General features: G+C 39.6%; 1 protein-coding gene and 1 long non-coding RNA gene across 2 annotated transcripts; both read left to right on the top strand.

The window, feature by feature from the left end:
- The first annotated feature begins 40556 nt into the window (after window positions 1–40556).
- LOC117487037 lies at window positions 40557–47267 on the top strand. The gene is made up of 4 exons (XR_004556342.1): window positions 40557–40665; window positions 43614–43700; window positions 46693–46779; window positions 47228–47267. It is a non-coding gene; the product is annotated as an uncharacterized LOC117487037 (long non-coding RNA).
- Window positions 47268–54755: 7488 nt separating this feature from the next.
- Window positions 54756–62394, top strand: LOC117487035 (NLR family CARD domain-containing protein 3-like). Its single transcript, XM_034135697.1, has 8 exons — window positions 54756–54978; window positions 55247–56701; window positions 56756–57089; window positions 57507–57650; window positions 59071–59244; window positions 60200–60373; window positions 60888–60928; window positions 61942–62394. Exons 1-8 carry the CDS (start codon window positions 54855–54857, stop codon window positions 61947–61949), a joined length of 2454 nt encoding a protein of 817 aa, XP_033991588.1. The 5' UTR covers window positions 54756–54854; the 3' UTR covers window positions 61950–62394.
- The last annotated feature ends 9695 nt before the right edge of the window (window positions 62395–72089 follow it).

Below are 72089 nucleotides of genomic sequence, written 5' to 3'. Positions count from 1 at the left end.
TAGAAAAGAAAGCAACCAATCAGATCTTGTTCTGGGTCTCTGGGTAGAATATCCTTCAACCAAGGTATTCTACATCCTTGATAGAATGCCCTGGCCGCTGCACTGAATGAGAGCGTACCTTTGGACTGACAGTTTGATCAACCAATCATATATTGATTTGTAGCCAATGGGCGTATTCTTTCAGAGTTTCCCTCGGTTCCAGGGTATTCTAGAAGGCCCGGTAGTTCACTGGCTCGAGACAGAGGATCTAGATGAATGCGACGAAGCAATTCATGCCGTTTTATTGTTTTTAACGTTGAAATGGCAAGTGCAACAGGTGAAGATGAAGTTGATGGGGAATTGTTGTGAGTACCCTTTTCAAGACGACAAATCAGTGAAAAGACGGAAGGTCCAGTTGTGATAGCCACGGTTCGCCACTGGAGACACTACATACTGATATACACCTGAACATCAGCAGGAGAGGACTCTTTAAAGTAGAGACACTACATACTGATATACACCTGGAAATGAGCATAACATGTCCTCTTCAAAGTTGTTGTGTTAAATGGATTGGTTCATTTTAATTTGGATGTATGTGTTCATATAATGTTATAGCAGTTATTTTGGTTTTGATTTGTTCCACAAGTTTAGAATTGTTCCATTTCCATGTTTTTCAAGTAAGGGATCAAGCTAAATATTATATTTAAACAGGTTCATATGATTACATTCAGATTGTTTTAAAATGATCCTGTTTACCTGATTGTATATATTCCCACGAAAAGCACAATACATCAATAAGGTTGTGCAAAAACACATAAAAACCGATGACCTGACATTTGCTTTTCTTCAAGATATACTGTAAATAGTGTTATCAGCTTTCATATGCATTGTGTGTGTGTAGCATAAGAGTGTGTTTGTGTGTGCGTGTGCGTGTGCGTGTGCGTGTGCGTGTGTGTGTGTGTGTGTGTGTGTGTGTGTATGCAGGTGCAGAGCGGGAGGTTAAGTCCCCTCTCTCCCAGCAGATTGAACTGAGCGCTGATGTGATATGAGACATTTCAAGTTATTGAACCCTGGCTGATTGAAAAGTAACAGGTTGGTGATTGCTCTTTTCTTTGGTGGCCCCTTCCAGCCTTCTCCGTAACTTTATCCATTTCTCATGCAGTTTCACCGAGGACAGAGAGACAGTAGAGAATGAAGCAGATGGAGAAATTTGTTTGAAAATGGGCAATGATACCCTGGGAGCCTACATTAGCACACTGAGATGCTTAAACACGAACATTATGCATTACTCGCGTGTTGCTGCATGAGTAATTAAAGAAAGGTCCCTTCCAACTTATATATGCATGCCGCCTGAATACAGAATGAGTCTAGAGACATTTAACTGGACAATCTTATATGGCCAATTACAGTAGGATTCCCAGGGCATAAGAGATTAAGAATATACAGGACACAGAGGCCACATAATGGAACACTGGTCCAAGTACAGGACAAACAAAGACACCCACCCACACACACACACACACACACACACACACACACACACACACACACACACACACACACACACACACACACACACACACCACACACACACACACACACACACACACACACACACACACACACACACACACACACACACACACACACACACACACACACACACACACACACACACACACACACACACACACACACACACACAGCACCAGTCGCTTTTCTACTCATCTCCGCTGCACTGTAACTGTACTTCAAACATCAATTTTTTGCTCTAAGGAATACTTGCATTAATGTCACATTCATGTTTCTGTTGATTGTGTTTTTTGTTTTAAATATATTTATGACCTGGTACTTATTACTACTTAGTTTGTATACCCCTTTTATCTAGGCCCTTTTTGTATCTTGTTATATGTATATGTGTCAAACTGTGGGACTGCGAGAAACGGTATTTCAAATGTTCTGTATAACACATGTGGAATTCTTGACAATAAAGTTGACTTTGACTTTGAGAGTACACTCTTACACAGATATAAGTAGTTAAGTAGTCGTGATTGGTTAACCACTTAGAGATGTCCCGCCCCTTAGCTGATAGCTGATAATGTGTTGGAGCGTTTGACAATAGTTAACTGTCTTCAAAGCAGGAACCTTGCTGAAGCAGTCTTCTCATATCTCTTAATGAAAATGAATGATCACTTAATGATTGGTTGTCAACAGTTAGCGTATACTGTATGAACGCTCCATTAGTACATTACATCCCCGCAGTCTTCTAAAGGCAGGAGGAAATTATAAATCTGCCGCCTCCAATTTAGGGAGTGCTACACGGCCGTCCACCGTGTTAACCTTCAATAAATCACCAGGATACACAGGGCTGTTACAAAATCACCTCACAATATCACACGCATCATTGCCTCCTTCACAAACAATATGGGACATTCGCTGTTATTATGAAGCCTAAGCTGGAGGTAACAGATCTTAGGTATTACAGTTGCATACATTTTGTTCCAATGACGGCTATTATTTGGTCCAAACTGTCGGTTTATATTGTATTACATAACTTGTTAGTGTTCTGATAACCATAAAAGAGAACATAATAAGAATAAATGAGGCTGGAACTGATACTTCCAACAATATTTCTACCTACATTGACTGAAAGATGTGCAATATATAGTTATATTATATATATATATAATGTGTTCCTTCTTCCCCCACAGTGCACAGCGCGGTTATCTATCAAGAGCGACAGGCAGAGTGGAAAAGCTTGAGTCATTAATGCTCTTAAGTACCATTATTCAGTTCCAGACCTACCACTCTCTCTCTCTTTTTTTTCATATTCGCATATTGCTGCTTTCATTGCAATCAGACTAATGTAGACGCCCACGATTCAGTGGTGCAGGTAGGTGGGTTTTAAAAGAAGAGCGAGATATAGACAGACAGGGTTCACAAAGAGGAAGGAGGTTAGAAGAAGAATAAGAATGAATAGAAGAACATTGTTCAGAAATGTGAGGCAGCTTAATATTCTTCTCATACATGCTCAGAGTTGGGATTTGACACCCATTTAAAATGACCCGGGCCATGATAAATGTGATGAAGAAATGAAGGGAAAAGAGATGAGAGGCAAGAAAAGGGCGGACAAAAGGAGATGAGAGGGAGATAATAACAGAACCACAGGAGGAGGGAAATCAAGGAGACTTGTGTGAAAAGAAAGTGTCGCATTCAGCAGCCCCCACACACACTCACGATGCAGGTGCACATTTAAAGCTACTGTAAGGAATCATCCACGCCATTAGAGAGGCGGCGCAGGGTTCCAGTTCTGTTCATGAAGCGCCGACGTGATTCTATCAAATCCCTCCTGCTCTCCCATAGCCTCCAGGTGAGAAGATATCAAAGTGAGAGGAAGGGACTTAGAGTGTTCATTTTATCATACTGGGAAGAACTGTGGAGATAATAAGCAGCGACAATGACTTTCTATGACCAGGGAAGCAATTATTGTATTGAATTCATACACAATCTCCTCCTTAATCCAACCAGAGGAATGTGTGTGCACTTCAGATGTTGTAAAAAGATAATATGCAGCATTGGGATTTTACTTATCCAGGAAATGTCTTGCATGCTTTCACGTTAAGACATATTGATCGCAGGATAACGCCAACACAATTCATGCATTAGGTCCATGTTACCTTTACAATGCAGGATTGTGTTTGAAGTTGTAAAGTTCTGTTTAGACCACTGTTTAGACCGTATTTGACCATACAGTTGGGCTACAATGATTTGTTTTGAACCCAGCGTCAAGCAAACAACAAATGTTCCTAGCTAGAGTTGAATCACAAACCTTATGTAGTACAACTTCCCATTTTGGGATGAATAAAGTAAATCTAATCTAATCAATTGCAGCAATAACATCAAGATTAAGGCTGATACATTTTTTTTTAAAGACAGTCAGATGAGGAATGAGACAAAGTAGTTAACAGATGAAGATTAAAGCACAGAGTGGAGATGATGATCGAGTCATGGAGCTGCAAAATTCTCTCTAAATGCAACTTGCACGCTTTTTAGCCGACCCATTAATATAGCAGGTCAAAGTAGTTTCTCTTTCATTAATTAGAGCCTCAATCCCCATGTGTACAATTAAAAAAGTCTCAAACCCTACAACAGTGCCAGATATGAACACAAACACACACACATGGTTGTTGCTTTTATGCTGTGTGTGTGTGTGTGTGTGTGTGTGTGTGTGTGTGTGTGTGTGTGTGTGTGTGTCTCCTGAGAGGATTATTATCACTGACTCTGTGGCGGGATACAGACTTTCCTTTATCCATCATCGTTGTCATGGTGTCACCCAATGGATGACACTTACGAAGTCTCAGTATCTCCATGGTGACTGACATGCATCGATCCTCAGTGTGTGGTAATTGGATTGTAATTGGGGTTTAGTGCTCTGTGTTTTAATGCCCCTGGAGCGCCCCTCTCTGTGGAGAATCTGCCCACAAAAACACACACGGATCTCATGGACCCCATTGATTTATGATTCCTTCCAGTCGCCATGATTACATTGATTTTCCGCTACAGTCTCTCAAGGCGTGTCTTAATTGGAAATCACATGACTTTATGATGTAGTCTTTTGAGCCGACTGAATAATGATATCTCGGGGCTCTTTTCCTCGAAGCCAATTCAGCGCTTTTCAATCCAGTGTCTCGACCCTTATCTCAACATAATGTCCTTAACGATTATCATGTCAACGTAGCGTGTGATCTCCTACTTCTACAACTTATCCCAGATATCCTGACCCAGAGGAATGCTGTGTGTGTGTGTGTGTGTGTGTGTGTGTGTGTGTGTGTGTGTGTGTGTGTGTGTGTGCACGGCTTCCCCAGTTCCTTCTTCCTGACTTTCTGTTTGTAGGCCAGCAGACACATGTGGTGGCTCCCCAAAGGCATTGAAACCCATTAAGTATTCATAAGTGGCAAGATGGTGCTTTCTTAATCAATTCTGTGTGATCTTGCAGATGCATTCAGCCTCATTGACAGAGAGAGAAAGTGTAATAAATGAGTGTGTGTTTACGAAGCTTGGGTTTCACTATATAGGTTTTAATGGCCGGTTTTTGTCATTTCCATGTGAAAAACTCTCTTTCTTCATAATTTCTCTGCAAATAGAATGGCCAGATGTGGAGGGGAAACCGTGTCTACATTCTCACTCACAGGCACTTTCCTGTTTCAACATAACCATGCCGTCATGCACAACACCAGGTCTATAAAGAAATGGTTTTCCAACTGTGTCTACATACTCATAACGACGTTAACTTTACGACAACTATTTGGGGAAGGCACCCTCCTGTTTCAACATCTCCATCCACAACGCCAGGTCAACACTTTGGAATAATGCCCAAGAGCCAGGCCTCACCGCGAAACATCAGTCGCCATCATTACTGATGTTCTTGTAGCTGAACGGGGGGATATTGTAGGAGCCAGGTTCCAACATCTGGTGGAAAGCCTTCCCGAACAGAGTGGAGGCTGTTAAAGCTGCAGATTAATGTTTTTACAAATGGCTCTTATGTTCTGGTGTTGACAGACTTTTGGCCACGAAGTTTAATAGCATTTGCTTCCCAAGTTGCTTCCCAGCTGCAGCTCCTTTTAACACTATAAGGTTATGTAATATCTGTGACTATATGAAGAGATTGTATTTGATGTCTGAGGCCTTTTCTGCAAGTAAACGCCCACAATCACAAACTCCTGTCTCGAGTCTTTTTCTTGAAATGGCCAGAAATGATTAAATACACAACAACACATAAAATACAACCATTGCTGTAACCTATAACACAGAATGTTGTTTACAATATTGCAGAAAAATCAATCAAATGCGGTGAAATGTTTCCAGGAAGAACAAACCGGCCACAGAAAAGTGTTGGTTTTTACTCTGGATGAAGATTTGTGTGGCGAGCCAACGGGACATTTATAATGCGTAAAAAAACAAAACTCCAAATGCTGTTTCTTTCTTTCCTGCACTCTCCTGAGTTGAGTACCCGTCAGCCTGCCAGTGTTGTAAACCTAATCTCCTGTTGCTAATCAACATTCATTATGTCATTAAACTTCAAGACAGGCCAAAAGCAAACTTGGCTGTTGTCGGGTTTGTGTGCTTTCTGCAGCCAACATATCCCTTTGTGAGGAAAGAAGCTCAACTCTGTAACACCACCGTGAAACAGCTAATGGTCCCTTTGTATAACCCATCAGACAGAGAGATAGGTCTCATGTAGTAAAGAAGTCAGGTAGATAGCTTCAAGCCGATTTTAAGAGTCACAAACTTTGATTTAAAACATATCAATGATTTAAGCTCATACACTTAACATTTTTGAAACTAAGACCTCCAGTGTTTGAATCAAGAACACGAGCTCAAGACAAGTAAGGTGAGCCAAATTAAGATATATCTTCTGCTGCTATAAGTATTTTCATTTAGGATATACTGACAAACTTTGGCACAAAAATGCATTCAGGGATGAGTTAAGTTCTCTCTTTATGTCTCATGAGCAGCTTTTAAGCAAATAGAAGTATTGGCACGGATTCAATATTCGCCAAAAATACAAAATTAAAAGGTATAAATATCTCTTGTTGTTTAACCACTAATGAATGCCTTTGGTTTACTTTCACTGGACATTTGCATAAATACATTTATATCCATTAAACAAAAGCCCAACAGAAACAGAAAGGGGGAATTGTGTTGGAGAGAACTTTGGGATTTTAGACTTTGCAGACCCTTTACGTGCACAAAAACCTACATGAACACACTACAGGAAAGGGAAAACCCCCCAAATAATAGTATGTCCTCTTTAAAGTCTATACTTTCCCAAGCAAGGACAAGGAACACACCAGTTTTGCAACACAGTAAGTCATGCAAAGGAGAATAAACACAGCTTTTCTATTCATAGAGTGAGGGGGAACACTGAAGCAATGACAAGGGTTTGTTTAGTTCAAGAGCAGCACCACGAAAAGAATCAACATGAGCTCCTTTCTGTCTCTCTCAATCATTCTGCTCAACTCTCCACCTCCTCACCTGCCTGTCGATTGGAGTCTTTGCTGTCGGGTTTTTACCGCTGCTAAGTGACGTTTCCTGAGACACACTTTAGAGCGCAGCCTTGTGAGGCACGAGAGGAAATTCCTGACTTTAATGTCCAATAACACAAAAACAATGCGCTCAAATGACGAGAACAAAGCTTGCTGGTGTTCATGCATGAAGGAGATTGGAGAAAACAGAAGAAAGTAGACACAGAAGAGGCGAACAGAGTGTTTATTTTAGTAATGAGCTCTCGTCTTCACGGTTCCCGCTTCCAGCTGGGTCTTTTTGTTCCTCTGGCTGCATTTCATGTACACAGTGGATTTAACCGAAAAGGGAACTATACCTTGTTTTGACTGGGGTTGCCAAATACCTCCTTAGATTGAGCTGCGTATGTTGTCTTGTGTAATGTGAAATGTACTCAGTTTAAAGTGAGAACACTTGGCCCATGGCAGCATAAGCTTTGTTTACCTGAAAACAACATTTAACTGTGATTACATCTGAAGACACAGTCTGTCACACATTCTCATTTAACAACAGTCGGACAATTTGATAAAACTCAGTCACTGCTTTTGTTTCAAGAGGTTTACACATATGACTGGGAATCATCCGGCATTACATATTACTGTACATAACATCATCCAATATGTTTTTTTATTTAACTAAAGCATGAGAACAGACACGACGACAAATGGTGCAAAGCTAAATCACAGCTGACGATAGGCGGAAATGTTTCTGTATAGAACATTTCACAAAACCTGTCAAAATGGCAGTTTTTCAGCACAGTTTCTGCTTTTGTTTTTCATATTATTGTCATATTACATGCACAACAAGGGATCAAAAGTATCTTATTGGAGACAGGATTAGATTGTAATTCTTGCAGACCATTTACATGCATATGAAACACTTTACAGGAAAGGAAAAACCCCCAAAAAGTTAAGTAGGGCACCTTTAGTTTGGATCAAACACAGATCACACAGTTGGTTAAAGTGAAATACTTTCAAAGTTTGTTGAAAGTGCATAATGAGACAGGGTCGAAAGTAAAAGAAAATGAGATTTAAACTTAAAATAGGTCGAACAGAGTGAAAGAAAGTAATTGCACACCTCTGAGGGAAGGTTCATTGGGGGCAGGGACGCAGGGCTCAGTGACATTGAGAGGTTTTTATCTTCACTTTGCCAACACCTTGTCACTTTGTTTTATGTCTGCCTGTAAACTGTGAGTCTCACAACGTGATCACACCAGATGTTCCTCACTTAAACATGACAAAGAGAGACACTTCTTCTGTAACATCCATATTATATAAGAGGAAATATTTGGGTCATGTAGGGTTTTGAAAGTATATGAACAGAGGAAAGGGTTTCAGGTATTTTTGGCTCGGCTCTCCAGAAAAGTACATCGGAGTAAAACGCCAATGGGTTATAAAGTCTCCGGTTTCTAAAGGTAGGGACACACCAAGCTGAAACCAAAGAACTCACACAGACGGACCCGACTGTTGTGTCGCCTCGCGTCTCCTGCGTCTTGGCCAACAGTCGCACTGGAACACACCGCAAAGACTTCAGCCGACGGCCAAGTAGCACGTACGAACTGTGCATGCGTGAGTGGCAATAACTCTCCTTACCAGCAGGCGGCGGTAGTGTGTATTCGTCATTCAAAAGAGGCAACAACCGGAAGACAGACTGCGTGATACACCGAGAGAAGAAGAACAGACTGTGTGATATAAACAAACAACAAATAGCGTGTGTGTTCCATTTTCACTCTACAGCAAGAAGCTCATGGGGCTTTCCCGAACCTGTGTTGAGAGCTGGAGTTAAATGAAATCTCAGATTTGCCTTCTTAATAGTTTGTTTGGGTCCCTCACTTCCGTTTCGCTTCTCATGCACTGATTCGCTAGCTGAACCGCCAATCAGAGTGATTTCTTTGACCGACAGCCTTTAGCCAATCGGCCAAAAAGGTGTCGGCACAGCCGAAAAGACACGACGGTGCGGGCCACACCAATCTGAGTAGGGCGACAGGACGCTCATCGTCAGCCAGACATCCATCGACGGCCAAAATCGGCTTGGTGTGTCCGGGGCTTAAAACAATGGAACCAACCAGTGATCTTCAACATACGGACAAACACAAAGCTTTGTATGACAAACAGTGGAGTATATTTGACCTGTTAAATCACTAAGCTGACTTAAATCCCTCAGCTTTAAGGGAGGGCCAAAAACGAGAAAGATATACAGATGATGGTTAATCTTAAAGATAGCCAACACAACTCAAGCACCAAAAGGGCTACAGTTCCTGCACTCTTGATCCACTACTATTTGATGAAACACACTGCAGGTACTGTAGAAGTCATCTTTACTGATGATATAACCAATAGCTGTGAGTCCTGCTGTTGATCATTCAGTTCATACAGTAGATAGAGGAAAACCTTTGTACCGTAACTTGATGTCTTTCTGCTAGCAGTGTGTTTCCTGTGATGACCTGTAACCATTGATGGTCCACTGCCGCATTGTCATGTACATTTTTACATTGAAACCTGTAAGATTTTCTCAGTCTCGTCTTCACTTATTACGGATATTCTGTCGCTTATGGACATCAGTATCATCTTTAACTTCACTCACCAGTGTATTTGTGTTTCTATTGTGCTATACTCTAATGTCCTGAGTGTTTTAGATAAACGGATCCAAAGACAATATAAAGAGTCATCAACTTGCACTAAAATCCCCATTTAACCCCTTCAACTTTGTGACCGAAAACGATAGCAGTGATGCAATAAACAACAATAGCACAGCAACAAAAAAAGACATTTAAGAAAAAGATGGTCCTTTCAAGAGAAAGATAGATCGATGTGATTTGTGGTTAACAACCCAAACCTGCACCAACAGGGATTCTCAGGAAACGCACAAACAAACACTTTGCTGAGCATAATGGATATTTGCTGCATCATATTGTTTAATATCAAAACTGCAAACAGGGCCTCGCTGCTGCCTGAAAAATAAAGACAGCATGTATCTGGTTGCCAACCTCTTTTCACTTAGATTAAATAATGTTCATGTTTGAGGCAATATTACACATTTCTCCAGGTCTGAGAGCAATTAAAGACACATTTTTACCTTTTTATAGTTTAACTTGAATCATTTTCAACAAGATTAAACTCTCCAAAGAAAGATGTCTTTATATTCAAATATGGACCTTGAATGTGCTTTTGTCCATTTCACTACCTCAGGGTAATCGAGTTTCTTGTTTTCAAAAGTTATAAAAAGACAGGAGGTACCAACATGAATCCAAAAATAAGCACAAGGATGAAATATTCTGTATCTACGGCAGAGTCCTGCACGGGTCTGATTTTCAAGACCCGCTCCCGCCCCGCACCCGCGACGTGCAATACCGAACCCGCCCCGCCACCCGCACATATTGCCAATTAGTTCCACAAACCCGTCGGCACAAGATCGACCTGAACCCGCATATCCTATGAGCAGTGAAAACGTGCAATTATTAACACACGCAGTTGAATATTTGGCTCAAAAAGCGTGGGATGTTGGTTATTTTCTCCATCTAGGATGTCACCAAAAGCCTCCCAGACGTTGGATTTCGCTCTTGAGGAAGTGTTATTGAAAATGCTGTATTCTCCGAGCTCCGCCTTCACCTCAGCCATTTTGAATGTGGCGCGCTCAGCAGCAGATTGATGCGCTGTAGAGGTTATGATTATGCACGGTCCCGCGGGGGAGAGGTCTCAGGATTTAAAAATTAAACTAAATTATTATTATTTTAATATATTTATTATGCAACACCCGCGACCCGACCCGCATCATCTTTGTTTTACCCAGAACCGAACCCAGAAAAAAGCGTTTGAAAAAATACCACAAAAATCACCCGCGGGTACCCGACCCGATGCAGGATTCTGATCTACGGTATCTAAGAGACACAGCAGAAAGATTACACTTAGCAAGAAAAGAGTAGAGCAGAAAGTGTATGCTCCACTTTCCCCCCCAGCTTGACTGTATTCCTCTGTGGACCGGAGAGTCAAACACAAGGACATGAATGATTCAACATCTGGCTCCTCCACATCTCTCTACATGCATCTGCTGCACCAAAGGGAACTACAAAGACAAGTAAGAGCTGCTTTTCTAGCACTTCTCAAAGTGTTCAGGCTCAGGATTCAAGCTGTACTGTATCACTTTTGAATGTTGGAGGGCACACATGGCTATTAAAAGGTACTTGCCCGAGGAGTAAAGTCAAAAGCACGGTAAGGTGACGTCAGTAGAGACTGCACACAGCGTCTTTACTTAAAGGGGACCTATCATGCAAAATGCACTTTTGTACATCTTTTATACATGAATATGTGTCCCCGGTGTTCCAGGGAACTCACCAAGTGTCAGAAAACACAACCCTCTCTATTTTCCTCCATACCCAAATCTCTAAAAAAAGGGGCTGCAACGGATCTGATAAAAACTGATCTAGATTTGAACACTGTCCTGACGTCAGGACGGTGGCGGCTATTGGGCCAACTCCACCAATCAGGAGGAGACAGGAGACAGCCACGGCCATTGCCGTTCGAAAGCGCTGGAGACGCTGTAGTACATATGCCAGGCCTGTAGGTGGTGCTGTTCTCACAGAATCAGCCCTTGCAAAAACAGAGCTAAAAAAGTGCACATTGAGCGAAATGAGGCATGGCTAAAATGCATGATCTGTTTGGTATTTTGAAAAAAAAAAAAGTATAAATATGCCTTATGACAGTGACAGTGCCAGATTTAGCTTTGAGCTCATTTCCATCCACAAAAAGCACAATATATAACACCTCTATCAGCTGACGCCAACAGGCAGGAATACAGAGCCGAAGTCCCTCCCTTTCCGGTGTACGACCATGAGACCTTATTTCGGAAAATATCCCGTTTGAATTGTGCCATGAATTACACATATGATGTTTGTCAATCTTAAAAAATAATTTCCATGTCAAAAAAGTCAGTTTGTCGTAAAACTGTTGAAATATAAGACTATGAAAAATACGCAACTAGAAAAGACTACACATTCAAGAGTAAGTGATGTCATAACTCGTTTAACACTCACCGAAACCTAGTACAGCCGGTCCCGCATGCTGGCTCTTACGGAACCGACTAACTCCCCTTTTGTGTAATAGCAGCTCTCAACATACGTGTAATGATTTCCACCTCGTTTAATGCCATCTTGGTGTTGGTGACGTGTATTGTGCGAGACCATCAGCTAAAGCTGCACCTTGAATTTGTTTTATTTAACGCGCAGATATTTACGCTGGTCATCTCACACTCTTACCAAGAAAATGTATGAGCATATTGACATGACTCAAAAACTCAAATCATTCTTTGGAGAAACCACCTTGCCACGAATCCAGCAAGAGAAATTGTTCTGCTGACAAAAAAACAAACCCTTGGTGCAGAACTCATTGTGACTGTTTTCTTCCAAATACAGGAATAAATTGGCTTTAAAACTGCGTACCACTGCAGCTTATACTGCCAGCAACAGATGGGGAAATTAGTATTTTATTATTTCCTTTTAGGTGAATAAACATCAGTGCAGTGACTGGAAAAATAATACCCTAGAGTTACAGTGTTAACGATATTGAGGATTTTTAACGTTAGGTTAATGATGCAAAAAAAATCTGATTTCCTTTTCTCTCCATTTACATTTTGTGCATTTTTATTCACAGCTGTGAGTGTTTTTTGGGTAGGGCTTGTTCTTGAATGAAATCTCTTTGTTCTTCGAGAGTGAAACAGCTTCAAGAACCAACAGATTAAATCAAATTGATCACAACTTCAAAGTCTGCACTTGGGCATTGAAGTGTGGTTGGCAGCTGACAGAGAGGCCTCGTGTGAATCTGTTTGTCAGAAGTAGAGTTGAAAAGGCAGAAGTGGACGGGAGCACATAGAAAAGAGTTGGACACAGCAACAAATGCAAAGAGTTACACTTTGCAGATTCAATGTTTGAGGCAATTTAAACAATTTCACTTCACAGAAAAAGAGTAAGCATGCACCTGGTTGAGCAGGTCCAAAGGTGTTCAGACACTGCAAGATGTGTAGATGTGTAGCTACTGTTTTTAATGATTATATTTGATAATATACGATTTTTTTCTTTGCTTTTAATTGAGGGTCAGTGTTGAAAAGGGGAGACGGAGGGGATGACACAAACTATAAGAGTCTAACGGTACGTCCACACGGCAGCGTGCGTTGAAGCTTGCCGGTGGGCGTGTGTGGCTCGCGACCAACAACCAATCACATTAATCTCCCGCCCCGGACACACAAGCACGCGGTTTGATTGGCTAGCGCTTGTACTGGCATATGATTTGATTGGCTGACGCTTCCGTCGACGCTTGAGAAGTTGAACTTTTCTCAACTTTCGAAGCGAGCAACGGAGGCAAAGCGAAGCAACTGAACCACAATGCAGTTCGGCAAAGCCTGACGTCACCCCATTCAAAGTGAATGGGAAGCGTCTCCGTTGAAGCAACGCAGGCTGCCGTGTGGACAGGCTGTGAGACAGTCCTCTGCATCGGGACCAACTTTTGATGTAAAAACCAACAAACCAGTGCACTCATTTTTGCCAATTTGCAGGTTGAAATGTTATTAAAAACTGTCTTCATATTCTTTGTAAAGCTCTCAACTAAATGTTGAATTAAAGTCAATAAAACCATGACTTTAAAAACACCTCTTCATAAAAAAATAAAACTTACTTTGTCAATTGGATCCCAATGTTCATGAAATACCTGGATGTTTAGACATAACAACGTAACACAATCATGTCATATGATGGTCTGAAGCACACAACAGATTTAGAAAAGGAGTTACAAGACGGACACGGGCTATTTCTGCATCACCGGGACGGGGAAACTGGGAATGTTTGTTTGACTTTGACAGTGTTTACCAGGACACACAGCAGACAGAACTCAGCTTTAATTAAGAGGCTTAATGACTGCAAAGAGAATCAATCAAAAGACAGCTAAGAATATTTAAAATGTCCGGGAACATCAGTCAGCGGGAACACGTCTCACTCATCCAGATGGGATTCATCAGTCATATAAAAGTCAAGGTAAAAGATAAAAGATTTATTGGGCAGGGACTGTGTGTTAAATAATTCAAAGCACTATTAAGAGGTAACAGATTGATGGAGCGCTAAACAAGGGATGTGATTCAGATTTACTGACAGCAGGTCATATAGAAAGTAATGGATTAATTACAGGTGAGGTTACGCTTCCCTCAGAGTTTAAAAGGTTGAGTTTTATTCACTGGAGAGGACTTCCTTTTCGCACCTCAATACTGATTTTAGTGATCCCCATTTTTGGATATGATAAAAAAATCAATCTGAGGAGTATCCAAGTGTTCTTATTATTATCATCATCTTATCAATATTTGAAGCACATAAACATATTTTTTTAATCAGGGCTGTATGTGACTGTATGTATCTATGTACATGTATGTGTATGTGTGTCCTGTATATGTGTATATATGTATATGTGTATGTGTGTGTATGTGTGTGTATGTATATGTGTATATGTATATATGTCAATCAACAAGTAAAGCAGGTTAATCATAATAATAACAATAATAATAATAATGACAATTATTTATAGATTATAGATTATAAATAAATAATTTAGGGACAAGGGGGTGAGATTAAATAAATGATACTTCTTCTCACTCCTTTTCGAACACTAGATGTGGGACTGTTTATGCTGCTAATGCTGTTGTTGTTGTTGTTGTTGTTGTTGTAAATGTCACTTTGTTTTGTTTTCTCTTACATGACTATGCACTGCAAAACATTTTGTTTTGTAATTATTTATTTTGCTTGCTCTAAATAAATGTATCAATCAATCAATCAATCAATACTTAAGTAAGCATCAGAATGATCAGGAATAATGAATTCGGAGATCCCTAATACCAAAGAAGACTGATTGGGTTTGGGGGGCAAAAAAAAGAACTAAAACGATATAGTTGCTGCTATAATTAACGAACAGTTACAATTTTGGGAAATAGGCTCATATATCTTATTGCCTATGACAGGGATGGGCAAATGGCGGCCCGGGGGCAAAAAGTGTTTTACTTGTAGTACTGACACCGTCCACTAGACTCCTAGTTACGTCGCGAGCTGCGTACATGATTTAGTTCGGCAGCCAAATACCGCTAAATAATCTGTGACGCGTTTGTGTGTATTGTGTTTGTTTCCTCGGGAAAACACTCACAAGAAACACCGGCTGTTGTTATGCCTGCTGTGACGTCAAGTTGCCGCTTGTAATTATGCCGTTACAAGCTTCAAAGTTGTATTTATCATCTGAATTTGGCAAAACAAGTTTAATATTCTAAAAACCAAGACTTTGTTTATTTGAAATCAGATGAAAACAAACTGTCACGGACCCTGCCGTGTTATCTGATTACTATACGCTTTTCATTCATAATGTCAGCGGGAGGGAGGGGGAGCGGCGCTGAGGAACAGCACAGTGCGGGTTGACAGGTGTCTGTGTTGACATTCCCCTTATTGTGCCTCAGCAGAGACAGGCTACAAGTGTCTTAGGTTCAAGTTAGACAACTAATGTCTGGGTTAGTGTTCATGACTTCATGTTTATGTCATCTTAATGGTTAATCTCAATGCACACACATTTTCCGTGCTTTCCAATAGTTTAAAAATAGTTTTATTCCACTGTTAAATAACCTGTTCAATACAAACATGCCACTTGTAAACATTAAATAACATTTCTGTGAACTGATATTTGTTTAGTGAGCTTATTACAGGATGTTCCCTGAAAGATTTTAAAATGTCAATGAAGATGTCAGACTTAGTATATTTGTTAATAATTACATACAATACATGGAATTTGTGTGTGTCTGTGTTCCAAGTGAATCTGCGGCCCCCTGGTGGCCAGTTCATAAATTATGTGGCCCCCACCACCATCCAAGTTGCCCATCCCTGGCCTATGATATAAGGATTGAAAAAGTGACATACAACATTTGTATACAGCCTGACAGTTCCCCTTAAAGACACTACTCAGGGCTTAAAAATGTATAAACCCTTCATACATAACATCGAAAAAATGATTGCATTAGCTTATATTTAATGCGTTTTGGAATGTACTCAAAGACTCAACATCAATCAAAACCAAGTGTTCCTTAGACAAGGGCTGATTTGTGTTGACTAAATGTTTAATATTTGAGTTTCTACATGTCTTTTTTTAATTTAATTTAATTTAATGAAAGCATTACAATATTTGGTGTATGTTATACTGTAGATTTAAATATATGTATGCAAATATAGAGCATTAACATATTTTCTTCTGGTTTAAAAAGCCCCAGAATACCCAAATACTGAGACTGAACCTACAGCATTGCCCCCTGCTGAGAGGGACCGATGTTTGAACAACTGTATCTCCACTGCAGCAGCTCGTCTGATCCGATTCCTCCTAGCAGCTGTGCTTCTTCTTTTCATGAAAAAACATGAAGCACGGAGAACACCTCAGTGGGAGCACAGTGCTAATTATTAATAACCTTTTTTTTTCCAGATTGAATTTAATTAAATAAAGAGTAAAATCCACGACAATGGGAACAGAAACAAAAGAACGAAACCTTCCCTCTAGGGATGGGAATCACCAGGCTCCCCACGATACGATACTATCGCGATACTTAAGCCACGCTACGATAGTATTGCGATTCTACGATATGCTAAGTATTGAGATACGATATATTGCGATATTGTAAATCACATGGGTCATGTCCGTCTTCCCTTCCTGGTTAAAAAATGTATTTGCAATATGAATAGTTTATGTAAATGTGTAATGTAAAAATATATATATAAAAAAAAGAGTTTATATAACAAAATATCGATACTTGGCATCCGTGTATCGATACAATATCGCCACGCAAAGTATCGCGATACTATGCTGTAGCGATTATTTCCCCCACCCCTACTTCCCTCCCTCAGCGGCCTGAGATAAATCTAACTCAGTGGATTCCCTGAAGGTTACGTAGAGTGCATATTTCTCCGGTCCAAAGCCATAACTCAGGATCTTTCCCGCCTCGCTGCAGCACTCAGAGGAGCGGAGACAGAGTCCAAGAACCAGAGCCAATATTAGTAAAGCACTCTCTACCAGCTCCCTGCTTACTGTGCGAGAGTGTAACAAAGACAGTGAGCGAGTGAAAGTGAATCAGTTATCCAGGCACTCAACCGTTTCTGTCACTTACAACTTAAATTCCAATAAACACATTCTTTAAATGAGTGACTCGTGAATAAAAGAGTCAGTAAAGAAGACAATAGAGCAGGAAGAAGGGTGAGTAAATGAACAAAAAGTTTGTATTTAGGACAAAAAACATTGCATTCAAAGGCTTTCTTTGTCATATGCAGAATAGCAATGGAGTTGTTGGCAAGGTACATTTTAAGAATAAGGCTTATCTAGCAATGCAGCATATAATATACTTAATGTAAAAAGATATGTATGGGGTAGTGTGCAGCGAGGCAGATTGATTTAAACATGATTCTATTGCTTCCTCTAAGAATAAATGGCGTACCGACAACTGCAACATAGTCTTAAAATAAATAAAAGGCAGCGCTGATCGAGGTTTTCTGTAACTGTGCAAGTCTGTTCACATTTCCTTTTCCATTAACCAGTCTTTAAACACTGCCAGAGCCCATACTGTGTTCCTGTTAGTGTTTACTTCCTGTCTGTCTTCTTCTGTTGATTTCTCTTCTCTTGCGTTCTTTTTCCTTCTCTTATTGGGCGAGTTCAGCCGTCACGAATCATGAAGTTTCGTGCTCTCCACAAATATTAAAATGGATAAAACTAAGGTTTTTCGTTCACAGCTGACGTCAAATTTACCGGACTGATATGACTGCGCATAGTCCCTTGATCTTGCCTAGCAACAGTCTGCTAATGAGAATTAACAACCTCTGGAATGTCCAAATGGACCAATCAGAATCGAGTATTCAACTAAGCTGTGCAATAAAGTACTGCAATAGAAATAGTGGTACAAGTAAATAAGAATAAGCAGATGTGTATTCCATTTGTTGGAATCAAACTGTTGTTTTAAGAGGGTTGTATACATATTTTCAGTTCAAATATATATTTAAAGAAAGATTTATCCACCCATTCCTCTCTTCTCTTTGCTCATTTTCTTTCATGAAATGTATCGTAAGACGTATGGAAAATATATGGAGAAGACCACCTGAAAGGAAAACATCTGTTCTTATTTTAAGCATATGATATGATATTTTTAATAGGACGCCCACGTTCTCCTTCCATCTTTGCATTTCTCCGAATGTCCAAAGGCCACATTCAAACATGAGCTGTAGGAGGGGAGCTGTAGGAAAGGAGGTGTAGGAGGGGAGCTGTAGGAAAGGAGCTGTAGGAAAGGAGCTGTAGGAAAGGAGGTGTAGGAGGGGAGTTGTAGGAAAGGAGGTGTAGGAAAGGAGGTGTAGGAAAGGAGCTGTAGGAAAGGAGGTGTAGGAAAGGAGCTGTAGGAAAGGAGCTGTAGGAAAGGAGGTGTAGGAGGGGAGTTGTAGGAAAGGAGCTGTAGGAAAGGAGCTGTAGGAAAGGAGATGTAGGAGGGGAGCTGTAGGAAAGGAGGTGTAGGAAAGGAGGTGTATGAAAGGAGGTGTAGGAGGGGAGCTGTAGGAGGCGAGCGACAGTGCCAAGCGGTGATAAAGATGATGTATGGAGCAGATGGAGAGTTTTTCACGACCTGTACCAGCACTCCGTTTAAGTGTGTGTAAAATTGATGGCCAGCCATAATTGACCTCTGCAGCCACTACAGCACGGAAAGCTGTTCTTCCACTTTGACGCAAGAGCGGAGTTCTCTTTCTCTATTTGACACGGGGGAGTGTTTGATTTATGTAACTCTGCGGCAGGTTGGCGTTTCAACATCACAGGGCGGAGTGTGATGGATATTTCTGTGTGAGGAGAAGGGGAGAAGAAGATGGAAGAGGAACAGACGGGAAAATGGACGAAGGGATGATGAGGGAGGACGAGATGGGAAAATAAATAGAAAGTGGAGATGAGTTCAGGAAATGGTAAATGATGGAGAAGCTAAGAAAAGTGGAGAAATATGGAGTTAAAATAAGGATTGGAAGACATTCTGTCGAAGAGTGTGAGGGGAGAAGGGGACAAAGGAGAGATTCAGTTGATTTTCAGCCGGAAAAAATATATTTGTCACGGTGCTAACGTCCTCAAGGCCATGACTACCCGGATAATGGATTGTGCCATCTACAACCCTCTATTGACAACCTGCATCATTGTATTGGACACGTTTCATGGCCTGGATGTCATCTGGAAATACCCTGCTCAGTGAATTATACGGCTCTATATTGTTGAGATACTATACAGTAAAGTGTTGAGCTACATGAGCAGCATGCAGACACTATTGATGTTCAGGCATGATATCCTCCAATTGCAAAATACTGTTTTAAAAACAACACAGAAAGGTCTCTACATGGGTTTGTAGCAAAAGAATGTTATTTTCAAATCTCAATTTCTGAGGGCTTCCATGATTTAGAACACAGTATGCGGTAAGCATTGGAAAAGTAGAGGATACAAGCTTTGTCTGCTCCATCATTCACCAGTAGTTTTCCATTCACCTGTCTCACCTGTTAACCACACACACGTTTTTGCTCACTCTCTTTCTCTACTGCACCCATTAGTCATACTGCCAGTATTTAAACCCTCACCAGACACACACCCATTGCCAGATCATACTTTGCCTTCATGCTATAGGGAGGCGTGTGGCGCAGTGGATATAGCCTTGGTATGGGGATCAGATGGTCACAGGTTCAAACCCCACTGCAGTCAGCATGTCGTTGTGTCCCTGGGCAAGACACTTCACCCCAAATTGCTCCTGTGGGGGTTGTCCACAGTATTAAGTATGTAAGTCTGGATAAAAGCGTCTAACAAATAACATTTCACACATTTGTTCCCTGATCTTGCTGGCCTCGCCTGGTCCCTGACCCTCTGCCCGGCCCTGACTCACCTTCTGCCTGCTGTCCTCTGGTTCGTTTGCCTGCACATCATCCGGCTGTTACTGTCCTGCTGGTATCCCTCTGCTCTGGTATTATTACCAATAAAGTATATTACCAATACTCCTTGGTTTCTCGAGTGCTGCATTTGGGTCCTTCATCAGATTGTAACAGTTCTCCCTTCAATTTGCTCTCAAATGTGCCTTCAAGCATGAGTTAGAAAACACATCTTTTTCAAACTGTGAAAATATAACACATTCTGATAAGGTGCAGAGTTTAGCCATACTGTAAATAAGTCAAATGCAAATGTAAGAAATATGTTCACAAAGCAGTGTAACTACTAAGAAATGACATTTGCTGAAATTAGAGTGATAGGAATATTTAGATCCATTTTCTTCTATGACAAAAAGGCTTGATCCATATCCATAAGATCAGTGAGTTGAGTCACACTGGCATGCTTTGATTCCTATAATATAAAAAGCAAGAGCACTTTGTACTACACAATGCTTTGTATAACTACATCCATAACGTTTATCATGATCAATAAATGGTGTTAAAATGGTCTTGTATCTTTCTGCCTCTTATAGCAAGAAGCAGTTAGATAAACAAACTCTAACACTGCAGCAGCAACAACAACATGCTGCTGCTAATGAGAACTGTAGCTCGCACAGCACCATGACAGAATCACACTTTATGTCAAAATAAAGAAGTATATTGAACTTGTTTTATTGCATCAACAAAAAAAAGCGAGCCAACAAACAGTGGACAGATATAACCAAACACTCATAAACATGCATATTGCCTCATAGTGCAGAGTTAACTCCACCCAGAGCATTTCAAACGCAACATCATTACTAATGCATAGCCCACCGTGGTATGGTAAACATAACTACATGAGATTAATTGCAACACTGATGCATTGCAGTGAAATGTCAGATTCTGCCTCTTAAAGGTCCCCTATTATACTGTTTTTCATCAATATATAATAGGTCTCAGATATATACAAAACATTTCTCTGAAGTGTTTGGCTCCAAATATCAAACAGATCATTGCAGCATCCCATAATCCCCTCTGTTTCAGCCCTGTTTCAAAAGTGCTGATTCTCTGTCTGTTACTTTAGATGAAAATAAGGAGCCCCTCCCCACGCCCCTCTGAGAGATATTTGGTTACAAAGAACACAATGGTGCTCTAGGAGGAGATTCAGGTGATAAGGTGGGGGGGGGGTTACCTTGGTTGGTGATTGGCTAATGGTTACACAAGACAAAACATCGTTATGACATCATAAAGTGGCCAAAATCTGATCAGCTCATTTTCAGACAGGTTTTTATATAAATGGATCAGGACAAAAAGAGAGGGGGTCTTTTTTCCTGAAACTTTCAGAGTCTCTTTACACAGAGGGGACACATGTTGATGTAGAAGAGACATGAAGAAGAGGGGACACATGTTGATGTAGAAAATACATGAAAAAGTGGATTTTGCATAATAGGTGACCTTTAAAAGGGCCTGAGGGTCAGATAAGGATCCACCCCGAGGAGTTCAGTCAGGAGGAGAGTAACTGGTGGCAGCTGGTGAGGAGTCTGTGCACACCTTTGTAGTTTTCTGCTGGACAGAGGAGCAGATGGCAGAAGAGAGGCTACCTAATGATCTTGGACACTTATCCTGAGTTGTTGTCTTGGCTGTAAACGAGGACAGGCACACACACACACACACACACACACACACACACACACACACACACACACACACACACACACACACACACACACACACACACACACACACACACACACACACACACACACACACACACACACACACACACACACACACACACACACACACACACACACACACACACACACACAGCAGGGAGTTTGAAGTGTGTCACGGCTGCTCGGCTATCCAAAGTTATTCATGGCTGTGGGAAGTCAATGTCTCCAAAGGAGGAAGTCTCATAATTGACAAATCACATCAGTGTGTGGTCATGGTGGAGTAAATGTCCCACACTTTTTAGCAGATGATCGAACACACTTCTTTCTTTATTGGTCTGAATTGTAAATAATGACATGTCACCTGAAGGGGGCTAAAGTATTTACAGTTAAAGTCAGAAAAAATACATCCAACATATTTAAATGCATTCAAAATCAAATATGTATTACATGTTAGTGCATACATTTGTGGGATGGACAGATTTACATACTAAACATTCCACACGCTAAGATTTGCATACCATTAGGAACACATAGTGTGAAGAATCTGGACTAATAAAGTGTGCATCATATTTCTCCTCACTATAAAAACTTCAGGCAGTGGAAAGCAGCCACTTAACCCTCTCCTTCCTGCTGTATATTTCTCAGAGTTAATGGAAAATCAATGTAATCTTTAGAAAGCACGGATGATACATTAAGGCAAATGCAATCTGTTTTAATGAGAACAAAGTTGTTGAGTATGCATCTGAAATTATGTCGAGAGTGCTTGTACATGTTTTTTCCAGTTTATAACACAGAGAAAACAAGAATATTTGTATGGCAGTGGATGATGGGAGATGGCACTGGATTGACACACACTGCTTGTTTGCAAAATGTAATGAACATTTTCTAGATGACCTGCCTGTAACCAACGTTGCGGTCGAATAGTCAAAAAATCAGCTCCTATCATCTATCCCTATCCACTATTCCTTGACCTCTGTGTGTAACGTCACAGGGTTAAGGAATAGTGGATAGGAGAATTCAAAAGGATTTAGGAGAAGAGACTGCGGTGCTTTGAGAATCAGACTGCACTTTCACTATCCGACATATTTATGATGCGCCAGCGGACGTCATAAATGTGCGTCTGCTGCTGTGGGGAAACTACAGTTTTCTATACAGCGGACTACAACATGGATGTTTAATAAGAACGAGGGACTACTGTAAACTCATCTAGAGACTCTGCACCGTGCTCTGATGCTGTTGTTTTATGCTTTATGAACGGGGACAACAGAGAAACATATTCTTCATGACCAAAGTTGGAATTGAAATAAAAAAGGAAAGTGAAACTTATGCTCGTCACCCTCTCCCTCCGGTCCACATTAATACAAATGATCCCAATACGTATGATTGTTTGAACTATGAAAAGATCTTAAAATCAATACAAATGTATTTATTATAACGGTTAGTCCTTAACATCTATCACTGTGTATATCACCATTCAAACATCTTTTAAAAGTTGAACAAACCCCACACAGCTCAGTAAACACTGTGAAATGTTGACTTTATTTGATCATTTCAGTAAAAACTAACGTTCATATTTCTCTTTTTGATTATAATACTGATGAACGTTCAAAACAAAGCACTTTGGCAACTTACCACATACGTTTTAAAATGCTTAATAAGCACCGTAACTTTCATGATATCATTTCTCGGTCATAATCGGTTGTTTCAGTGAACGGCCGACTGTTGTGTGACGGCAAATGCTGCGGCAGCAAGGCATTGTGGGGCAGCATTTTCTCCTCTCCTTTCGTAAAGGAAGGTCCAGTGGTTCCTAAGCTAAAGGAGGTTATAAAGGAAGTTTGAAACCTCCTTTCCTATCATCTAGAGAATTCGAACGGCTCTTATTATGGTGGCCACTGAGGTTCTTCCGGGTCATTTCACTCCGTTAGGAAGGTTCCTAAGCAAAATGTACTATTTGGACGCAACCCAAGTCCTGTAACCATCCTCCAGCTCAGCTGTTCCCAACCTGTGGGCCGCGACCCCATGGTGGTCGGCGAAGGCATTGCAAGTGGGCCGCCAAATAATTTGCAAAACATTATGATTTGTGTAGAAACATTTCATTATTATGATTTTTTTTTATTTGAACCCCTATTCCTTTTTCTTTCTTGATCCTCCTTAGCAACGGTCATTACAGTCCTTGACGGCGGTCTGTACTACTGGATTAACAACGTGTCACATGTTCTGAATTGACCAATCAGAATCAAGTATTCAACTAAACCGTATAATAAAAATGTCTGTTTGTTACTGATGGCCAGCTCCTTTTCTAATTCAAATATAAAGTACTCTGAGAACTATATTTAGCCTCCGTATTGTTTATGGTTGAATGTAGGCCGCACATTTTTTTTTAGATTCTTAAGTGGGCCCTGAGTTGAAAAAGGTTGGGAACCGCTGCTCTAGCTCTTGTACTACTCTGGTTTTTTTCCAATATATTTTCAGACATTTCCCCTTAGTGGAAGCCTCTGTTTTTGTAGGAAAGCCCAGAGACCTTTGCACAGTTACACACCTTCACACCTGGAAGCTGCCCAGTACAAACGGAGTCTGATCTGCAGAGGCTGGGGTTAAAAGCCCTGCTCAACGGCACCTCAGCCGGGGTAATTAGGGTCAGAGGATTGACCAGACCACATGCAGCTCTAACCTTTAGGCTACCACTGCCTCCACCGGCAGGATGAATTCATTTGTTTGTACAAAAACGTTACACATAATAGCTGAGAGTTACTCGGTTTGGTTAGGTTTTGCGACAAGAGAACTAGAATATTTTGGCACAAAACAAGAGGGCTTTTAATGTACTAAGTATTTGGTTTGTTTATATTTCTTAATCAATACTAATAGTTCTATGGTTGCTCCTTTTTCACAGCTAATTAACCTTACTGTGTTAATGTATGCAGTATTTTTTCACCAAAGCAAATTCCTTATGTGTAAGCCTAATGAATAATTAACCTGATAAACATCTTGAATTTCTGCACTTGCCGGAATGAATATTGACCCTGAAACTGAAGCAGTTAAATGGAATTAAACCCATAATTTACACGTGTATGTGACATGTCAAAATAGTCCTTTTCAAGCAAATGATCTTATCCATGTACGGCAACATGAGCTCTTTTTTTACTAGAAAATAGGCCAAGGTGTTGAGAGGGTTTTTCAAGAGAGTATCCAGATCACCTGATAACCTGATGTGAAGCTGCTTTTTGGGACAGATCCCTCAGGGCTGGAGCAGGGCACACATCTGCTTTAATTGAGCGCAAACTAAACATCAAACAAAACTTCCAGTCCTCAGCCTGACGTCCCCGTGCTTCTTGTCCCCCTTGCCTCTTCTTGTCCTGTTTCTGCTCGCAGTCGCAGCCTCAGTGCAAATCCCAGAGAGCGACACACAGCTCAGTTACTGGCATATTTATCAGTGTGCACATCAGCCTGATCACCAGCAGCTGTGCCTCCAAACAGCCAGAACTGAAACAACATCTCTGCTTCAACAACTTTTACATGATGTTTCAATGGTACTTTTATAAATTACATTTCATTTCACAATTAAAATACGAGTGTGGTTGGGAGAGGATTGGACTCGGAGGACATTTTCACATTGAAAGGCATGGTTTAAAGCCATGAAGTGAAATTAAAATACATCATTCTTGTTCATGTATTTTTGGAAAAAACCTGATTCACTCTCCCATTTAATCCAAGTTAAATACATATAACGCAATAATGGGAAAAGGGTTGAAAAAGAAAAAACGTTGGATGGCCTGACATTAAATTAAACATGGCAAAAAATCATTTCCAGGATTAGATACCTGTTCATTTTGCTCCGTTTTGAATATGTTGAATCACTTTAAAAGTTGTTTTTGTGGGCAGTGTCTTGTTCCTTCTGTGTTTATATTTCACCTAAAAACCCAGATGCATGTTAGGCTAAGAAGTGTGTCGTAACCTATAGTCGACTGATAATTTAAAATAAAAGTTACTTCTTAAAAGCTGTTAACTATAGAGCTACATGTCTTAGATTGTTTTCATGTAGATAAAGCAGAGAACAAAAATATACATATTTAAAACTTAAGAGACACGGCCACACACACCAACACTTATTTGGAACATGTCCCAAACCAAATACTGCACCTTTAAAACTCCTTTGTCAGCGATGTGTTGTCACTTTCCCGTACCCTTTGAATGTGACACCGCTTCATTGTCAGCTGCTACTGGAGAGTGTATGAAATGCAATGTTTATTTAATGGAGTTGGAGAAGAGAGTTTCAAACTTTGTCCTCTGTGTTACATCAAGGGCAAGATGGATCAGTAGAAAGTCGTCTGGCTCGCAGATATGAGTCTCGTAGGATGAAAGATTTAGACTCATTTGAGAGGAAGCCATTGTTCAAGCTATGATTAAAATTAGATAAAAACATTAAACAGAATAGGAAAGGAGGGTCAGGTGCTTTTCGTGGCTTTCTACTCTCAATACTAAAATGTGTTGACTAGCCACAGTCAGGGCAATTTGGAATAAAACCCACAAACTCAATTTTTGCATAATAATGTTAAAATATAAAATACGAATCCATTATTAAATCAGTATAAAGAGAGGATGTAAACATTAGCAGTTAGTCGACAGCATTATACTCAATCCATAATGTGGCTAAATAATTGAGCTACGAGCTTAACCAACATTAATTCTGGTGCATTGAGTTACATTATGATGCTATCAACAGAGATGGGGTCGTTACTCAGAAAAAGTAATATATTACATATTACTTATTATTACTTATATTTCTTTACTTCGTTACTCTCTACATAAAGTAACGCATTACTTTACTCGTTACTTTACACGCAGGGCCGCCCCTCCCTACAGGCGAGGTCCCTCTTGTCTGTCAAAGGGAGAATCTAGTAATTCTTTGTTAGTAGGTAACTGTAGTGTGATTACTGATTTTATCAAAGTAATGAAGTAACGCGTGTCGGGCAATGTTAGTAACTGTAGTGTGATTACTGAATTATAAAAGTAACGCGTTACATTACTCTGTTACCGACAAAAGTAATATTATTACAGTTTACTTTGTAACGCATTACACCCAACTCTGGCTATCAATCTCTATTGAGTGCAAATTATGTTGGGAAAATGTAAATTATTACTAGGTTAAAATGTCAGCTTGTAGGATTACGTTAATGGGTGAACATTGTATAAATACACTGGTTTGAAGCAGACGTTTCACAGCAAAAAAGATAGAGGATATTACAATATGAATATTTTGCATCTTAACACTAGATCTAGACAGCCGAAAATACATAATTAAAACCAATAATGCCAAGATAATCTCATAAAATGGAACAATTAACTGGGCAATTAACTAGAATGGTAGCCAACTAGAGATATCACTAACACAATTAAAATGTTATTATTTAAAGGGGACCTATCATGCAAAATGCACTTTTGTACGTCTTTTATACATGAATATGTGTCCCCGGTGTTCCAGGGAACTCACCAAGTGTCAGAAAACACAACCCTCTCTATTTTCCTCCATACCCAAATCTCTAAAAAAGGGGCTGCAACGGATCTGATAAAAACTGATCCAGATTTGAACACTTTCCTGACGTCAGGACGGTGGCGCTACGGCTATTGGGCCAACTTCACCAATCAGGAGGAGACAACCACGGCATTGCCGTTCGAAAGCGCTGGAGACGCTGTAGTACTTATGCCAGGCCTGTAGATGGTGCTGTTCTCACAGAATCAACCCTTGCAAAAACAGAGCTAAAAAATTTCAAATTGAGCAAAATGAGGCATGGCTAAAATGCATGATCTGTTTGGTATTTTGAAAAAAAAAAAGTATAAATATGCCTTATATAGGTATGGTCCTACACTATATTATTCAAATATAGCATGATAGGTCCACTTTAAGTATATAATCCACACAACAGTTCCTCAGGGAAATCAATAAATAATTGTTATTGATAAAATCTCATCATTTCCATCCTTATAGATACAGTTTTCATCCTAGTGTTTGCCACAGCTGGACTCACATACATTATGACTGTTTGCTAAGAAAGCTTTCCGTTTTCTCATTGAAAGAGTACATTGTGTTATGTTATTTGCATAAGCTTTGCATAAACAGTAGGATTTCTCGGTGCAGCCACGATTCATCATCAGAAGAGCTCGTTTAAAGGGTGCTGTTGGGAGGGTTCGGCATGCAGCTTTGTGCAACAATTAGCTCAGAGAACATCGTGTACTTCTGTAGATTCATTTATCAGATGTACGTCAAACTCTGATACTAATATTTAATAATAGTAATTAAAAAGAGAACAATGGTCCATTCGGTCTTGCACTGCCTGCTCGTAACAACAACTCAATGACATAAAACGTATGTTAGATCACCCTCAATCGTACAGAACAGCAACAGAAAGAAAAAAACCCTGTCCTCTGTCATGCACACATCTTAAAGATCCCCTATTACACTGTTTTCATTACTTTATTATAAGTCTCAGATTGTTGCTGTGCTATTTGAAGGTTAATTGAGGATACTCTCGGAAGAGCACCTTCAACATACCATTACAGATATACTACAATATACTATTCACGAAAAACTAATCTTATAATCTGTACATTTATTTATACCAACTATTATTATATTATTTTTTCCCTTATCCGTATAACATTTTCCATCCTCCATGGAGAGCACCTCATAGTAAGCAAATCATTTACTTACATTTTACCAGTAGACTCTCTTCATACATCACCTAAATATACACTAGATTAACCTATATTCCACCAAAAGGCAATCTATTTTAACCCTTTGATGGCCTTCTCCCTGAGTTTCAGTCTACTTACGAGACCAACTTGCCCACTTTCACCTGGATGATGGCGTTTTTGAGCCGGACCTCCAGCAGCAGGGCGTCAGCCGGACCTCCCTCGCTGGCCTTGTTGACGTTTGGGGAGAATATCCGCAGCATCCCCATGTAGCTACCCACCACCACTGTGTCTATTAAAGCAGTGGTTCCCAACCTTTTTTGTCTCGTGTACCCCTTGAGCTGGTCGCCATTCTATAAAGTACCCCCTCACTCATCTGTTATAATTCGCCTAAATGTTTTCGTGTATTAAACCCATTGTTATCGTGTTTAACCCAACTGCTCCTAAATTAAAATCACTTGTATAACTCACATTCAATACAAATGCATTTAAACTTGAAATGTACACTTGTTGTCAGGTAAAAACATTATGTTAAGACTCACTACTTATGGGGCATTTCCACCATGGCGCGGAGCGCGGTTTAAGCGTGCCGTGTCGTGCCGGGCCCGTTTTTGGTTGCGTTTCCACTAGGCCTAGTTCCGGCCCGGGGGTACTTTTTCACCTCTTTTCTGGCCCGACAAAATCGTGGTTCTATCGGGGCCAACAAACAGGGCTGAGTTTGCTAAACTAGAGAGAGAATTGCTGGCAAGGGGGCTACAACTACAACAAGATGAACATATTTGACCGTGATTTAATTGTAATACACGTTTCAAAGTGATGCCGAAGTAACAACATACTGATACCGGTTAGTAAAAACCATGAATTAATGCTTTGACAAGTCTGCAGACAGACAGCAGGTGAAAAACCTTTTAAAATGCGTGTTTTCTAAATGGAGATTGGCTAAGCTAACGCAATATATGCTCCGACCGTCCACACTCACAACAACGGCCTATACAGACATAAATAAACCAGCGACTGTATTCGCCATGACACAGACAGTCTGTGGTTTGTACTTCTTTAACTTTTGTCTAGTTTCTGAACAGATATGAGGAGCTGTGAGCTTGAGTGCTAACAGCTAACGGCTGATGTTGGTTTTGTGGTTCGCATTGAAGATGACGTCACGGCTCCGCCTACACTGCGTTACTATAGTTACTGCCCCAGTTCCTAAACTGTAATGGAAGCGCAGCATGAAGTGAGCCGGCCCTAACAAGGCCCAACGCGGCCTAGCGGTACCGAGCGAGGCCGAGGCCGACCGTGTGGTGGAAATGCGCCATTAGTTAGGAAGACAATCATATCTTCTTTTAGGAAAAGACCCCTCCCCTCTATCAGTCACTTTTATCCGTCATATTTGAAAAGAAACATTGTTATTTTCTGTATTCATGTAAGACAAAAGTTATTCATTTATTTGGCGATGACCCTGCGGGCGACCAGGCACCTGCGGACCCCCTCAAGCACCCCTAGGGGTCCCCGTACCCCAGTTTGGGAACCACTGTATTAAGGTGTAAACAAAAAGCGTGACACATGTTACATGAGATCAGTCAGGATGGAAGTTATTTCCTCTAACAGCAGGCAGACTGTCATTGCTTTCCCTTTGAGGTGCTAGCACTCTCACTGCTTAGGTCAAACAAGATTTTTCTTGAACAACACAAAGTTGGAGAAGTTAATGCCGACTAATTAGTCTCATTTACGCAACCTAAAGTAAATTGTATGAAAGAAGGCATTTGGTGGGAGGGAGTCAGCTCAGCATTAAGTGTCAAGGTTTTCAGGACATCATTTAGTTATAAACATCATGTTTTAAGTAGGTGAATATTTAAATGTAAGGTTTATAGCGAAAGGGGCATATACATATACATATAATGGTTATTCTCATGCTCTATTTAGTCTCCTTTGTATTTGCAGACATTTTTTACACATCTTTGGTGCTAAATTTTACATTTGTTGCCACTTGGGGATTAGAAAAGAATCAGAAATCTCTATAAAAACAAAATCACATAAAGATTGTACGTGCATCCTTTCCACATGAACATTGAAGAGCATATCAGTGTCACAGTACAAGTGCTTACAAATGTTTATGTTTAAAAATAAAAATGGCACATCAATGAATATAAGCATTCAGCACTATTTAAACTAATAAACTTAAAGCAAACCGTCCCATATGTTCTATCTTGATTCCAGATAACGATCGACTTGTTTTAACTTTTAAGAGGGAACAGGTTTTCTGTCAAAGTGGTTTGATTTTCGGATGGAGAAATATGGGGGGAAATGTAACACAAAGCAGAGCGGCAAATAAAAGTTAGCACACAGTAGATCTTTTGGATCTTCAACCCTTTATAGGGCACTATTAGTTTAACCCTAACCCGTTTCAGGCCTCTGCTGATTGGTCAAATTCCCCAATGGCGCGCTCTGTGGCGTAGAGTGATCTTCGCTGATTGGCTGGGAGAAAACCACATGCTTGTCGACCTCACTGAGTCGCGGGGGGGTCGCCATGTTTGGGTAACCCTAGGAAGAAAGACATGCACCAGCTTCATCCACGCTGGGCGTAGCTGTGATCACTGGCTCTGTGTCATTTAATTTGACCAAATGTCTTTACATATACATTTAATAGATTTTATTATTATCCACCTTTTGGTTTTATGTCCTTTTATTTAAAACGTTCTTTGAGACTTCATCTTCTGGTTCAAATTTCAATACATTTTTATAATCACACTTTTGTCTTTATTCTACATGAAAATGTTAGAGATTCCATTCAAATCTGTTGATTATTCATATCTTCCTCAGGCTAGGAATAGTATGTCGAGTTTTTAATGCTAAATGTATTTCATTTTCTTACAGGATATAAAATGAGACAACACAGTTTGTATCCATTGTTTATGAATAAATGCTTCAGCTCTTCAGACCAACATAGTAAGCTGTGAGCATGTTCCTAATTGTGTTGGTATGCAACCTAGGTCTGGTCTGATTAATACACATAATCTCCCACTTTAATATTGTAGAATTGATTAAATTAAAGCAGACTTTAATTGTTTGTCCTAAACAAAGCTTAACATAGCCATATATGCTTTTGAAATGTAATGTCTTTGAAAAAACAACAGTATACAGTGTATATTGTGTATCCCCTTTAGCTTGAAAATACATAGATATGTTTTTTTATCTATAAAATAAATAGACAGAAAGACAGACACTTCATCGATCCCAAATTGGGAAATTATTTTGTTACAGCAGCATTGTGTTCAGGTATTAAAATATAAAAAGTTTGAATAAAGTATAAACTACACAACACAAGTATAATGCACAGCAATCCATAAAATGAGTCCGATATTTCCATGAAAACTCCTCAGGAGGCACCAACACAAACGTGGCTGAGTGGTCTCCGGAGTTTGCTGCATGAGTTGCACTGTACGATCTGTTGTGTAGTCAGCTGTCACTCAAAAACTGAGTAGCCAATGGGGGCGCACCGATGAAAGTCCCGCCCACCTGGGATGTTTGTGCCAGAATCGCAAACATAAAACGAAGGAGCGCAAACGAGAAGAGCTGCAGCGAGAGCAAAAGTCTGATCATCGAGAAAGACGCAAAGAGAACTGCAAAGAAAAAGATATGTTAAAACAAAGAAAAAATACTTTTAGTTTACATTATTACACACTTTATTTGTTTGGAACTTATAGTTTTACTTTTGAAATTAAATTTATTTTGCTTGACTCAGTTTTTTTTCTCTCTTAAACTCTTAGTTTTGCTTGATTCAGAGAAAGTGTTGCTTTATCTTAAAGGTCCCATGTCATGCTTTTCTGGTTATTACCCGTCCCCTTGTGGGTTATGAAGGTTTTTATGCATGTAAACGGTCTGCAGAGTCAAAAACCCTCAAAGTACACCCTGTAGCGAGTAAAACTCTAACACAGAAAATACCTGTCTATGCTGCCCCAGAACGCCTCGTTGGAGATTTCTCTTTTTCCATTGTTTACTTCCTGGGTACTGTGACGTGTGAATACCCAGAGGCCACACCCTCTGCCAGCATTTCACGAAACAAAGCTTCCCAAACCTTTCATCGATTCATGCCGGATATGTACAGCGTAGGGCACTGAAGAACGATGCTGTTCCTACTTTGTTTGGACCAGCGGGAGATTCGGGTACACAACCTGTAAGTATTCAATGTTGTTTGTGTATTTATGATGTTTAAAACAAACAAGGTATACCACGACTGTTTAAATGGGTCAACGTTTTTCGGGCTGCTAAGTTGGGATCGCGGAGAAATGCTCTCCGCAGACCCATGCTCACAGCGTTATAAACCTTTTTCTTACTCAATATCAAGCCACACTTAATGTTTTTACTTCGGCTGTGAGTGTTTGTGTGTGCTCAGGATGAGTTTCGCTTGTTCTCGCTGTATCGCCGACCCGGAAGCCTGTCCGCTCCTCGCAGCAGATCACAGCAACGAGCCTCGCAACGTCCCGACCAATCAGAGCACACTGGGCTCACAGGGAAGGGGGGGGCAGGATCTCCAACAAGCCGTTTAGGACAGAGAGTGAATACCTGGTGAATACACATACTTTACAGAGATGCTGTATAAGAAACCAATGTGAGTTTGGAAAATTGCACAATAAAAATCTATTTTAGTAGACCTCAACAATGGAATTATGATCAGAAATGGCCATGACATGGGACCTTTAATGGCACAAAACTGATTCCATACTAACAGGGAAGGACATCAAACGCGGAAGTTAGAAAACAGACGGACTGCCAGACTCCATTTTAAACTTCAACAGAGCAGCAGAAAGAAAACAGGGTGAGTGTTAAAACCAGGCTCTGCTGTTTTTGTCTAAACAATTCATGTTTACTCTGTTTTACTTTATCTCAGAAAAACACAGTCTCGATAAAAAGCAACATCTTAGAGTCCGATGTGGCATATTGAAATGTTGTAGGCCTTAAAGGTGGGGTAGGTCATTTTGGAGAAACCAGCTCGAGATCGCTAGAATTTGAAAATACACAGCCGGAAAAAATCTCCCACTTCCTTACGGAGCCCCTCCTCCAACACACACGAACGCGCACATGACCAATGAGGGCACGAGATAAGTTTGTGCACAGATGGAAGGCTGACAGGCAGGTAGGCCATCCAGTTATTTTAGCTGGGCCGGCTAAAATTATTGGTCGTGCTTTTTACAGTACTACAGCTTCCACAGATGACATTTTTTTATGGATTTTTTGTCAAAGCACTTAAGATATTAATTGCTATCGGGATGTTAAGAGCATTCCATGGAATATAACAAAAAGTGTATCTCGAGCCGGTTTCTAAAACTTACCTAACCCACCTTTAACTTCCCCTTTCACGTACTTTTTTCTGCGCCATCATGGTTACATAACTATACAGACGTATTTGTTGTTGTTTACACTAGTGGTAGTTGATTTAAAACAAAAAAGTAATCGCGTAAATCACGATCATAAACTGTGATTAATCTTCATAAATCAGAAGTTTAAAATATTAGTAGGCCTATTAACTTGTATTTTGGAGAGATATAAAACAAACAAAACGTGTGTTGTAGTCTCATAAAGCGGTCCATGAAAAACTGCTGAGAAATAAGAGGGGTTTTCGCTTTATTATAACATCTCAGCTAAATTATGATGATTTCTGAATTACTGGCATGACGTCTGAGCATATTGCGAGCACTATCTGCTCCTAAAGTAGTGACCTGTCCATTTCCTGGATTCAGCATAATGCCACCGCTCCGTTTCACCAGACCTAAAGAACGAGTGCACAACATTTGTGATGAATTAAATGTGCTTTTACACCGAGGTAGTTACAGCTCTTACTGATTTCTGGAGGTGGAAGAAGTACTCAGATCTTGTACTTGAGTAAAAGTAGAAGTACACAGATCTTTTAGAACTACCAGAGTGTAGGAATACTCTGTTACTTACAAGTAAAAGTCCTGCATACAAAATGTTACTAAAAGTAGAAAGTATTAGCATCAAAATATACTTCAAGTACCAAAAGTAAAAGTAGTCATTGTGCAGATTGCTCCATTTCAGAATAATACATATGATATGTTTTATAATGATTGATCATTAAAGTGTTATCAAAGCTGGTAAAGGTGCAGCTAGTTTTAATGACTTTGTATACTGCAGGGTAGCTTGTGAATTTACTCCAGGTGGAACTAAAGTCTGATTTAAGAGCTGATTATATTTCACATCATTAATCAAAATCTGTAAAGTAACTAAAGGTATTAAATACATGTAGTGGAGTTAAAGTACACCATTTACCTCTGAACTGTAGTGGGGTAGAAGAACAAAGTAGCGGAACATTGAAATAAAGTACAGGTCCCTCAAAATTGTACTTAAGTACAGTACTTGGTACTAAGTCATCATTAAAAACTCACCTGTTCACCATGGCCTTTGACCCCTAACCCATCACAGCCCCCCTGCTTCCACTCCTACTGCTATTTATTAAACATTATTTTTTTACTTTATTATTTGCCCCTTTTGTTGTTTGTTTGTTTGTTTGTTTGTTCACCAAGTAAAGCGACCTTGGGTCCATTGAAAGGCGCTATACAAATGTCATCTCTTATTATTATTATTATTATTATTACTTGATTAAATGTACATGTAGCTTATGCCAGTTCCTCGCTTTCCTTGACTTTCACTGCCATGCAATTCATGTTAAAATACCCGCTGGAATTACGAAGGAAGTTTGGTTGAAACTTGGTAATAGGATTCATTTTTTGTAATGTTTTTGACACGTTAAGGTTTGCAGATTATTCACAACCATTCACTTGATTCTGAGAAAGTGCTGCTTTATCTTAATGGCACAAAACTGATTCCATACTAACAGGGAGAGACGTTGTCACTACCCGATCTGCCGCCCTGCCCTATCTGCAGTGCGCATGTGCGAGATGGTCTGCCATATTGCACAACTCTGTACGGCAACCCAACTAGGACACTTGACACAGTGGCATTTGGCAAAGCACACAAAGAAAACTCCGAAAACCCGAGAGAGATGAGTTATTGTTATTACAACGTGACTTCACTATTATTTAACAACTCTTTTTATTGGGTTCTTTTATTTGGGGTTAAGTACATTGTCAGAATAAGTGAGAAATGGATTTAACTTCTGTTAGACAGCTATATGCTATACATTTTTGCATACATTCACAGCAAATATTTATTCAGTATGATAGCTGTCTAACAGAAGTTAAATCCATTTCTCACTTATTCTGACAATGTACTTAAACCCAAATAAAAGAACCCAATAAAAAGAGTTGTTAAATAATAGTGAAGTCACGTTGTAATAACAATAACTCATCTCTCTCGGTTCTTTTTCTGCTTTGCCAAAAGCCACTGTGTCAAGTGTCCTATTAGAGTTGCCGTATGTAGTTGTCAAATATGGCGGACCATCTCGCACCTGCACACTGCAGATAGGGCAGGGCTGCAGATCGGGTAGTGACAGATGTCAAAAGCGGAAGTTAGAAAACAGACAGACTGCCAGACTCCATTTTAAACTTCAACAGAGCAGCAGAAAGAAAACAGGGTGAGTGTTAAAACCAGGCTCTGCTGTTTTTGTCTGAACAATTCATGTTTACTCTGTTTTACTTTATCTCAGAAAAACACAGTTTCGATAAAAAGCAACATCTTAGAGTCCGATGTGGCATATTGAAATGTTGTAGGCCTAAACTTCCCCCTTCAAGTCCTTGTTTCTGCGCCATCGTGGTTACATAACTATACAGACGTATTTGTTGTTTACACTAGTGGTGTTAGTTGATTTAAAACAAAAAGTAATCGCGTAAATCACGATCATAAACTGTGATTAATCTTCATAAATCAGAAGTTTAAAATATTAGTAGGCCTTTTAACTTGTATTTTGGAGAGATATAAAACAAACAAAACGTGTGTTGTAGTCTCATAAAGCGGTCCATGAAAAACTGCTGAGAAATAAGAGGGGTTTTCACTTTATTATAACATCTCAGCTAAGTTATGATGATTTCTGAATTACTGGCATGACGTCTGAGCATATTGCGAGCACTATCTGCTCCTAAAGTAGTGACCTGTCCATTTCCTGGATTCAGCATAATGCCACCCCTCCGTTTCACCAGACCTAAAGAACGAGTGCACAACATTTGTCATGGATTAAATGTGCTTTTACACCGAGGTAGTTACAGCTCTTACTGATTTCTGGAGGTGGAAGAAGTACTCAGATCTTGTACTTGAGTAAAAGTAGAAGTATCTTTTAGAACTACCAGAGTGTAGGAATACTCTTTTACGTACAAGTAAAAGTCCTGCATACAAAATGTTACTAAAAGTAGAAAGTATTAGCGTCAAAATATACTTAAAGTACCAACAGTAAAAGTAGTCATTGTGCAGATTGGTCCATTTCAGAATAATATATATGATATGTTTTATAATGATTGATCATTAAAGTGTTCTCAAAGCTGGTAAAGGTGCAGCTAGTTTGAATGACTTTGTATACTGCAGGGTAGCTTGTGAATTTACTCCAGGTGGAACTAAAGTCTGATTTAAGAGCTGATTATATTTCACATCATTAATCAAAATCTGTAAAGTAACTAAAGGTATTAAATACATGTAGTGGAGTTAAAGTACACCATTTACCTCTGAATTGTAGTGGGGTAGAAGTACAAAGTAGCGGAACATTGAAATAAAGTACAGGTCCCTCAAAATTGTACTTAAGTACAGTACTTGGTAATAAGTCATCATTAAAAACTCACCTGTTCACCATGGCCTTTGACCCCTAACCCATCACAGCCCCCCTGCTTCCACTCCTACTGATATTTATTAAACATTATTTTTTTAATTTATTATTTGCCCCTTTTGTTTGTTTGTTTGTTTGTTCACCATGTAAAGCGGCCTTTGGTCCCTTGAAAGGCGCTATACAAATGTCATCTATTATTATTATTATTATTATTATTACTTGATTAAATGTACATGTAGCTTGTGCCAGTTCTTCGCCTTCCTTGATTTTACCTGTCATGCAATTCATGTTAAAATTCCCGCTGGAATTACGAAGGAAGTTTGGGTGAAACTTGGTAATATGATACATTTTTTGTAATTTATTTGACACGTTAAGGTTTGCAGATTATTCACAACCATTCACTTGATTCTGAGAAAGTGTTGCTTTATCTTAATGGCACAAAACTGATTCCATACCAACAGGGAAGGACATCAAACGCGGAAGTTAGAAAACAGACGGACTGCCAGACTCCATTTTAAACTTCAACAGAGCAGCAGAAAGAAAACAGGGTGAGTGTTAAAACCAGGCTCTGCTGTTTTTGTCTGAACAATTCATGTTTACTCTGTTTTACTTTATCTCAGAAAAACACAGTCTCGATAAAAAGCAACATCTTAGAGTCCGATGTGGCATATTGAAATGTTGTAGGCCTTAACTTCCTCTTTCACGTCCTTTGTTCTGCGCCATCATGGTTACATAACTATACAGACGTATTTGTTGTTGTTTACACTAGTGGTGTTAGTTGATTTAAAACAAAAAGTAATCGCGTAAATCACGATCATAAACTGTGATTAATCTTCATAAATCAGAAGTTTAAAATATTAGTAGGCCTTTTAACTTGTATTTTGGAGAGATATAAAACAAACAAAACGTGTGTTGTAGTCTAATAAAGCGGTCCATGAAAAACTGCTGAGAGAAATAAGAGGGGTTTTCACTTTATTATAACATCTCAGCTAAATTATGATGATTTCCGAATTATTGGCATGACGTCTGAGCATTTGCGAGCACTATCTGCTCCTAAAGTAGGGACCTGTCCATCTCCTGGATTCAGCATAATGCCACCCCTCCGTCTCACCAGACCTAAGGAACGAGTGCACAACATGTGTCATGGATTAAATGTGCTTTTACACCGAGGTAGTTACAGCTCTTACTGATTTCTGGAGGTGGAAGAAGTACTCAGATCTTGTACTTGAGTAAAAGTAGAAGTACTCAGATATTTTAGAACTACCAGAGTGTAGGAATACTCTGTTACTTACAAGTAAAAGTCCTGCATACAAAATGTTACTAAAAGTAGAAAGCAGGGTCGGCGTCATGGGGGGTCATTCGCGGGCCATGCCCCCCCAAATGAGTCACTGTTCCCCCCCAACGCAGGGCGGGCAAGCCTTGCCACTTTGCCGATTTTCTTTTTTTTTAATCATATAAGTGAAAACGTTTCCACTAAAAGTTTTTGGTGTGAAATAAATCAGAAATAAAGAATACAAATATAAAAGACAGCCTGAGGTGTGCTCACTGCTGCTCTCTGATTGGTGTGTTGCTTGACCAATGACCCCCGGCCTTTGTTTTGTTATCATTACGTGGCTGTGTGTTTAGATGAAAGCCCAGTGGCGATCTGTCCATCTGTTATACTGATTATACAGTAAAGCCATCGAAAATAATATGATATACAGTACAGTGCAAGTACTTCTGGGTCTCTGTGTTTCATTCAAGCTCGGCTCTGTGTGTGTGGCACGAGCGCATTTTGTGAGTGCGCAAGCCGTAACGTGGAATGTTGTTGTTAGCATCTGGTTAGCTAGCTATGCTAACGGTTATAAAGAGCTGTTTCTACACCAAGGTGGAGGAGAGTGCTCTCCTGTCAGACTGAGAGGATCTTATAACGTCAGCTCAGTGAGGTAAAGGACTCTCTCAGTGTTTAGATAGTTAACTTTGGTGTAAGTTATCTCAGTGGGTCTCAAACGGTTTGGTCACCATTTATGTAACAAGTATTTGCGAGGAACACCTTTATATGATCATTATAGTTATTAAAAATAAGAGAATAAATGAAAAACAGGTATGAAATACTATAGGGCAGTAACACAAGAATACAGTTTTAAAAGGGGAGTGATTAGTAAAATATCCATAAAGAAAAAGTACATCTGTTTACAGTTCTGTTTCATATGGGTGTTGAGAGATGTAGGCTATCCATAGATCTCTTAATTTTGCTTTCAAAGTGCACCAGATTGATGCATTTAACTTCAATATTTAAAAATCTTCCCCCGGGGAGCATGCCCCAAGACCCTCCTCGAGGAGGTTAGGTCCACCCCCCACCTAAAACATGTTCACATGGATAGGATACTAAATACATGTGCACACTTTTCATATGGTGGCCTATGTCCATATGTTTCTGTTTTGGTGGTCGTGCCACAACAAGTCATAGGTGCGCTATAAAATAGCACTACACCCCTGCAATGTGTGTGAAAGACAATAGACTTTACAGCATGTTTTTTGAAATTGAAGTTGCGTTGGTGTTTGTCTGTTGGTTGTTGACGGCAGTGTGTGCCCCTCCCGTGGTAAATGATTTCCCCCCCATTCGATTTGTTCTAGAGCCGACCCTGGTAGAAAGTATTAGCGTCAAAATATGGTTAAAGTAGCGACAGTAAAAGTAGTCATTGTGCAGATTGGTCCATTTCAGAATAATATATATGATATGTTTTATAATTATTGATCATTAAAGTGTTCTCAAAGCTGGTAAAGGTGCAGATAGTTTTAATGGCTTTGTATACTGCAGGGTAGCTTGTGAATTTACTCCAGGTGGAACTAAAGTCTGATTTAAGAGCTGATTATATTTCACATCATTAATCAAAATCTGTAAAGTAACTAAAGGTATCAAATACATGTAGTGGAGTCAAAGTACACCATTTACCTCTGAATTGTAGTGGGGTAGAAGTACAAAGTAGCGGAACATTGAAATAAAGTACAGGTCCCTCAAAATTGTACTTAAGTACAGTACTTGGTAATAAGTCATCATTAAAAACTCACCTGTTCACCATGGCCTTTGACCCCTAACCCATCACAGCCCCCCTGCTTCCACTCCTACTGATATTTATTAAACATTATTTTTTTACTTTATTATTTGCCCCTTTTGTTTGTTTGTTTGTTTGTTTGTTCACCATGTAAAGCGGCCTTGGGTCCCTTGAAAGGCGCTATACAAATGTCATCTATTATTATTATTATTATTATTACTTGATTAAATGTACATGTAGCTTGTGCCAGTTCTTCGCCTTCCTTGATTTTACCTGTCATGCAATTCATGTTAAAATTCCCGCTGGAATTACGAAGGAAGTTTGGGTGAAACTTGGTAATATGATACATTTTTTGTAATTTATTTGACACGTTAAGGTTTGCAGATTATTCACAACCATTCACTTGATTCTGAGAAAGTGTTGCTTTATCTTAATGGCACAAAACTGATTCCATACCAACAGGGAAGGACATCAAACGCGGAAGTTAGAAAACAGACGGACTGCCAGACTCCATTTTAAACTTCAACAGAGCAGCAGAAAGAAAACAGGGTGAGTGTTAAAACCAGGCTCTGCTGTTTTTGTCTGAACAATTCATGTTTACTCTGTTTTACTTTATCTCAGAAAAACACAGTCTCGATAAAAAGCAACATCTTAGAGTCCGATGTGGCATATTGAAATGTTGTAGGCCTTAACTTCCTCTTTCACGTCCTTTGTTCTGCGCCATCATGGTTACATAACTATACAGACGTATTTGTTGTTGTTTACACTAGTGGTGTTAGTTGATTTAAAACAAAAAGTAATCGCGTAAATCACGATCATAAACTGTGATTAATCTTCATAAATCAGAAGTTTAAAATATTAGTAGGCCTTTTAACTTGTATTTTGGAGAGATATAAAACAAACAAAACGTGTGTTGTAGTCTCATAAAGCGGTCCATGAAAAACTGCTGAGAAATAAGAGGGGTTTTCACTTTATTATAACATCTCAGCTAAATTATGATGATTTCCGAATTATTGGCATGACGTCTGAGCATTTGCGAGCACTATCTGCTCCTAAAGTAGGGACCTGTCCATCTCCTGGATTCAGCATAATGCCACCCCTCCGTCTCACCAGACCTAAGGAACGAGTGCACAACATGTGTCATGGATTAAATGTGCTTTTACACCGAGGTAGTTACAGCTCTTACTGATTTCTGGAGGTGGAAGAAGTACTCAGATCTTGTACTTGAGTAAAAGTAGAAGTACTCAGATATTTTAGAACTACCAGAGTGTAGGAATACTCTGTTACTTACAAGTAAAAGTCCTGCATACAAAATGTTACTAAAAGTAGAAAGCAGGGTCGGCGTCATGGGGGGTCATTCGCGGGCCATGCCCCCCCAAATGAGTCACTGTTCCCCCCCCAACGCAGGGCGGGCAAGCCTTGCCACTTTGCCGATTTTCTTTTTTTTTAATCATATAAGTGAAAACGTTTCCACTAAAAGTTTTTGGTGTGAAATAAATCAGAAATAAAGAATACAAATATAAAAGACAGCCTGAGGTGTGCTCACTGCTGCTCTCTGATTGGTGTGTTGCTTGACCAATGACCCCCGGCCTTTGTTTTGTTATCATTACGTGGCTGTGTGTTTAGATGAAAGCCCAGTGGCGATCTGTCCATCTGTTATACTGATTATACAGTAAAGCCATCGAAAATAATATGATATACAGTACAGTGCAAGTACTTCTGGGTCTCTGTGTTTCATTCAAGCTCGGCTCTGTGTGTGTGGCACGAGCGCATTTTGTGAGTGCGCAAGCCGTAACGTGGAATGTTGTTGTTAGCATCTGGTTAGCTAGCTATGCTAACGGTTATAAAGAGCTGTTTCTACACCAAGGTGGAGGAGAGTGCTCTCCTGTCAGACTGAGAGGATCTTATAACGTCAGCTCAGTGAGGTAAAGGACTCTCTCAGTGTTTAGATAGTTAACTTTGGTGTAAGTTATCTCAGTGGGTCTCAAACGGTTTGGTCACCATTTATGTAACAAGTATTTGCGAGGAACACCTTTATATGATCATTATAGTTATTAAAAATAAGAGAATAAATGAAAAACAGGTATGAAATACTATAGGGCAGTAACACAAGAATACAGTTTTAAAAGGGGAGTGATTAGTAAAATATCCATAAAGAAAAAGTACATCTGTTTACAGTTCTGTTTCATATGGGTGTTGAGAGATGTAGGCTATCCATAGATCTCTTAATTTTGCTTTCAAAGTGCACCAGATTGATGCATTTAACTTCAATATTTAAAAATCTTCCCCCGGGGAGCATGCCCCAAGACCCTCCTCGAGGAGGTTAGGTCCACCCCCCACCTAAAACATGTTCACATGGATAGGATACTAAATACATGTGCACACTTTTCATATGGTGGCCTATGTCCATATGTTTCTGTTTTGGTGGTCGTGCCACAACAAGTCATAGGTGCGCTATAAAATAGCACTACACCCCTGCAATGTGTGTGAAAGACAATAGACTTTACAGCATGTTTTTTGAAATTGAAGTTGCGTTGGTGTTTGTCTGTTGGTTGTTGACGGCAGTGTGTGCCCCTCCCGTGGTAAATGATTTCCCCCCCATTCGATTTGTTCTAGAGCCGACCCTGGTAGAAAGTATTAGCGTCAAAATATGGTTAAAGTAGCGACAGTAAAAGTAGTCATTGTGCAGATTGGTCCATTTCAGAATAATATATATGATATGTTTTATAATTATTGATCATTAAAGTGTTCTCAAAGCTGGTAAAGGTGCAGATAGTTTTAATGGCTTTGTATACTGCAGGGTAGCTTGTGAATTTACTCCAGGTGGAACTAAAGTCTGATTTAAGAGCTGATTATATTTCACATCATTAATCAAAATCTGTAAAGTAACTAAAGGTATCAAATACATGTAGTGGAGTCAAAGTACACCATTTACCTCTGAATTGTAGTGGGGTAGAAGTACAAAGTAGCGGAACATTGAAATAAAGTACAGGTCCCTCAAAATTGTACTTAAGTACAGTACTTGGTAATAAGTCATCATTAAAAACTCACCTGTTCACCATGGCCTTTGACCCCTAACCCATCACAGCCCCCCTGCTTCCACTCCTACTGATATTTATTAAACATTATTTTTTTACTTTATTATTTGCCCCTTTTGTTTGTTTGTTTGTTTGTTTGTTCACCATGTAAAGCGGCCTTGGGTCCCTTGAAAGGCGCTATACAAATGTCATCTATTATTATTATTATTATTATTACTTGATTAAATGTACATGTAGCTTGTGCCAGTTCTTCGCCTTCCTTGATTTTACCTGTCATGCAATTCATGTTAAAATTCCCGCTGGAATTACGAAGGAAGTTTGGGTGAAACTTGGTAATATGATACATTTTTTGTAATTTATTTGACACGTTAAGGTTTGCAGATTATTCACAACCATTCACTTGATTCTGAGAAAGTGTTGCTTTATCTTAATGGCACAAAACTGATTCCATACCAACAGGGAAGGACATCAAACGCGGAAGTTAGAAAACAGACGGACTGCCAGACTCCATTTTAAACTTCAACAGAGCAGCAGAAAGAAAACAGGGTGAGTGTTAAAACCAGGCTCTGCTGTTTTTGTCTGAACAATTCATGTTTACTCTGTTTTACTTTATCTCAGAAAAACACAGTCTCGATAAAAAGCAACATCTTAGAGTCCGATGTGGCATATTGAAATGTTGTAGGCCTTAACTTCCTCTTTCACGTCCTTTGTTCTGCGCCATCATGGTTACATAACTATACAGACGTATTTGTTGTTGTTTACACTAGTGGTGTTAGTTGATTTAAAACAAAAAGTAATCGCGTAAATCACGATCATAAACTGTGATTAATCTTCATAAATCAGAAGTTTAAAATATTAGTAGGCCTTTTAACTTGTATTTTGGAGAGATATAAAACAAACAAAACGTGTGTTGTAGTCTCATAAAGCGGTCCATGAAAAACTGCTGAGAAATAAGAGGGGTTTTCACTTTATTATAACATCTCAGCTAAATTATGATGATTTCCGAATTATTGGCATGACGTCTGAGCATTTGCGAGCACTATCTGCTCCTAAAGTAGGGACCTGTCCATCTCCTGGATTCAGCATAATGCCACCCCTCCGTCTCACCAGACCTAAGGAACGAGTGCACAACATGTGTCATGGATTAAATGTGCTTTTACACCGAGGTAGTTACAGCTCTTACTGATTTCTGGAGGTGGAAGAAGTACTCAGATCTTGTACTTGAGTAAAAGTAGAAGTACTCAGATATTTTAGAACTACCAGAGTGTAGGAATACTCTGTTACTTACAAGTAAAAGTCCTGCATACAAAATGTTACTAAAAGTAGAAAGCAGGGTCGGCGTCATGGGGGGTCATTCGCGGGCCATGCCCCCCCAAATGAGTCACTGTTCCCCCCCAACGCAGGGCGGGCAAGCCTTGCCACTTTGCCGATTTTCTTTTTTTTTAATCATATAAGTGAAAACGTTTCCACTAAAAGTTTTTGGTGTGAAATAAATCAGAAATAAAGAATACAAATATAAAAGACAGCCTGAGGTGTGCTCACTGCTGCTCTCTGATTGGTGTGTTGCTTGACCAATGACCCCCGGCCTTTGTTTTGTTATCATTACGTGGCTGTGTGTTTAGATGAAAGCCCAGTGGCGATCTGTCCATCTGTTATACTGATTATACAGTAAAGCCATCGAAAATAATATGATATACAGTACAGTGCAAGTACTTCTGGGTCTCTGTGTTTCATTCAAGCTCGGCTCTGTGTGTGTGGCACGAGCGCATTTTGTGAGTGCGCAAGCCGTAACGTGGAATGTTGTTGTTAGCATCTGGTTAGCTAGCTATGCTAACGGTTATAAAGAGCTGTTTCTACACCAAGGTGGAGGAGAGTGCTCTCCTGTCAGACTGAGAGGATCTTATAACGTCAGCTCAGTGAGGTAAAGGACTCTCTCAGTGTTTAGATAGTTAACTTTGGTGTAAGTTATCTCAGTGGGTCTCAAACGGTTTGGTCACCATTTATGTAACAAGTATTTGCGAGGAACACCTTTATATGATCATTATAGTTATTAAAAATAAGAGAATAAATGAAAAACAGGTATGAAATACTATAGGGCAGTAACACAAGAATACAGTTTTAAAAGGGGAGTGATTAGTAAAATATCCATAAAGAAAAAGTACATCTGTTTACAGTTCTGTTTCATATGGGTGTTGAGAGATGTAGGCTATCCATAGATCTCTTAATTTTGCTTTCAAAGTGCACCAGATTGATGCATTTAACTTCAATATTTAAAAATCTTCCCCCGGGGAGCATGCCCCAAGACCCTCCTCGAGGAGGTTAGGTCCACCCCCCACCTAAAACATGTTCACATGGATAGGATACTAAATACATGTGCACACTTTTCATATGGTGGCCTATGTCCATATGTTTCTGTTTTGGTGGTCGTGCCACAACAAGTCATAGGTGCGCTATAAAATAGCACTACACCCCTGCAATGTGTGTGAAAGACAATAGACTTTACAGCATGTTTTTTGAAATTGAAGTTGCGTTGGTGTTTGTCTGTTGGTTGTTGACGGCAGTGTGTGCCCCTCCCGTGGTAAATGATTTCCCCCCCATTCGATTTGTTCTAGAGCCGACCCTGGTAGAAAGTATTAGCGTCAAAATATGGTTAAAGTAGCGACAGTAAAAGTAGTCATTGTGCAGATTGGTCCATTTCAGAATAATATATATGATATGTTTTATAATTATTGATCATTAAAGTGTTCTCAAAGCTGGTAAAGGTGCAGATAGTTTTAATGGCTTTGTATACTGCAGGGTAGCTTGTGAATTTACTCCAGGTGGAACTAAAGTCTGATTTAAGAGCTGATTATATTTCACATCATTAATCAAAATCTGTAAAGTAACTAAAGGTATCAAATACATGTAGTGGAGTCAAAGTACACCATTTACCTCTGAATTGTAGTGGGGTAGAAGTACAAAGTAGCGGAACATTGAAATAAAGTACAGGTCCCTCAAAATTGTACTTAAGTACAGTACTTGGTAATAAGTCATCATTAAAAACTCACCTGTTCACCATGGCCTTTGACCCCTAACCCATCACAGCCCCCCTGCTTCCACTCCTACTGATATTTATTAAACATTATTTTTTACTTTATTATTTGCCCCTTTTGTTTGTTTGTTTGTTTGTTTGTTCACCATGTAAAGCGGCCTTGGGTCCCTTGAAAGGCGCTATACAAATGTCATCTATTATTATTATTATTATTATTACTTGATTAAATGTACATGTAGCTTGTGCCAGTTCCTCGCTTTCCTTGACTTTCACTGTCATGCAATTCATGTTAAAATACCCGCTGGAATTATGAAGGAAGTTTGGGTGAAACTTGGTAATATGATTAATTTTTTGTAATTTTTTTTGACACGTTAAGGTTTGCAGATTATTCACAACCATTCACGTTTTTTTTTTACAGCACAAATTTAAACCAAATTGTATCATTATGATGGATTTGATTGAAATGCTTGTATTATGAAGTGTGTGTGTTTATGTATTTGTCTCCAGGGTTACTGGTTCATCTCTCACAATGGAGACCATGAGAGATGAGGAGGAGGACAGATCTTCAGTGTCCAGAAAACCCTCTGACACAAAGTAAGCATCTGTTTCTGCTGTAAACTGACCTGAAGAGGAGTCTGGTTTGATCTGAGTAGCAGATCACAGTATATAAACACAGTAAAGCATCCCTGTGGAGTACAGTCATGAAACAAAGTAAATTAGAGTAAAGAAACCCGGAAGAGGAAAGTAAAGAGGTGTAACTGAGCTCTGGCTGTGCTCCTTGGCATCATCAGCAATAATCTACTATTGTGAAATCATTCTCACATTCCAGATGTAGGACTTTGTGTTAAGTAAATCAACTTCGAACATGTCAAACGTTTCCCTCTCACAAATTAATTCTAACAACCGAAACCCTGAAACACGACTTAAAAACTGAAAGTTCAGAGCAAGTCCAAAAATCTTTAATAACGTAAACGGGCTGAAATCAAAAGCTGCCCTTTACAATAACTAATGATGTGTGTTAAACATTTTGTTGTTTCCACAGACAGAGAGCAGAGTCTCCAGTCCCCAGCTGTCTGTCTATGAAGAGTGACCGGTCTAAGGATGAACATTTAGACTTCAGTAATGAACCTGGACCCACAGACATAAAGTAAGGTCGCATTTACACCTAATAGGTCTGCTAATTTGGTGCTGTTGATTGATACAGTTTTTACTCAGTCCGGGCATAAAAGGTGTGTCCTCACACACCACCTCGAGGTACCGATAAACTCCCTTCTTTCTGTATCTCCATTCATCAATATACATTATTTATCTTTTCCTGTTAGTTTATCCCTTTAGATTGTCACAGACCTGTTAATGAACACACATCTGAAACCTTTGGGATTTAATACCCGTAAAGCACTGCTGCCGTATTTCAGTTGACCAGGTTCTACTTACCAGCTGTTATCTCTGGGAGACTGCAGTGTTCTGTCAGGGATTGACCCTCAACCAAGGAGACAGGACACTGCAATCAATCTGGACTCAGGACTCAAGCTATGTGGGGACGGGTTACATTTCCGCTGATTTGTTACTTATTCAGTAATAATCAGAGGGCTATATGGATCTTTATTTGCTTTTCACAAGTGTGAACAGGTAGTTTTATTTAAAAGTTTTACAAGTTATAACACCACACAATAATAATCTTTATACGTTTTACTCAGATATATAACAGGGTGTCCGCGAGGTCTTAAAAAGTATTAAAAGTTGATAAATCAATTTAGTGAAAATGAAGGCTATTAAAAAGTATTAATGGCATTTTCCAAGGTATTAGGGGGGGGGGGGGGAGAAGTGTGTTGGGGCGCCACTGATGGGGATGAAAGCTGGTTCGAGGGGCCCCAGACTCTAGAATCACCACTGTCGATGGGGATCAAAGCTGTCCGGTCCCACATGCTAAGTGCTAGCCAGAAAGCCGCGGCGTTTAAGTCCCGACTCTCCCGATGGCCAATCCGTGCCTCCCCTGACTGCACGTCGCTGACACTCACCGCTGCAGTGCAGACTCTCTGCACGGAGGAGCCGCGGAGGAGCAGCGGAGTCCGGGCGATGCTGCTCCTCCAAGGAAGAGACACATGTTCACTAAGCCAAACTATATCCGGTCACAGAGATCTGCTATTTTAAAGTAAAGTCCACACATATCGACCCTAAATATAGTCTATATTAAGAACGAGAAAAGTTTTAACATATACTGTATGTCGTTTTTTGTAAACATATGACAAATGTGCGAGGGTGATGACGTCAGAGCATCGTCCTATGTGCCGCGGCTTAGCCCCGGACAGCGCCGGCCCAATTTAACCCCTATTTGTGAGGGAGCTCCTATATGGCATTACCCCGCTGAAGCTCACCAAGGTTTAATATATTTCATAGTTCAAAGTTTTGTCAATTGTTTTGTTTATTGGTCAAATACTGGTTTCTAATGGTTTCTGAGGAGTTTTACTGGAATGAAAGAGCACAAAGTGTGTCTACAGAAGCAACAAAGCAGCATACTGCATTAAACCTGACCTTGACAGAGAGGTTGAAGTTCATATGGCGAGGAGGCTTCAGTAGTCTGTATGTTTTATCTCTTGGGAACAATGCCTAAATCAAATACTACTTTCTAATGGTTTCTTTTTCTAATAAACCTTGCATTGTGTTGGTCACACAATTCATTCTCTTGTGCTTTGTTTTATCTGAATTATGATAAGGAGTTATCACAAGCTGTTTAGTTGTGCTATCTTACAATCAATATAGTAAATGTGAGGTAAAGTGTGTCGCCAATGTAACCAGTTAGAACTGGAAAGGGTCTTAAAAAAGGTCTTAACCCTTAAGAGTCCCTGGGGCCATTTTTCAGCCATTCGGGTTTTCATGTTCATGCCATTTTGGCTGTGTTGAATGAATATTGCTCAAACTTGCCAGAGGATATTCTTTTTTAGTTGTATATTGAATTGTGGTCTCAGTTTTTTAAATTAGCCTAAAATGGCTAAGCTACACAAAAACCGACACATTTGTTCCTAGCGGCAAAAAATGCCCCATTGAAAACCATTGAAAATGCTTTTTTTGACCCCACATTTATCTTATCATAAACTCTTGATTTCCTTTATGTTAAGATTTCATTTTGGACTTCTAGCTTTCAATTTTCACATTTGTCTACAAGATGGCGATAATTTTAACCCTTTGAAGCCTGCAGCAAAATGTCACACTTTTTACTGTTTTCTGCAAGGGTCTCTTGCTACTGAAATGGTGTGTGTGTGTGTGTGTGTGTGTGTGTGTGTGTGTGTGTGTGTGTGTGTGTGTGTGTGTGTGTGTGTGTGTGTGTGTGTGTGTGTGTGTGTGTGTGTGTGTGTGTGTGTGTGTGTGTGTGTGTGTGTGTGTGTGTGTGTGTGTGTGTGTGTGTGTGTGTGTGTGTGTGTGTGTGTGTGTGTGTGTGTGTGTGTGTGTGTGTGTGTGTGTGTGTGTGTGTGTGTGTGTGTGTGTGTGTGTGTGTGTGTGTGTGTGTGTGTGTGTGTGTGTGTGTGTGTGTTGTGTGTGTGTGTGTGTGTCGACCACTGTGATGGATCGTTGGAGCTATGTGCAGCTCAAGGCATATATGCTCGAACGGGAGCTGCCTGGACGCTGCAATCATGTTGCGCGCACTATCCGTGGTGAGTGTGTTGACTTTTCGTACAATGTCCCACTGTCTGGCTACCTGCATGAAGTCAAGTGCTCGGCGCAGTTGTCGGCGAAATGTCGCTCCTCTGTTTTCATTGAAACAGCTCCTTATATCCGTTAGCACAGCTAGCTAGCACCAGATGCTAACAACAACAACAACACGTAAGGTGTGCCTCGCTCGCGAGTCGCGCCACACATACACACACCCTCCCGGTCCTCCCGATGGCCAGTCCGGGCCTGCCAGTGAGCGTGGAAGTGTGGTCTGCCACACACACACTTTGTATTGTATTATTGTATGAGAGAGGTTCCAGGTTGAATTGAGGCGAATATTTGTAATGTTCAGAGGTTGTTGTGTTTAATATTCATGAGAATATTTGTCATTGTTCAAATGATAATGAACAAACATATAAAGCATATTTGTCCACTCATATGTTGATAAGAGTTAAAACTTGAAAAATATCCCTCTAAGGTACATTTAGAACAGATAAAAAATGTGCGATTAATCGCGATTAACTATGGACAATCATGCGATTAATCGCGATTAAATGTTTTAATCGACTGACAGCCCTCGTTAAAAAACATTATAACACATGTAATGAGAGACGTTCTGCAGTCAGGAGGGGGTTTCATCGACGACAGGTGGCTCTGACTTTTATGTATAGTTGACGGAGCATTTTTTCTTTACACAACACTGTTCAACACTTCATTCTGCTTCACTCTTTCGTTAAAGATTTTGAAAAAATCTGCGTTCTTGTGACTCGTAAATACTACACTTCCTGTGTTTTGGTGCAGACTGTGTTCACACCAGCGATGAACCGCTCCAGAGTTCACTAGCAAGCGGTCCGAGACCACCTGTTTTAGGAGGACCAGAGTCCGGTTGTTTACATCACATCAGAGGTCTCGGACTGTGTTCACACCGACCCAAACGAACCGCACCAAGGGGGTAAACGCACCAGGGTTCGATTAAAACGCATTAAAGTACACTCAAGAAGTTTGATTGAACTCTTGCTGTTTGTTGTGCGTCGTCGTTACATTTTTGTCAAGTTTCAGTTTTAGTCACGTTCATGTTATATGTTTAGTTTAGTACCAGGGTTTTATTTTGATAGTCTGTCTTCCTCATGTGTTTGTCGCGTACTTCCTCCCTTTTTCTGTTTCCCACCCCGGTGAGTGTTTGTCACGTCATTATTGTCTGCACCTGGTGATGTCAGTATATATAGGCCCAGCTATTCAGCCATTTTGGGTCCACACTTTGCACGCCTGTGACGCTGTTCTCCTTGGCATCATCAGCGGTAGTAAATAAACTGCAACAGTGAAATCGTTCTCACACTCGACATGTAGGACTTTGTGTTTGGTTAAGAAAATGTACTTGGAACATGTAGAACTTTGCACTCTCAAAGAATTGTAACAACAGAAACCCACAAACACCATTTTTAAGACATTAAGTTTAGAGTAACAACAAAAATCTTTAAAAGGGGAAAGAAAATCAAAACTGAAATCAAACGCTGCTTTTTACAAGAACTAATGATGTGTGTTAAACAATTGTTGTTTCCACAGACGGGGAGCAGAGTCTCTATTCTCCAGCTGTCAGTCTATGAAGAGTGACCGGTCTAAAGACCATCCTCCAGTCTTCAGTAATGAACCTGGACCCTCAGACACAAAGTAAGAGTCTGTCTCTACTGTGAACTGACCTGACCAACATATATACAGTGGAGGAAATAAGTATTTGATCCCCTGCAGATTTTGTAAGTTTGCCCACTTACAAATAAATGAAGAGTCTATAATTGTAATGGTACGTTTATATAAACATTGAGAGTAAGAATATCAAAAAGAGAATCCAGAAATTGACATTATATAAAAGATACCAATGTAGGTAACACTTTATGGTAAGGGTACATGAATCATCATGAATTCATGCTGACTTAATGCATGAAAAAGCATGAATTCATTCATGTAGTACTTCATGAACTATCAGTAATGTATAAGGATTAATAGTGTCTCATGCATGAATTAATGCAGGAACAATACCTTAATGAATGCATCAACTAAGGTATCTCAATCATCATGACTTCTGAGTTATTAATGATGTTCATGTCTTCTTCATATAGATCTGCAGTTAAAGTGACAGGCCAAAAAACTGACCAGTCACAGCTATTCCAAGTGTTGTAATCATGATTAACTCAGCATTATTTTGTCATTACTTCATCATGTTTGTGCCCCTTCAAATAAAGTGGTGACCTGTTCCGTCGTTTACACTGATAAATAACATGATTAATGGCCTATGTGAAATCACCTTTATTAACCATTTGGTGCTCATGCATCAATCATCTTTGTGATCCCTCAAATAAAGTCAGCCCTTATGTCTATATAGGCATCATGTATTTGGCCATATTACAAATGCAAATTAGATCATAATTTTGGACTTAATTTCAATTATCAATTATATAGTTAGGACTTTTTTTTATGTATCATACAGTATTATCTTAAAGCTCACAAACCATTAAAGATAACTCATTCATAATATTAACAAACTTTAATTTATAATCCAAAGCCAACAAGATCACATTTTCACATATCGTGTCACATAAGAAAGCAGTAAAACATGTCGGCAAAGACACAAGATTAGGAGGCCTACTTTAGGGAGGACGTGGATTACCACACAGTTTTTTGGCCTGTCACTTTAACTGCAGATCTATATGAAGAAGACATGAACATCATTAATAACTCAGAAGTCATGATGATTGAGATACCTTAGTTGATGCATTCATTAAGGTATTGTTCCTGCATTAATTCATGCATGAGATACTATTAATCCTTATACATTACTGATAGTTCATGAAATACTACATTAATTAATTCATGCTTTTTCATGCATTAAGTCATGCATGAATTCATGATGATTCATGTACCCTTACCATAAAGTGTTACCAAAATGTATTTGCATTTAACTGTGGGAAATAAGTATTTGATCCCCTTGCAACAAACAAGGATTCTGGCTCCCACAGACCAGTTAAATAAGTCATCTTCCTTTAAAAAAGTACTCATATCAACTTGTTACCTGAATAAAAGACACCTGTCCACAGAATCAATCAATCAGATTCCAGCCTCTCCACCATGGGCAAGACTAAAGAGCTGTCTAAGGACCACAGGGACAATCTCTGATGACTGCACAAGGCTGGAAATGTCTACAAGACCATCAGAAAGCTGCTTGGTGAGAAGGAGACAACTGTTGGTGCCATTATTTGAAAATGGAAGGAAGAAAAATGGGCATCAATCAACAATCAATCGCCTTCAGTCTGGGGCTCCACACAAGATCTCTCCCTGTGGGGTATTGATGATCATGAGAAAGGTGAGGGATCAGCCAAGAACTACACGGAAGGAACTTGTTAATGATCTCAAGGCAGCTGGGACCAGTCACCAAGAAAACTATTGGTAACTCACTACACCATAATGGATCAAATCCTGCAGCGCCCGCAAGGCCCCCTGCTCAAGAAGAACATGAACGAACCGTCTGAAATGTTCCAATGAACATCTGAATGATTCAGAGAAGGCTTGGGAGAAGATGATGTGGTCAGATGAGACAGAAATGTTGATCTTTGGCATCAACTCGACCCGCTGGGTTTGGAGGGAAAGAGATGCTGACTATAACCCCCAGAACACCATCCCCCCCGTCAAGCATGCAGGTGGAAACATTCTGCTTTGGTGGTGTTTCTCTGCTAAGGGGACAGGACGACTTACTGCATCGAGGAGAGGATGGACGGGGCCATGTACTGTAACATCTAGACCGATAGCCTCCTTCCCTCAGCCAGGACACTGAACATGGATGGGTCTCCCAGCAGGACAATAAACCTGAGCATGCGGCCAAGGCAACACAGGAGCTGCTAAAGAAGAAGCACATTTAGGTGAGGGAGGGGCCTAGCCAGTCTCCGGACCTTAATCCCATAGAGAATCTGTGGAGGGAGCTGAAGCTTCGAGATGCCAAATATCAGCCTAAAAATCTGAATGATTTGGAGAGGATCTTCAGAGAGGAGTGGACCGTGAAGCGTGTTTCTCTACCAAGTACTAACACATGTTTTGCAAGGGGATCAAATACTTATTTCCCACAGTTAAATGCAAATAAAAAAAATTCTCTTATTGTCAATTTCTGGATTTTCTTTTTGATATTCTGACTCTCACTGTTTATATAAACCTATCATTACAATTACAGACTGGTCATTTCTTTGAAAGTGGGTAAACTTACAAAATCTGCAGGGGATCAAATACTTATTTCCTACACTATATATATATATATTATATATATTATATATATATACTATATATATATATATATATATATGATATAGTGTATATATATATATACTGTATATATATATATAGTGTATATATATATATACTATATATATATATATACTATATATATATATATATATACTATATATATATATATATATATCTATATATATGCCATCGGATCATTTTAAACTCTTCTTTAATGATTACATGAATGCAGTAGCCCACAGTATAGAAACTCAGTAGAGCTCAGTATAGAAACTCAGACGTACTTGAATCAGATAAGGAAAATATCGGCACCTAGAGTTCTACATTACTTCATATTGAACTGAAGTTAAACATGTATGTGTATCAACCATTGATTGTTAGTTTGACTATTAATGGAGCAGCCACAATGTTAGCTAAGTCTAACTCCACTCAATCTAATCCCCATTCATTAACTAGCATTTTTAAAGTGATTTGCTTTCCATGTTGTGGACAGACCTGACAAAATGTTAACTGCTTTTACAAATTGGAATCATTAAGTAGTTATTACATAAACCAGTTTAATTTAGCCGTAGTAAAACTTGTGAGCTACAGTGAACATGCTGTAGGCGGATGATGTTACAGACAGAAGGGCGTTTTGTTTCATAATTATATGAATAACTAAATATCTACCACTTGGGAACAGTTATCAGGATGAAATATCATCTACAGATAAAGAACTTAAACAATCAGTCACCGTAATGTGCTATAAAGGATGTGTTCATCTCCACAGAGGGAAGAGGAAAAGTCATGTTCCTGTGGAGGAGCATCTGTCCAGCTGTGCTCTGTGTCAGGACGTCCTGAAGGATCCAGTCTCTACCAGCTGTGGACACTGGTTCTGCAGACAGTGCATCACCTCATACTGGGAGCAGCGCCCTCCATCAGGAGACTCCTCATGTCCCCAGTGTGGAGAAAGATCCAGAACCAGAGCTGGACTGCAGACAGCCAGTCAGACCAGGACAGTACAAAGTAAGTCTTAACCTCTGTCTCCTGGTGTCTTCATGCCTGAAAACAGGATTCCTCCTGTTGTGTTGTACATAATATAAGTTCATTTAAAACATTTTCATTATTCTTACGTTTCCTTCTCTTTCAGCAGAACGTGGTCTGCAGGAGGTTTTAGATGAACATAGGGTCAGTCTGAGGGGGAGATGTGAACAAGTGACTGAAGGAACTGATGAAAGTGAAACCAGCCTCAACAAGATCTTCACTGAGCTCTACATCACACAAGGACAGAGTGAAGAGGTTAATACCCAACATGAGGTGAGGCAGCTTGAGGCAGCTTACAAGAAAAATACCCTCCATTACACTCCAATCAAGTGCCAGGACATCTTTAAAGCCTCACCTGACCAACAGACTCTCATCAGAGCGGTCCTGACCAATGGAGTCGCTGGAGTTGGAAAAACCTTCTCAGTGCAGAAGTTCACTCTGGACTGGGCCGAGGGTTTGGAAAACCAAGATGTCAGTCTGGTGATCCCGCTCTCCTTCAGGGAGCTGAACCTGATCAAAGGTGAGCAGTACAGTCTTCTCAGGCTGCTCCATGTTTTCCATCCAACCTTACAGAAGGTCACAGCAGAGCAGCTGGCTGTCTGCAAAGTGCTGTTCATCTTTGACGGCCTGGATGAAAGCAGACTTTTTCTGGACTTCAGAAACAATGAGGTTGTGTCTGATGTCTCTCAGGAGTCCTCAGTCGATGTGCTGCTGACAAACCTCATCAGGGGGAAGCTGCTTCCCTCGGCTCTCGTCTGGATAACTTCTCGACCTGCAGCGGCCAATCAGATCCCTCCTGAGTGTGTCGACAGGGTAACAGAAGTACGAGGCTTCACTGACGCCCAGAAGGAGGAGTACTTCAGGAGGAGATCGAGTGATGAAGACCTGTCCAGCAGAATCATCTCTCACATCAAGAGCTCCAGGAGCCTCCACATCATGTGTCAGATCCCAGTCTTCTGCTGGATCACTGCTGCAGTTCTGGACCGCATGTTGACTACAGACCAGAGAGTACAGCTGCCCAAGACCCTCACTGACATGTACTCACACTTCCTGCTGGTCCAGACCAAGAGGAAGAAGCAGAAGTATGATGAGGGACATGAGACGAGTCCACAGCAGCTGACGGAGGCTGACAGGGAGCTTCTTCTGAAGCTGGGGAGGCTGGCGTTTGAACATCTGGAGACAGGAGACATCATGTTCTACCAAGAAGACCTGGAGCGCTGTGGTCTTGACGTCACCAAGGCCTCGGTGCACTCAGGAGTTTGTACAGAGATCTTCAAAAGAGAGAGTGTGATCTTCAATAAAACAGTCTACTGCTTTGTTCATCTGAGCATTCAGGAGTTTCTGGCTGCAGTCTACATGTTCCACTGTTACATCAACAGGAACAGAGAGGTACTGAAGGACTATAAGAACATGTTTGGCAGTGATCAGGATTACCCATCCCTGGATGTCTTCCTAAGGAGCGCCATGATGAAATCACTCAATAGTAAAAATGGCCACCTGGACCTGTTTGTCCGCTTCCTCCATGGCCTCTCTCTGGAGTCCAACCAGATACTCTTAGGAGGTCTGCTGGGTCACACAGACAACAGACCAACATTCATCGAGAGACTCTTAGGAGGCCTGCTGGGTCGCACAGACAAACGTCCAGAAATCTTCCAGAGAGCCATCAGCAACCTGAAGGAGCTGAGAAATGATGGATACATTCCCCAGAGTAGCCTCAACATGCTCCACTGTCTGACAGAGATAAACGACCACTCAGTACTTCAGGAGATCACAGAGTTCCTGAAGTCAGAGAACAGATCAGAGAAGAGACTCTCTGTGGAACGCTGCTCAGCTCTGGCCTACAGGCTGGAGATGTCAGAGGAGGTTCTGGATGAGTTGGAGAAGTACAAAACATCACAGGAGGGACGACGGAGACTGATTCCAGCTGAGAGGAACTGCAGGACGGCTGTGTGAGTCCAGATGTGATTAAATTTATAGATTAGTGTAGATAAGGATTTTAGTTTTTCAAATAAACACTATACAACTTTTTGCTGTTTCACATTCTGTGAGAGCAAAATTGAATTAATACAATTATTCTAATAATTTCAAAATTGTACAGTTTTTTCTTCTCTTCATTTTCCTTGTCAAAAAAATATGAAGGATGTTTTATCACAGCAACATGTGATCACAACATACAGAATAATTGTACATATGTCATTAAATGGAGTAAAGTTATTATGAAATTATTGCAGTTTCTTTATCGTTAAATTATACACAGAGTAATATCTGATTCATGTTGACTCTAGTCTAGAAGGTAGCTAGCAAAGAGGTGACAGACACACTCCTTTTTTTTTTATAAACAAATTCTGTAATATGTGTTATAACAGAATTCCTGACAGTGGATTCTTAGACTGGGAAGTCGTGGCCTCCAATCTGAGAGAGCTGGAGCTGAAAGTCGGTCTGCAGGATTCAGAGGTGGAGCAGCTGAGTTCTGGACTGAAGAGTCCAAACTGTAGACTGAAGACTCTGAGGTCAGATTATTGGCTGCAGTTCATGTGGTTTTGTACAGTATTTATAATTTATATATTTATAATTCCATAATTTGCCTGAGTACAAAGATATTTTAATAAGTACACATTTCTTTCTAAATTTTTGAATATTTTACAAGAATAACAGAAAGCAGAGAAAGTAGATGTGTGACGGACATTGTTTGAGCTTCCACAGACTCTCACTGTGCTCCATGACTCAGTGAAGATGCTGTCAGTACTGATGAGCTGTGAGGGAGATGAAGGAGGTTGTTCTGATGCATTATTACAGATACTTTTATATATTACATGTATATTCCACTCTCATCAACGGTTACCAATCAGGGAGTTAAAATGGATCCTCACCTGAACTTTGAGGCCCACATCAAGCAAATATGCAAGACCTCTTTCTACCACCTGAGAAATATTGCGAAACTCCGCCCCACACTCAGTCTGCCAGATGCTGCAAAGCTTGTCCACGCCTTTGTCTCCTCCAGGCTGGACTACTGTAACGCACTTCTCATTGGGATTCCTAGCAAGAACATCCAGAAGCTGCAATCATCCAAAACACCGCTGCTAGGATCCTGATGAGAGTGCGGAAGTACAAACACATCACACCCATCCTCAAATCACTGCACTGGCTCCCGGTCTCACTCAGGATTGACTACAAAATCACCCTCTTCACTCATCAGTGCATATATGGAAATGCTCCCTCCTACATCAAGGAATTGCTGACCCCACAAACCTCCACGAGGAACCTACGATCAGTAAAGGCAAACCTCCTCATCCCACCAAGGACAAAACTGAAGACCATGGGAGACCGAGCCTTCTGCTCCGCTGCTCTTTTTTATTTTTTATTGTTTTTGTTGTTTTGTTTCACCCTTTTTAATTTTGTAGCACTTTGAGTTTTGTTTACGCAAATGAAAAGTGCGCTTATAAATAAAATATATTATTATTATTATAAAAGTATCTACATCATTTTTGACATTGGCCTCTGAACCCTCTCCAGGTCTGAAAAGATGATGAAACTTTGAACTACCTCAAGCAGGACCATTGTTCTCTGAACTTACATTGTGTGTTATTTATTCAGACTCTGGTGCTGCTTCTTTGTAAACTCTGTGATCTTGAGTTGAATCAGTTTCTGTGGGTTTGTATTTGTCTGGCTGCACATCACGAGTTAGTGTAGAAGGAGCAGAGTTTCAGATGTGAAGTCACCACTTTTTATTGAAGGTGAAGCACGTTGTCTTTAATATTAATGAGAGCTATGTTCTCTTTCTGTAACTTACTGTTTTTAACCTGTCGGGAGTGTCCACTTTATAAACTTCTATATTCTCTACTTCTCCAGCTATAATCAGATTATTAGAACTTTAATTATTTCAATGAGGAACATTGTTTTCTAAACTTGCATCATGTGTTCTTTATTCAGACTGGGGAAATGCAAGTTGTCAGAGATCAGCTGGGCTGCTCTGATCTCAGCTCTGAAGTCCAACCATTCCCATCTGAGAGAGCTGGACCTGAGTCAGAACGTTCTGCAGGATTCAGTCATGAAGCTGCTGAGTGATCTTCTGGAGAGCCCAGACTGCAGACTGGAGACTCTCACGTCAGTTCTCCATCTTTTACTTCTGTGCTGAGATTAATATGTGAGAGTTGTGTTGACTCTGAGCTGCAGACATCAGGCTGATATGATCCTGATCCTCACTGAGCATCTTAATGCTAAAGTCTATTTTCTTCTTCTGTGGTTTAGTTCATTGACTGTGGCAGAGCAATGTTAAAGAAAAATCATACTCTGCATAATTCACTCTGAACCTCTCAAAAACCTGAAATTCATCTTATATTCTCCATCATGTTGTTTTAAATAAATGACATTATAAACACATTAATACAATATTTAAATATTTCTATTAAAACTATCAAACACTAACAAATATGTTCAGTTTTTGCTGTTTCTAACATTTGTATTAAGCTACAAGATGCTCATGCTGACTGAATAGTTTAAACTGAAGATGCTTTGATCTATGTCTCCACTATTCCTAAAATAAATATTCTCTATTTATTTTGATCACATTTCTTTAAAATTCTTCCTGACATATTTGTGATCTTTTAACCTGTCGGGAGTGTCAACTTTATAAACTTCTACATTCTCTACTTCTCCAGCTATAATCAGATTATTAGAACTTTCATTATTTCAATAAGGAACATTGTTTTCTAAACTTGCATCATGTGTTCTTTATTCAGACTGTGGGACTTAATGCTGAAGTCTATTTTCTTCTTCTGTGGTTTAGTTCATTGACAGTGGCAGAGTAATATTCAGCTTTAAATGTAAATATTACAATAAGAATTATACTCTGCATAATTCACACTGAACCTCCGTCAAGTTTTATTTTACTACATTATATAAAAGACAAATGAGTAAAATTAATAAGTATTTCCAATTAAACACTAAAAATATATTCAGTATTTGCTTCTTCCAACATTTTTATGAAGCTAAAAGATGTAAAAGCTTATACTGACTGAATGGTTTGAACTGACCATCTGATCATGTGTTCTTTATTCAGACTGTGGGGCTGCAGTTTTTCAGAGATCAGCTGTGCTGCTCTGGCCTCAGCTCTGAAGTCCAACCCCTCCTATCTGAGAGAGCTGAACCTGAGAGACAACGGTCTGCAGGATTCAGATGTGAAGCTGCTGAGAGACCTTCTGGAGAGCCCAGACTGCAGACTGGAGACTCTCAGGTCAGTAAGGGGTCGACTCTCTACTGGTTCAGCAGGATTGTATTAAAAACAGGGAGGTGGATGTGTTCCTCACACTGGGGAATCTCTCCAGTTCCACCTTCCAGGCGTAGCCTAGCTTTGCACAACAAATCAGTGATGTTACCATTTATCTGCAGTTCCTCCTTTTGTTCATCTTGCAGTTCTTTAATTTCATTATTATCAAGCAAGATAATACAAGCTGACAATGCAAAGCCACATTTCAGACAGCTGCAACTCATTAACAGACACATGGGATTTTACAGTTAAAAAGGTAGTCTGTTTGTTTTTCCTATGTAGTTGTTTTGTTCCTGGACTAATGCCTTGTTAATTCTCTCATGCAGCTGAGAGCTGTGGACAGTCAGTCGTAGTGTTTGCAGAGAAGATATGATGTGATGTAAAGCATTGGATCACTCAGGACTGTGAAGCTGACTAACTCAAAGAACAAACCCTTATTTTAACTTGATCTATAACTGTTGGATTGTGTTCATCTCTGCAGGATCAGAGGCGAGATGATGACAGCCAAGATACAGAAGAAATGTGAGTATTGAACCCATATCCTCCAGATATATCCAAACTCTTGTACATGCAATCAAATCATAGGTAATATATTTATGTATCACTTGATGAAATTTGTGCCTCCCATTAATGTCTAACATAGAGTGGCTAACAGGCGCTAACCTGCTACAACGGCCCAAAACACATACATTAGGAGAAAGGCGCTGAAGCTTCAAATACAATGCAATATAAAAACACAAATGTTCCAAAACACATGCAAATGAAGATACATCTTCACCAGCTTGACAACACATGCACAGCATTTAGAACATATTTACCAACTTGAGGAAACATGCGCAGCGTTTACTAAAAGCCCTACATTAATGAAACGCTGTAAAAAGCAAACGCTGCAAGAAGCTTAAAACAAAACTGAAACGCGGACACTAAAAAGTGTAGATATTATAAAGATATAGAACAGTATAAAGACAGTTTGTCAACATTATAAAGTTGGCAAACTGTCTTTGTTGGTGGCAGAGTCTGTTTCATATTTTCAAGTGTTTTTGTCAGTATATCTGAAAGGACAAGGTTAGCTAGCGTGGACACTAAAAAATAAAAAGCAATATAATGCTCAAAGAGTGTCTTTAACCAGGCGGTTCTAACGAGTGGCTAAATTCATAATAACGTCATCACGCTGATCACGGAGAAACTCATCTCCTCATTGGCTGTGATGTTAAATCATGTGACTGTGATGTAGGTCCTTTATAGCCTAATGCTAGCTTTTCACTTGTGTGAAAGAACAGGTATTGGATGTACACTACTCAAAAATAATGTTTAAATACCATAGGGTATCGTTTTTTGACATTTGAATAAGGAAATGTTACATATTATATATTTTTAAATAAATAAACCCACCACTGGGAAAGTTGAGGAGTATAAATATCTCTCTAAACATCACATTGAACTTTTGTGTAACTTATTAGTAATTTTTTAAGAGATCTCTGTTTACAGTGATTGTTGGTTATATAACAAGAGTATTCTCCCTGTTTATCTTCCAGGTCCATGAGGGAATATCGTCATCTCAACAAATGGCAGTGCGTTCAGCCCCGTAATCCTGCATGAGGTTCAATTTCTGTCCCTCAACTCTTTGGAAACAGTCAGAAGAACGGCTACGGAGAACATGAAGAACAGTTTTCAATTATGACATTTTGTGTTAATCACCCCGACTCAATTAATCCCACGTGACTATTTTCACTCATGTTCCCGGTAATAACACGTTTTTCTTCATAAACCTAGTCTAAATAAACTGCAGTGAGTAACATTTCCATGGAGTAGGAGGATATTCCATACAAAGAAGCACATGATGGCGTTTCTCAGTTTTTTTGAACCAGTGAGCCTGTTGTTCAGGTCTCAGGCTCGAAAATGACATTCCCAAAACAAATGACCATAACTTCACTTCTAAAAGGGGTAAATGAATAATCTTTTTTCTCAAAGCAATGATACACCTGTGAGTTGGATGTAGAAGAGTCAGAATCAATATAGATTTTTTTTTTTATTTAAAGTAAATTCAGATTGAACATAGTAAAAAAATTTAAATTATAGTGTCCGTCCAAAATAAAAATTACTTATAGTGAAAACCACCCTTGTATGATGGGATAGTAGACTAAAAACGATAACATAATAAGTACCCTGTATCAAGATTGATGCAAAACAAGTGACATTTGACCTTTTAAGAGATATTTAAAAAAAAAAAAAAACACTTCTGGGGTCATTTGGGTGCATTTTCCATATCTCTGGCCCCCCCTCGTTCGATTTTGGTGATTGACATCTCTTGTTAACCGTTAGAGCCAATAGAATCGAGGGGAAGTTCCTAAAATCCATCTAAACATTACCCATTGGTGAATGAGTGCTGCGCTGGATTAACCTATGTATTAACCTTCAGCCGCGTTTTTATCGTTTTAATGCCATTGAACACGACTTTTGATCAGAATAACAGCTAAGGTGAGACGATCTCCCGTGAATGCTCCGTAATGCTACGTGTTGTGACGTCTGTGTTTGCTTCCCCTGTCGCGAGTTCTGATTGCTCAGTGATGATACTAATACCTATAGAATCTGTGGAATCTCAGCTTTAATCTGATATCTTGTATGTGCAGTTACGATAAGTAATAAGGGTATTTTTACCTTGAGTTCTGTGCTAAGTGCGTTAGCATTTTTTCGCTCAGGGCTCATTTAGACGCTTCTTGTGAGACTTGTGTTTTGTTTCGGTAAACAATGGGGTATGGGTATGACACATTAATAGGTTTTTAAATATTAAGAAGCCCTGAGACACAGTTTCGTGAAAATAGGGGGGCTCTCGGGCTTAACAGGTTAATACTTTTATATGCATGCTTTAGGTAACATTAAGCTGTCTTTGGCTCTTTTCTGCTGTAACAATGTACATTTCCTCTCTGTGGGACTAATAAAGGTATTCTGATTCTGATCTGAATGTTATTATTGTTATTATCACATGTTTTTAATGTATCTAGTTTTAGATGAATTTATTTGTATTTTTTTCTTTTGTGCTTTTATACCACATGTTGCTGGTTGTGTTTGCTGACACCTGACTATATGGACGGAGACAACATGAAGCTTTCTCTCCTGAGGGGACTGACAACAACAAATACCCAACTACAACACCTGGGCAGAAATAATACATTTACAATTGTGAATAATGTTTGATATCCTGATGGTAAACCCGTCTTACCTTAATGTTCGTTACTTGGGACGGTTGAAACACACAGGCTCTTCCTCTCTCTGCATCCTTCTCTTGTTTGTCCTTCAGTGATCCATTGTCAGGGGCGTAGCACAAAACTCCGGGCCCTATACATAAGCTGTCTCTGTGGGCCCCCTTCCTCTCTTGATCCATGTTTTTCTTGCATCTTTTGAAGTGTATTTACAAATGATTGAGCCAACAACTGTACACATGAATCTGTAGCGGTTATTAGGGTAGTCACTAATGAAATAAAGTAGAACTGAAGTATAAGTAGTAATAATAGTGGTAACTGCTACAAATGATAGCTTGGAATAACTTCTATATGAGCTCACCTGGTCTCATCATCAGGAAATGAGGGATCTGCGCTGCTCCACTCTCTGGCTCTTTCTGAAACTAAGGGCCATGTGTTTCATGATGTTAAGCTTTGCTCATTGTTATGTCATACGATATATTAATTAATGATACTGATTAATTCAATGTATACAATGTAAATATGCTCCACACTAGATTCCTGGCAGACTGCATTCATCTAAACAACTGCTTAAACCATTCCTAAACTGTGTTTGTTGTGCTCACCTTTCTTCTGAAATAAATGTATCATCATAAAGTGGCCAAAATCTGATCAGCTCATTTTCAGACAGGTTTTTATATAAATGGATCAGGACAAAAAGTGAGAGAATATTTTTTCCTGAAACTTTCAGAATCTCTTTACACAGAGGGAACACATGTTGATGCAGAAAAGACGTGAAAAAGTAGATTTTGCATAATAGGTGACCTTTAAATCCGAAAGAAAAGGCCGAACCATGAACACATTGACGTTGGGAGGACTTGTTGCATGACTTCAGTTCATGCTGGCCCTTGAAAGGCCTCCCAGAGGGCAGAAGTTGGTGCTCCTGATGTAAGACATGTGAAGAGTCCGGGGTGATTTAGTCAGACAGTCTGAGGGTTCAGTTAATGCAGCTGTTTAGGAGTTTTCCACAGAGTGACTAACCACCTCGGAGCAGATCCTGAGGAGCCGTACTGTCCCAGCTTTAAGTCGAACTGACAGGCCAGTGAACCAGAATGAGCCTCCGTACTGCAGGACGCTTTCAATGATGGAGAGGAAGAACAAACTGAGCCCTTCCTTACTATCTCCTAATGACTTTAGCCTCCTTAATGAGGCCCTATTACGCTTTGTGTTTTATTTTTTTCAAGATTCAAGGCTTTTATTGTCATTTGTACATAGCTACAGTTTAGTTATGACAAAGAAATTCTTAGATCAAAGGCTCCTCCAACAGTGCAACACAATAAAACAGTGCAAGTAAATAAAATAAAATGTTCTCTTTCCTGTAGTGTGTTATAGGTTTTAGTGCATTGAAATGGTCTGAAAAGGCTAAAATCCTTAAATTCCCTCCAGAAGGAGTTTCTCTCCAAAACAATACAAAAATAAAACCTGAAAATTAACAAAATATGTCCTCTTTAGGTTCACACACGGGAAACAAAGGGGAATTGCCACAGCTATTGAGCAATCAAACTATTTGTATTGGTCCAAACGTCGCCCTGAAAATGAGCACTTAGTACTGTTAAAGGTAGGGTAGGTAAGTTTGAGAAACCGGCTCGAGATCACTAGAATTTGAAAATACACAACCGGAGAAAATCTGCCACTTCCTTATAGAGCCCCTCCTCCAACACACACGAACGCGCACACGACCAATGAGGGCACGAGATAAGTTTGTGCACAGATGGAAGGCTGACAGGCAGGTAGGCCATCCAGTTATTTTAGCCGGGCCGGCTAAAATGATTGGTCGTACTTTTTACAGTACTACGGCTTCCACAGATGACATTTTTTTATGGATTTTTTGTCAAAGCACTTAAGATATTCATTGCTATCGGGATGTTAAGAGCATTCCATGGAATATAACAAAAAGTGTATCTCGAGCCGGTTTCTCAAACTTACCTACCCTACCTTTAAAACGTATATTTTGCTGAGATAATTCCTGTTGTTCAGATGTATGGAAACTGATGTTATCAAGGCAAAGTGCTTCTTTGACTGGGAGTGGGTTTAGTAGAAAAACATCATATTCACACATACTGAAATTATATCATACAGACGATACAGAGATGTTTTTGTGGTTGTTGTGGCTCCCTTTGAAAATGAATCTGAATAAAAAAATGTATATCTATAAAAGTTGATATAACACCACTGCTCACCCTGTGGCTTCCTCATGAAACTTTAACATTCGCTTTCATAAACTTTGAGAGTATGGCAGGATTTTATCTCCCAACTGTTCGCTGGATTCTGTCTACGATTCACGGACGGGATTCATTTGTGATCCTTTTTTTGGAAAGGTTTCTTGTGATATATATTTTAAACGGTGCACTTCTTACACCACTTTACATCACGTACCCTTTGGAAACAGTTAGCTTTCATCCAATATTTTAAATAATCATCTAAGGGTCGGCGCTAGTTGATCCTTTCTGCACATTTAATTTCCTTTCTCAGTGTGACTCTGAATTACCCCCGAAAATCTGATTAAATTTGCATGTCTTGTTTTACTGTTAGATCTATCAGAGTGCTTTAAAAAATTAATAAGAAGTGAAGCAAAAGTCAGAGAGGCAGAGAGCGAGAACAAGTAGCGCAGAGGCTGACTTTGAAAGAGTTTAATGAAGTTCTGAGAGTGAATGAAGAGGCAGTTGTGAGGCGGGTCAAGTGGAGCTGAAGTGAAGACGACGGTACATTTGATGTGGAGATAACAGGATGAGCTGACACTCCGATGACTGCTGCTGCCGACTGGGAGACTGAACACATTTAATGAATACAGAGAGTTTTCACTTGGACAGACTCCATTTTGTCAACACAATTGCTTTTCTTCTGCAAATGCAGCACAGCCCAGAAGAAAGTGTCAGAAGGTTTGGGGGTAAATGTCACTTTAGGAACGATTGCAAAGTTAAATAAACTTCCGATTGCCCTGCAGTTGTGTAAGAGAATATGGTATTGCAAAACTGATATGATACTGCAAAGAGACCTTTATTTTAAAATGGCACTATTATGCTTTTCGGGGTTTACCATTTACCGTAATGACATCACTATGTAACACTTGTGCTTCTCTTGGAAAGCACTTCAACACATTGTACGTGATAGGCTAAGGGGCGGGACATCTCTAAGCGGTTGACCACTCCCAACAGAGCCGGCCAGCTAACCAATCAGAGCAGACTGGGCTCTGGTTTCAGACGGAGGGTGAAAAGAGGTGCTGCAGCACAGGCAGTATGAGAAAAATAAAGAGCTTTTTGAACATTACAGCATGGAGACAACATTCAGAGGAAATTGTGGGTGGTATATTTCAAATGAAAACGTACATAAAAATGTAATAATGTCATTTAGTCTAAGTCCTACTGTTTGAAGAGGCATTATGGGTCTAACTATACCAGAACAAGTTTTAAATTCAAGAAAATTGGCAGCTTAGCTATCAGTAATGAGTTGTTTTTATGGGCTGCAGAAACAAAAATGTCTGAGGAAAGATTGGGCTCTGAGTCGGCGCATCACTTGTGTGTTCTGCCTTTTCCATACATGTATAGTATGTATTTAAAAAAGCTAAGGAACCAAGCAAATACAGTGCAAGTGAAAGTGGAAGATTTCAGTTGTTATTGTAGTTTTTACATAAAGCAATTGTGACATTTTTAACACAACAAATCGAAAACTAGTTCAATGATAATGACTGAGGTGAGACCAAAATGTTCTAGTGAATTACATTCAGCAATAACAGAAAAGTGAAATTCAACTTATAGATGATTCTTCAATGAGCACATTTGGAGAGTAGATAGAATAAAAAGGCATGTATATATCTCAATTAACTTCTGAAGAAATCTTTTTGTCTCTAAATGTTGCTATAACACCATTACTCATGAAACTTTTACATTTACAGTCACGAACGATGAGAATTCAGCAGGACATTATCTCCCAACTGTTCATTGGATTAGCTTTATGACAACAGATGGGATTTATTTCTCTCTATGATTGTTTTTTTGTGGTGTTCCAACGAGAGCATTTGGAGAGTAGATAAAATATGCTTGTGAACATTTTCCTCAGAGAATTAGTCAGTTAAAGTGTAACGACCATAGATGCAACAACAAGTTTTACTGAACTAACTGCAGGAATAAATGTTTGATGAGTTCATTTAACTCCCGGATAATTCAGGTTACGATAAAAAAGAGCCAGTAAAGCAGTCAGAGAAGAGATTTGAAGATGGCAAAAACAACTATTCTGGTGAAAGCATTTCAACAAATGAATAATTACCTGGCAATAAAGAAGTTTTGAAATCGTTTTTTTTCAGTCAAGGTGGTAACTGCACATAAAACAAGTGATGATGGCTTTCCAAGAAACACATAAAAGCAAGCTGCTGCTCTGAATCTGTATCCTGTAAGCTTTGGATGTCAGCTAAATTGAATCTGATGTTATGATGAAGCAAATTATCTGCAATTAAGGCCCCGTCCACACGGAGACGATTTCAGATTCATCCGTTAAAGTTTTTTATCGTATAGACGGTTCTTCCACACGAAGCCGAAACGGAGCCGCGGTTTCGGAGCTCGAAACCAATAAACTTTTAAACCGGCTCCCAAAGTGGGTAAGTCTGGAGACTAAACGGCTCCGTGTGTACGCCCTATACGACCTTTTTCTGAATCGATGACGCCATAGCCCCGCCTCTCCCCACCTCTCCCGTGTTATTGCTGATGCGTTTCGCCAACAACAACAACAATGGCGGATCACAGGGTTGCGTTCGTGCTCCAGACGCTACCGACCATGATACCTTGTTTGTTTGTTTATACCTTATGCCCATGCTCGGGGGGTCTTATTCGCTGCTTTTGGTGTATTTTGTGGCGGAAGTGCAGCGCCACTTACAGGCCCGGCATATGTACTACAGCGTCTCCAGCGGTTTTGAACAGTTTCGTTTGGACGGACACATTTCTTGAGCCTATTCCGTGTGGACGGAAGACTTTTTTGAAATCGACTTCGGTTCGAAAATCGGTTTCGTCTCCGTGTGGACGGGGCCTAAAACTCTTGCTTTGAAAACAGTTGCCGCAATCAATATAACCAGAGCACCAAACTCATTTAATCTTAATATGTTTAGTAGTGGGTAGTGAGGCAAACCCCTGCAGAAAGGTTCTGTATGAGGAAAAATGGCTTAAGACTTTTTCAAAAATGATTTGCTTGATTTCCAAAACAAGGCTTAATATCAATAAAACTCATGCAAATAATGCTTTGAATATAACATTCTCTCCTCCAGAAAGTCCTCCTGTTTGACTATATATATTTATCTTTTCTTGAATATCATTTACCTCTGTTATGTATTTGTTAGTTTATTTGTTTGTTTATTTATTAGTCGTTTTATGATTTAGTTTTTTAAATAATTTAGTTTTTGGGAGAAGGGGTGGGATTAAATAAGTGTAAACTTCTTCCCACCCCTTTTCGGATGTGTAATTAAGTAGCTCATTTGTTTATACATAACTTAGAATCAGTAATATTTTTGTATATCAATTTGACACTGCTTACGTTTGTATTGTATAATAATTCTCATGTTACATTTTTGTATTATTATTGTTGTACACATTTGAAATAAATCTAATCAAATCCAATCAAAATATATGACTTGCTGTTTTTATTTCCCTGCAGTCTCCCTGTCTGTTTGTTTCCGCCTCCATTTCCGATTCCCTCTGAGAGTCTGATTCTCTGGGTGACGGCCCATTCCTCTCCGGCACTTGTTTGCATCCCTGCATCTTTGCCACAGTGTGCAGCATGTCCTCATTACTAAAACATCAGCGTGTTGCATTAATGCGCCCTGACAGCGCTGCATGCCTCCATTGATGTATGTTTAACTTGACATTTCTCCAGGACCAAGAGCTCCCTGTCTCGACACCATAGGGAGAATCCGTTTGTTTTTCATCCGTCTCTCCCCCTGACATCTGTGATCTGTTTGGACCCCATTTACTCAAGTACTATACTTATTGATGGGAAAATACTGAATTTTATCTTCTAATATCAGAGTATACATGATAGCAAAGGCCCTACGTAGCTTTGTACGTAACCAGATGTATGATTACCTAGAAGAGCATCAGGACTGTTTTAGGCATATGATGTGATTAACATGGAGATAGACATATGACTGTCATGTTTATTGCTTACGCAGTCCTTAGCTAATCTGAACTAATGTCAGAATACTGCTTTGAACTAGTATTCTTCCATCTTGTTGACTGTAACACCCTCTCTTGTATATCAGCATATCAAAGACTCTACTCTGGGAACTATTTGTCCCACGCAGCTCTGTGTGTGATGACTACTTCCATTCTTGCAAGGATAATAAATACATGTATCCTGATATTGAAGACCAAGCCGGTGACCAGTGATATTTTTTATATAAAGTTTAAGTATGTTTAAGTATTTCCTTGCCATGCTACTCTGCTCCACTACATTTCAGAGTGGGTCAGTGCACTCTTTACTTGACTGCATAATTGTGACATATTACTTTTTACATTAAAAGAAAACTAGGACAGACACATTGTGAAACGGTTGCAGTTTTAAACATGTGGTTGATGTTGTGAATTGGGACAAATATCCTTCGTTAGTTATAGGAAAAGATCACTGCAAGGATAAAATGTGTATGTTTGTTATGTCACATAAACACGCTTTGCAAGTTGATGCCACGAAAGTTTTAAATAGGTCAACGTTGACTTTTAGTTTGACATTGGACATGATTAGCGGTATCCTATGCACCCCCCATCTCCTCCGTTTGGAGATTGTTTTTTTGCTACGTAAACAGATTTTTGCCACTATAGGTCAACACCTGTCAACAAGCAGAAATATTGTTCGTAACAAGCTGCTCACAGAGATAAAATATACAGCCATTTTTGGATGGATGACAGTCTTTTTAAAACCATATTTCATGCTTTTATGATATGCAGTACATCACAACTATTCTAAATAAATTGCCTAACATTGAAGAACTAAACCTTATAATGCTCTTACATATATTTGATACTGATAGAAAGTATTCTATAATAATAAAACACTGTGAAAGTAGTCATAAGGACTTTCAATAATACTTTTAGATACCTTTAGATAAGGACCTTTATCTGATTTGAGTTGTTTAGACATGTAATTCTACTTGCAATTAAGTAAAAGTAAAGCGAGTCTCCACACACTGTATCCCAACACCTCTTATATCACTGCTTAAGGGTCTTTCTGCTACTTTCTTACATCGATACTCCATAGTTGAATAACTAAGTATTTGTTGTGTCTCGTAAAATCTATTAAGATAATGTATTTAGTTCAGTCTTGTATCCTGTTTTATTTTGTAGTAACCTCTCCTTCTTGTTGCAGATCACCTCACTTCCTCCCTCTGTGTGTTTTCCCTCCACTGTGGTTGTCGACCCCGCCCTAATTGTCTGCACCTGTGGCCCATAGCCTGTCTATATATAGTTCCTGGGTGTTTCTTAATGTTGAGGACGCTTCCTTGGTAGGACATGTCTTCCGAGTCACTTCCTTCAGAAGCGAGGCAAGAATTCGTAGGATAACATATCGTATCTTAGTGAATCTTGCTGTTGTGTTTCTGAATTAAGCGACAGAAGAGTTTCGAGGGTGAGGTTAGTTTCTGGTGGGTTGTGACCATGATAAACGGATTGAGCTTGTTCAGCTGTTCAAGCACATTTTGGACAACCTCAAGACATCCAACACTGACACTGACACATTTATCTTTGCAACTGAAGCCCTGACTTGGGATTTTTATTATTTTCATTTTCTTGAAGTGCTCTCTAAAATATTCTGCCGCCAAAGTGATGCAATAAGAAAATGCAGAGACAATGTGATAGGTTCTTCAAAAGGACGGTGATTGATATGTGAACGTAAGGCACACTCTGCGCTTCATTTCAACAACAACTGCATCCTTACTCAATAACAGATCAGTGACAATCTAATGCTGCCATTTGCTGCATTACTTCATCTGCAGCTACTCAACATATATTTGCAATTCTTCCTCAAGACAGCTTGACACTCAGATGGAGCTGGATGGATGCAGACAGATTTCAAATTATCTGGGAAAACATTCAAAATTGAAACAAGGACCGACTACAGATTGAGAGAAATCCTTAAACCAGTCGGACATTTTCCATCACGAACAATAGATGCAGAAGAATAATAAGCAATACACCCAGGAATACACACTATTGTAATCACAATTTTAACATTTAACAAATTATATTTGTGTTACCTATCATAGATGAAGTATTTCTCATAATGTAACAGCAAAAAGTGGTCAAATCTGGTGCCGAGGATAAACTTAAAGTGGACCTATCATGCTTTATTTGAATAATATAGTGTAGGACCATACCTATATAAGGCATATTTATACCTTTTTTTTTTTTTAAATACCAAACAGATCATGCATTTTAGCCATGCCTCATTTTGCTCAATTTGACATTTTTTAG

Source organism: Trematomus bernacchii, unplaced genomic scaffold (assembly GCF_902827165.1).
Source record: "Trematomus bernacchii unplaced genomic scaffold, fTreBer1.1, whole genome shotgun sequence".
Classification (NCBI taxonomy): domain Eukaryota; kingdom Metazoa; phylum Chordata; class Actinopteri; order Perciformes; family Nototheniidae; genus Trematomus; species Trematomus bernacchii.
The sequence above is the reverse complement of the archived record's forward strand: the minus strand, read 5'-3'. Positions and strand labels throughout refer to the sequence as shown.

Excerpts from the sequence above, each read along its gene's own strand:
- LOC117487035 (XM_034135697.1), top strand. The coding sequence starts at position 54,855 with ATGTGCTATAAAGGATGTGTTCATCTCCACAGAGGGAAGAGGAAAAGT. Across the intron at positions 57,090-57,506 it reads AGGAACTGCAGGACGGCTGT|AATTCCTGACAGTGGATTCT; the intron begins GTGAGTCCAGAT and ends GTGTTATAACAG. Across the intron at positions 59,245-60,199 it reads TGCAGACTGGAGACTCTCAC|ACTGTGGGGCTGCAGTTTTT; the intron begins GTCAGTTCTCCA and ends TTCTTTATTCAG.